This window comes from Lytechinus variegatus, chromosome 6 (assembly GCF_018143015.1).
Source record: "Lytechinus variegatus isolate NC3 chromosome 6, Lvar_3.0, whole genome shotgun sequence".
In the NCBI taxonomy this organism is placed as follows: domain Eukaryota; kingdom Metazoa; phylum Echinodermata; class Echinoidea; order Temnopleuroida; family Toxopneustidae; genus Lytechinus; species Lytechinus variegatus.
The window spans coordinates 24,253,621-24,325,709 of NC_054745.1; the positions used below are offsets into that span (position 1 = coordinate 24,253,621).

The 72,089-nt window shown below is 35.1% G+C and overlaps 1 long non-coding RNA gene and 1 pseudogene across 1 annotated transcript; one reads left to right on the plus strand and one right to left on the minus strand.

Moving 5' to 3' along the window:
- Window positions 1-30,472: 30,472 nt before the first annotated feature.
- On the minus strand, window positions 30,473-34,991 carry LOC121417250. The gene is made up of 2 exons (XR_005970329.1): window positions 34,011-34,991; window positions 30,473-30,958 (listed from the first exon to the last, which is right to left on the minus strand). It is a non-coding gene; the product is annotated as an uncharacterized LOC121417250 (long non-coding RNA).
- A 12,558-nt stretch (window positions 34,992-47,549) lies between these two features.
- LOC121417648 lies at window positions 47,550-53,612 on the plus strand (annotated as a pseudogene).
- The last annotated feature ends 18,477 nt before the right edge of the window (window positions 53,613-72,089 follow it).

Genomic DNA, 72,089 nt, shown 5'->3' on the forward strand with positions numbered 1-72,089 from the left:
TTTATACATTAAAGTATTTTTGACTATCATTTAGATGAATGTCTATGAGCTTCAATTTTCTTCTATTCAATATATCAATGGAAAAAGTTTCTTCATGAAATCAGATGTGTTCAATGCAACGAACGGTCATTTTGATTAACCCACAGTATAAGTACGAAACCAAATCCATTGATATTTAATGTAATGACAATAAAATAATTCAATTTTAGTCAATCCCTTAAAATATTTTATTTTTGTTTAATAAGAACAACCTCTAAAACAATACGAATAATTCCAAATAAGTTTTGAAAAGCGTTTTTGAAAATATTCTTAAATATCTTTTTATATTTTGGTTCTTCTTGCTCCTTTTCCTTACCTTATTTGGCAGACTGTAAATATACAGCACATACATACATACTTTAAAGTATTTTTGAATATCATTTAGATGAATGTCTATAAGCTTGATTTTCGTCTATTCAACATATCAATGGAAAAAGTTTCTTCATGAAACCAGATATGTTGAATGCAACGAACAGTCATTTTGATTAAACCACAGTATAAGTACGAAAACAAATCCATTGATATTTAATTTAAGGACGATCAAATAATTCCATTTTTCAATCCTTTAAAGTTACTTATTTGAAATCAGAGCAAACTCTAAAACAAAAAAAAGTCCAAATACGTTTCGAAGAGTTTTCCTAAATTATTCCTTAATGTTTTTATATTTTTTTATTCTTTCTCCTTTTCCTTATCATATTTGGCAGATCGTAAGTATACAACACATACATTTATACTTTAAAGTATTTTTGAGTATCATTTAGAAGAATGTCTATGAGCTTAAATTTTCGTCTATCAATATATCAATTAAAAAAGTTTCTTTATGAAATCAGATGTGTTCAAAGCAACGAACGGTCATTTTGATTAACCCACAGTATAAGTACGAAAACAAATCCATTGATATTTAATGTAAGGACGATCAAATAATTCCATTTTTAATCCCTTAAAGTTACTTAATTGAAATCACAGCAAACTCTGAAACAAAAATAAGTCCAAATACGTTTCGAAAAGTTTTCCAAAATTATTCCTTAATGTTTTTATATTTTTTTATTCTTTCTCCTTTTCCTTATCATATTTGGCAGATCGTAAGTATACAACACATCCATTTATACTTTAAAGTATTTTTGACTATCATTAAAATGAATGTCTATGAGCTTAAATTTTCGTCTATCAATATATCAATTAAAAAAGTTTATTTATGAAATCAGATGTGTTCAAAACAACGAACTGTCATTTTGATTAACCCACAGTATAAGTATGAAAACAAATCCATTGATATTTAATGTAAGGACAATAAAATAATTCCATTTTCAATCCTTTAAAGTTACTTATTTGAAATCAGAGCAGACTCTAAATCAAAAATAAGTCCAAATGCGTTTCGAAGAGTTTTCCGAAATTATTCCTTAATGTTTTATATTTTTTATTCTTTCTCATTTTCCTTATCATATTTGGCAGCCCGTAAGTATACAACACATACATTTATACTTTAAAGTATTTTTGACTATCATTTAGATTAATGTCTATGAGCTTAAATTTTTTGTCTATCAATATATCAATGGAAAAAGTTTCTTCATGAAATCAGATGTGTTCAAAGCAACAAACGGTCATTTTGATTAACCCACGGTATAAGTACGAAAACAAATCCATTGATATTTAATGTAAGGACAATAAAATAATTCCATTTTCAATCCTTTAAAGTTACTTAATTGAAATCACAGCAAACTCTGAAACAAAAATAAGTCCAAATACGTTTCGAAGAGCTTTTCGAAATTATTCCTTAATGTATTTATATTTTTTTATTCTTTCTCCTTTTCCTTATCTTATTGGCAGGCGGTAAGTATACAGCACATACATTTATACATTAAAGTATTTTTGACTATCATTTAGATGAATGTCTATGAGCTTCAATTTTCTTCTATTCAATATATCAATGGAAAAAGTTTCTTCATGAAATTAGATGTGTTCAATGCAACGAACGGTCATTTTGATTAACCCACAGTATAAGTACGAAACCAAATCCATTGATATTTAATGTAATGACAATAAAATAATATGTTTATTCGATTATCGAATAAATTCTATTGGGAGAGAATACAAGTTTTAGTATGTAAACAAATATTGACTATGAACCAGTTCACTGCCCTTCAGAAGGAGGTCAAGTTCACGTGTACTTCTGTTGGGGGAAGTCGGTCAAAACGCGCACCCGGAAGGATTGTATCACATTAAAGCGTGCGCGGTAATTTTACACATCCGAAATGCGCCAATGCTCTGAATGCGCGATCAGCGCGGATGAAATCGAGTCATTCACTTTCTAATTTCCGTCCGGGAAAGACATTTTTTATGATCACGGTGGTACTACGGTACCTTTTACTCGGATTTATCGGAAACACGATCCCCATGCACGGAGATATCTCAGATAGAACTATACACGGTACTCTATATCGCGATCTGGATCTATACACGGAAAACTAAATCCAACCCTAGCCGGACTCAAACCTAATAACATCGGAACATATTCCACTGGCACTGATACCGTACATCTGGGATGAAACTGTTAAGATGGTTAAAGTTATAGGCCTAGCCCTAGGCCTAGGTACTCTTCGCTTCGGCCTAGTCCTTTAATTCGGACAGATCTACAGAACCAATTTATTATACCTCGGCCTCGGAGACATCTGACAAGTGAATTCACTAAAACTCAATTTTAGTCGCAAGTAGGCCAGCTACACTGCACTGCAGATCGATAAGCTAAGTTCGACCACATTACGATACTGGCTCCTCAATTTCGACGGTCGACTCTAAAGTATAATTACCGCGGCAGACATCAAAACTTGACTGGTTCGATGAAATAATCAATGCTCAAGATGGGAGAACAAAAAGGATCAACCAGCAGAGGAGGCAGGGGGAAAGGAGCCAAAGGTTGAAGGAGACGCCCACGTCCACGCAGTCTATGCGGTCAGAGTGCCGTACGGAGCAACGAGGGCCACAACGGAGAGCCCGGCAAGCCAGCAGCCGACCAGACCGGGGGTGATCGAGCCTTCGCTACGTGATGGACCAGAGATAGAGCTCTCAACAAGCAACCACCTCCCACCCACGTTAACCCACGACGAGCCACCAGTCATCCGGTGAGTTAACCAGCCTAGGCTAGGGCCTGTAATGCAGGCCTCTGGCTTTGGAGAACTTGTGTCATTCTCATTAGTAGGCCTATAGTGCCTGAAACTAGTAGAAATAGAATGAGGGTTAACTCGGCGGTAACGCAGGGGGTGAACCTGGGAATACAGCTGACAATAACGCTAGGCCTAGATTAACATCTCGCTCATTTTGCAGTGATAATTCAACCGGGGCTTTAAGTCCAAGATCCAGGGAAAATGCAAGTGCTAGCGATTAGGGCCTATTTTAATGTCACGCCATAGCACATGTAGATGTGGACCTAGCCTGCAGTTAATTTTAATCACTTGGCTGTGGATCAAGGTCTAGGCCTAGGGGTCTAAATTTTGAAATTGCTGCTAATTCAGATGAATTTATACAGAATGGATTGATACACAAGCCTACTTATTGGGTACAAACGTCGTTTAAACTGAAGAAATTAGTGGCATTACCACTGCCGCATAGGTGAAAATATAAATAAATATCGAGCCCGGGCCTAACGTTAGCCTGGCCTGGACCTGGTCTTACTCAGGACTACAACGTAGTGCCCGGCTGCCGCTTGGCCAATAACTCTGATTCATTGTAATTCCGAAGCCGGTTGTTTAGATTTTTGGGGGTAGTCTATTTGGGGTAGTCTAGACTTTACGTCAGAGGTAGGCTAGATTAGATCTGGATAAATTAAAGATCTCAATGCCTAAATTATATTCGTTTTCATAGTTTTGGCCAGATTTGATACGTATATAGGATTAGAATATCTATTTAGGACCTGAATTAGGCCTAATTCTAAGACGTCGTTTTTGCAATTGGAGAAATGCTCGAACTTTTTCAAATCAAATTGAATGGGAAAAGTCGATTCTTTGTCAGATCCAGTCTACTGCCAGTTCTGTGCGCAGCCTACAGCTAGACCTACATCTTTAGTATCAACTTCACAATGGAAGTTAGGCTAGGCCTAGTTCTATTTCTGAGTAGATGTAACCATGGACTAGACTTGTCTGTTTTAGGCCCTGGTTCAGCTGGCGGATAAACCATAAAGGCCGTCTATAGTATGCGCAATAAATCAGCTTGAAAGATAAATGTTGACCTCTTTGATTTAATCTGATCATGGTCTCGAATTTATCCCTGTCCGGCTAGCTTGAAATGTGATTGAATTGAATTCTCTCAGTCTTTCAACAAAAAATGAATAAATAAAGAAAAACAAAATAATGATAATGGATAAAGGGATAGGCCTAGATAGAAAACAAACACGGTAAATAAAGGAACCATAGAGTTGGTAGTATTGATAATGAAATATAAAAATAAATATCCCAAGATCTACACCTTGAAGCATCAATAATGGTTCGGTTCATACGCCTTGAAAGGATTGGTATTTGGAATTAGGTTTGTATTAAATGGATTTCGATGTTTGGGAGTGCTTTTGAGTTTTAAATCTCGAGAAAACACAGTAACGGTCAATTTACCATGCACTCACCTATGCGAACTAGCATGGAACTCCTACCTCAATCGGGATAGGATTATTACCAATACTTTGCAATATTTTTGCTCTCATTTGGAAGGGGCAAGTTCAAGGGTTTCGGCAAGCAGCGATTGTTTTTATATAGCGCTTTGTCAATATTCAACACAATGAAACATTACAATTCATGGTTGAAGCGTAAAAGTACAGGAGCCTAGATTGCCCGTGAGTAGTTGGAACTGAGATGATATCGACTATATCATGAATGGCAACAATTGAAATAATAATTTTGCTAGTAATGTTAATAGCGGTAAATATAAATAATGATGAAACAATATTTCCGGAAGGGGTCAAGTGGAAATTAATGGATATTGATAGGCGGGCATGGGCTTGTATTTGGATGTGGCTGAGCCCTGTTAAGCTTCGGTCATATTTTCCATGTGTTGCGTTTTTTAATACAATACATACAAATGAAGTAAGCCATTTAGTTCAAGTGTACATGTAGGTGAACGGGTGAACCTGGAAATGAAGTCGTAAATGTTTTATGTGATAAAATGGGTGGTATTTACCCAACTGTAGTAGTTTTGATAATTGGTTTTCGGGGGAGGATGGCAGTGCATTCTTGTAATTCAGATGATGTTACGCAGATACCCATCCATGGTTTATATCAAAAGAAAGCCACTGATTACTCACTCAGCACGTTTCATAAATGTACATGTGGCTGCCTTTTTTTAGATGATCAGGAGGGGAATATGGGTGACAAGTGGTCTGCTGCTGATTCTGCAAGAGTTAAAGGGATTGGTTAACATTGGTTTGACTTTTAAAAATCTGAGCTAGAAGGTCACACTTGTCACCTGCGTCTGTGATGTGTTACAAAAATGAAGCCCAGAAAAAATTGCGTTCGAAAATAATTATTTAGTTCTTCAAAAATTGAAATATAAAGTGACCGGAAATACCATCTTAATTTCATCCCATACACTTATGCGTACTATTTAAGCATCTATAAGACGCCTGTTTTAAAAATCGGGGTTTGCCTTGTAGTTTTAGCTTTTCATTCTCAATAATGGTTGTTTTTAGGGTTTATTAGTTGTAATACATGCACTTGTACGCATATTTCATCTTGGTTTGAGAAATTTTTTAAATCGGCAGCCCGCAATGTTAAACAATACCTTTAATATTGGCAGGATGCAAAGAAAAAGAAAATAAATAAATGAAAAAAAAGGGAACATAAAAAATAAAAGAAAGGCGTCTGCAATTTGGCTCATTTTTGTAGTTTTAGAGGTTATAAACAGTGTATGAATATTGTTGATTATAATACTCTTCTGCTACAACTATTAGTTAAAATAAATTGCTTAACATGCCAAAATAAATTAAAAAAAAAAATAATAAAGGCTGAAAAAAAGAAAAGAAGAAAAAAAAAAATCATAAATTTGATAACTGGAAAACAGAGATAGGTAGTCGGGAGCTACGTGCATGAGAAGAGCAAGGAAATCTTAATTGGCCTTAAGTTTAAATAGGCATGCTTCTGGCGAAAGTTCTTTATGTCAATGGAATGTGTATAGTTTACATGCAACACCAAATTAAACAATTAAGGTATTTACACGCACAATACAACTCCGGCTTAAAGAGAATTAGGTGTTTTTAACATGATCCAGGACAAATCAACCAGAGAAGGAACTATGGTTATTTTACATGTCCCAACGCAAGTCCAAAGTAAAAAGAAGTATAGGTGATTACAGGTGCCAATTTAACTTCAACTTAAAGATATATCAGAGTAATTGCCGTCAACATGAGTTTATATCGCCAGAGCTGATATCTGGTACATTTAAATGAATCGAATCTTGTGGAAACATGAAACCTAAGCCGGGGATCAATTACCATGGGCAACGCCAATACAGGCAAATAAAGGAAAAGACTAGACAAATCCGTGGAATGTATGCTTACATGTACTTTGATTATTCATCAGAACTACACAATTTCTTGCAGAATCCACTGGCATAAATAATGCTCATATGAACAAATGTTGGGGTCATTTTTCAGGTTCAGTAAACTCACTACCACAATTGATAGTTATCTTTGAATATCATTAAGGGTATTACATGCCGTGTCCCAATGCAACTCCAGCTTAGATATAATTATATATAATTACAGTTACCATATTATATCCATACATCTGGATACCAATAAATTATCTCATACTGACATGCATGTACGGCATAGGCTACCATAAAGAATATATACTCGGAAAGATTTCTGGTTTCTCCTTGCAGGGCTCGAAGAATCTGGCTGTTTGGCGACAGCTTACAAGGAGGGCTCGGGAGAGGGCCGTCACCACGGGGAACCACAACCTTGGGGGCTGATTAAAGGCTACGAGGTGTACTAGTTGGTGGAGCCGTGGGGGGTACTACGCTTCCCAACTGCCCGAGTGACCTCCAAGGGGGACTGAGATACAGCCCCATACCAACCTTAATAATCATTCACGTGGGATCCAATGGATTCAATGATTGGGCAGCTATATAGTGCCAAAGAAAGTAGACAAGCTGGAGACAACTCACTGAATTCAACCAGAGCTCTACGGCCTTGGTGCCACATATGTTTCTCAAGCATCTTGCCACGCCTTACTATTATGCACAGGAAAGAACTATCACCTCACAGGCAGCTAGTGACAATGTCAGGAAATCTGTGAACAAGTATATATGCCAAGAGAAGGATTCGGTGCATGCACAATGCGTCATTTATCAACCACATCTTACACTATCATGAACACCGGTACTACAACAGAGGTGGCATCCAACGGTCAGACGAAGGAAGTGACATCCTGATTAGTGATTTCAATAGGGCGGGTCAATTCGCCCTCACCGGACAAGACTTGAATGAATAAGAGAGCTCTTGAGTCCCAGGATTGGCGAATGCGACTCCTTTAATTGATCTGGGAATAGCGAAGGAAAGACACTGGACGTGCAGGGAAGTGTTGTTTAATTACACAACCCATGGCATTCATACTATTATAATGTTTTCTCATGCTTATATTAGTTCATTATCCTTTTAACCAAACGTTACCTTCGGCTCATACCGAAGAGAAATACAAGAGAAACATTATACGAATGAGTAACACCGAAAATAAATTAAATAGATCAATAGCATGAATTGCTCAAAGGTTAGCAACTGGCATTAAGCCAAGCTGATAGTTTTGAATTTGGTTTGGTTATACCTTACAATGCAATCACATCTGTCATATTGGCGTGGGTGGACACTCGCACCTGATTGGACATGGGTAGTAGTGAAAATAAACTTGGGAGTTAATTAATGAACAGAGAACCTCTTTCTGCCAAACGGCAAGATATACAGAAACACAGAAACAGTGCCTATCCAATGTTTCTTTTCTTGGTACGAAAGTTGTTCTGGTCAGTGCTTAATGGTAACTAGTTTGGTGCAACTGAACAAGAATTGGCAAAAAAAAAAAAAAAAAAAAAAAAAAAAAATGGGTGTTGTTTTGTGGGCATTTGTTTTGGGGGTGTTTTTTAGTACTTGGCAATTTCATTATCATTTCTCGAAGCATGCAGGGGATGGAATGACCAAGAGCTCTGTGAGCCAATGGCGGGGAAAGGCCAAGATTATCGGATATTTCGTAGGGGGATCCCCGTCCCAGGCAACTGGGACACTGGGTGGAGCCACCATCCTCCCAGCTGGTCACGTGACTCGTGACCCGGTTCCCCCTATGTGGTTAATTCTTAGCCTTACTCCTTCCTCTGCAGGCATTGACATTTATTGATATTACTGCGATACACATGTTTGTGAAGTATTGGTGTATTAATTAATGTTTGATATTACTGTGATACACAAGTATGTGAAATATTTGGGTAACAATTCCCGAACGGAAATTAAAAGTTGAGAATATGGCAATATCTGGTATATCGTGTAGTATTTCTTCTCACAATATGTTTATTCGATTATCGAATAAATTCTATTGGGAGAGAATACAAGTTTTAGTATGTAAACAAATATTGACTATGAACCAGTTCACTGCCCTTCAGAAGGAGGTCAAGTTCACGTGTACTTCTGTTGGGGGAAGTCGGTCAAAACGCGCACCCGGAAGGATTGTATCACATTAAAGCGTGCGCGGTAATTTTACACATCCGAAATGCGCCAATGCTCTGAATGCGCGATCAGCGCGGATGAAATCGAGTCATTCACTTTCTAATTTCCGTCCGGGAAAGACATTTTCCCACCTCCCACCCCTCATTCCTCTGTATTGATGTTCCTTAAGGTGCATTTACGGATTCCGTCGATATATTTAATCAGCGGATTTTCTTTTAGCCCAAGGGTTGAAAAAAGAAAAAGAGAGAGAAAAAAAAAAAATAATATATATATATCTTATCAGTATAACATGCGAGACGGGCACAAATGGGTAGCATGAATGAATAATTAGCATTCACTGTGCGGGAATGGTAAAACATGATTACTATGACACATAACACATGTAATTGGTTGAAAACCGTGACTATTGGCCAACAGATGGTTGGTACAAAGCTATTACCTCATGGTTATACTCTAGAGGAAGTTTGGACTTTCAGTTGTCAATGGGGTGGCTAAATGAGTTTGCATGTCTTGTTGCTTAGTAAGATTCATTTATGTATCTTCATAGGCTGATTTTATGGTTTTGTAAAGAAGTGGATGGCTGGTTGGGGTTGTACCAAGGAGTAACTCCTTGGTTGTATACATATTTTGGTTGGCTGGTTGGGGTTGTTAAATATTTGGCTGGATGGTTGGGGTTGTTATCAACAAGACTTTAGGCCAACAGGTGGTTGGTACAAAGCTATTACCTCGTGGTTATACTTTAGATGAAGTTTGGACTTTCAGTTGTCCATGGGGTGGCTAAATTAGTTTGCATGTCTTGTTGCTTAGTAAGATTCATTTATGTATCTTCATAGGCTGATGTTATGGTTTGGTATAGAATTGGATGGCTGGTTGGGGTTGTACACATATTATTTTGGTTGGCTGGTTGGGGTTGTTAAGTATTTGGCTGGATGGCTGGGGCTGTTATTAACAAGACTATTGGCCAACAGATGGTTGGTACAAAGCTATTACCTCATGGTTATACTCGAGAGGAAGTTTGGACTTTCAGTTGTCAATGGGGTGGCTAAATGAGTTTGCATGTCTTGTTGATTAGTAAGATTCATTTATGTATCTTCATAGGCTGATTTTATGGTTTTGTAAAGAAATGGATGGCTGGTTGGGGTTGTACCTAGGAGTAACTCCTTGGTTGTACACACATATTTTGGTTGGCTGGTTGGGGTTGTTAAATATTGGCTGGATGGTTGGGGTTGTTATCAACAAGACTTTAGGCCAACAGATGGTTGGTAAAAAGTTATTGCCTCGTGGTTATACTCTAGAGGAAGTTTGGACTTTCAGTTGTCCACGGAGTGGCTAAAAATGTTTGCATGTCTTGTTGCTTAGTAAGATTCATTTATGTATCTTCATAGGCTGATATATGGTTTTGTAAAGAAATGGATGGCTGGTTGGGGTTGTTAAATATTTGGCTGGATGGTTGGGGTTGTTATTAACAGGACGTTGTAACCTGTAAACGACATGCATCTTGGTTGTTTTTTAGTACTTGGCAATTTCATTATCATTTCTCGAAGCATGCAGGGGATGGAATGACCAAGAGCTCTGTGAGCCAATGGCGGGGAAAGGCCAAGATTATCGGATATTTCGTAGGGGGATCCCCGTCCCAGGCAACTGGGACACTGGGTGGAGCCACCATCCTCCCAGCTGGTCACGTGACTCGTGACCCGGTTCCCCCTATGTGGTTAATTCTTAGCCTTACTCCTTCCTCTGCAGGCATTGACATTTATTGATATTACTGCGATACACATGTTTGTGAAGTATTGGTGTATTAATTAATGTTTGATATTACTGTGATACACAAGTATGTGAAATATTTGGGTAACAATTCCCGAACGGAAATTAAAAGTTGAGAATATGGCAATATCTGGTATATCGTGTAGTATTTCTTCTCACAATTCAATTTTAGTCAATCCCTTAAAATATTTTATTTTTGTTTAATAAGAACAACCTCTAAAACAATACGAATAATTCCAAATAAGTTTTGAAAAGCGTTTTTGAAAATATTCTTAAATATCTTTTTATATTTTGGTTCTTCTTGCTCCTTTTCCTTACCTTATTTGGCAGACTGTAAATATACAGCACATACATACATACTTTAAAGTATTTTTGAATATCATTTAGATGAATTTCTATGAGCTTAAATTTTCGTCTATCAATATATCAATTAAAAAAGTTTCTTTATGAAATCAGATGTGTTCAAAGCAACGAACGGTCATTTTGATTAACCCACAGTATAAGTACGAAAACAAATCCATTGATATTTAATGTAAGGACGATCAAATAATTCCATTTTCAATCCCTTAAAGTTACTTAATTGAAATCACAGCAAACTCTGAAACAAAAATAAGTCCAAATACGTTTCGAAGAGTTTTCCAAAATTATTCCTTAATGTTTTTATATTTTTTTATTCTTTCTCCTTTTCCTTATCATATTTGGCAGATCGTAAGTATACAACACATCCATTTATACTTTAAAGTATTTTTGACTATCATTAAAATGAATGTCTATGAGCTTAAATTTTCGTCTATCAATATATCAATTAAAAAAGTTTATTTATGAAATCAGATGTGTTCAAAGCAACGAACTGTCATTTTGATTAACCCACAGTATAAGTATGAAAACAAATCCATTGATATTTAATGTAAGGACAATAAAATAATTCCATTTTCAATCCTTTAAAGTTACTTATTTGAAATCAGAGCAGACTCTAAATCAAAAATAAGTCCAAATGCGTTTCGAAGAGTTTTCCGAAATTATTCCTTAATGTTTTATATTTTTTATTCTTTCTCATTTTCCTTATCATATTTGGCAGCCCGTAAGTATACAACACATACATTTATACTTTAAAGTATTTTTGACTATCATTTAGATTAATGTCTATGAGCTTAAATTTTTTGTCTATCAATATATCAATGGAAAAATTTTCTTCATGAAATCAGATGTGTTCAAAGCAACGAACGGTCATTTTGATTAACCCATGGTATAAGTACGAAAACAAATCCATTGATATTTAATGTAAGGACAATAAAATAATTCCATTTTCAATCCTTTAAAGTTACTTAATTGAAATCACAGCAAACTCTGAAACAAAAATAAGTCCAAATACGTTTCGAAGAGCTTTTCACAAATTATTCCTTAATGTATTTATATTTTTTTATTCTTTCTCCTTTTCCTTATCTTATTGGCAGGCGGTAAGTATACAGCACATACATTTATACATTAAAGTATTTTTGACTATCATTTAGATGAATGTCTATGAGCTTCAATTTTCTTCTATTCAATATATCAATGGAAAAAGTTTCTTCATGAAATTAGATGTGTTCAATGCAACGAACGGTCATTTTGATTAACCCACAGTATAAGTACGAAAACAAATCCATTGATATTTAATGTAATGACAATAAAATAATTCAATTTTAGTCAATCCCTTAAAATATTTTATTTTTGTTTAATAAGAACAACCTCTAAAACAATACGAATAATTCCAAATAAGTTTTGAAAAGCGTTTTTGAAAATATTCTTAAATCTCTTTTTATATTTTGGTTCTTCTTGCTCCTTTTCCTTACCTTATTTGGCAGACTGTAAATATACAGCACATACATACATACTTTAAAGTATTTTTGAATATCATTTAGATGAATGTCTATAAGCTTGATTTTCGTCTATTCAACATATCAATGGAAAAAGTTTCTTCATGAAACCAGATATGTTGAATGCAACGAACAGTCATTTTGATTAAACCACAGTATAAGTACGAAAACAAATCCATTGATATTTAATGTAAGGACGATCAAATAATTCCATTTTCAATCCCTTAAAGTTACTTAATTGAAATCACAGCAAACTCTGAAACAAAAATAAGTCCAAATACGTTTCGAAGAGTTTTCGAAAATTATTCCTTAATGTTTTTATATTTTTTTATTCTTTCTCCTTTTCCTTATCATATTTGGCAGATCGGAAGTATACAACACATATATTTATACTTTAAAGTATTTTTGACTATCATTTAGATGAATGTCTATGAGCTTAAATTTTCGTCTATCAATATATCAATTAAAAAAGTTTCTTTATGAAATCAGATGTGTTCAAAGCAACGAACTGTCATTTTGATTAACCCACAGTATAAGTATGAAAACAAATCCATTGATATTTAATGTAAGGACAATAAAATAATTCCATTTTCAATCCTTTAAAGTTACTTATTTGAAATCAGAGCAGACTCTAAATCAAAAATAAGTCCAAATGCGTTTCGAAGAGTTTTCCGAAATTATTCCTTAATGTTTTATATTTTTTTATTCTTTCTCATTTTCCTTATCATATTTAGCAGCCCGTAAGTATACAACACATACATTTATACTTTAAAGTATTTTTGACTATCATTTAGATTAATGTCTATGAGCTTAAATTTTCGTCTATCAATATATCAATGGAAAAAGTTTCTTCATGAAATCAGATGTGTTCAAAGCAACGAACGGTCATTTTGATTAACCCACGGTATAAGTACGAAAACAAATCCATTGATATTTAATGTAAGGACGGTCAAATAATTCCATTTTCAATCCCTTAAATTTACTTAATTGAAATCACAGCAAACTGAAACAAAAATCAGTCCAAATACGTTTCGAAGAGTTTTCCAAAATTATTCCTTAATGTTTTTATATTTTTTATTCTTTCTCCTTTTCCTTATCATATTTGGCAGATCGTAAGTATGCAACACATACATTTATACTTTAAAGTATTTTTGACTATCATTTAGATGAATGTCTATGAGCTTAAATTTTCGTCTATCAATATATCAATTAAAAAAGTTTCTTTATGAAATCAGATGTGTTCAAAGCAACGAACGGTCATTTTGTTTAACCCACAGTATAAGTATGAAAACAAATCCATTGATATTTAATGTAAGGACAACAAAATAATTCCATTTTCAATCCTTTAAAGTTACTTATTTGAAATCAGAGCAGACTCTAAAACAAAAATAAGTCCAAATGCGTTTCGAAGAGTTTTCCGAAATTATTCCTTAATGTTTTTATATTTTTTTATTCTTTCTCATTTTCCTTATCATATTTGGCAGCCCGTAAGTATACAACACATACATTTATACTTTAAAGTATTTTTGACTATCATTTAGATTAATGTCTATGAGCTTAAATTTTCGTCTATCAATATATCAATGGAAAAATTTCTTCATGAAATCAGATGTGTTCAAAGCAACGAACGGTCATTTTGATTAACCCACGGTATAAGTACGAAAACAAATCCATTGATATTTAATGTAAGGACAATAAAATAATTCCATTTTCAATCCTTTAAAGTTACTTAATTGAAATCACAGCAAACTCTGAAACAAAAATAAGTCCAAATACGTTTCGAAGAGCTTTTCGAAATTATTCCTTAATGTATTTATATTTTTTTATTCTTTCTCCTTTTCCTTATCTTATTGGCAGGCGGTAAGTATACAGCACATACATTTATACATTAAAGTATTTTTGACTATCATTTAGATGAATGTCTATGAGCTTCAATTTTCTTCTATTCAATATATCAATGGAAAAAATTTCTTCATGAAATCAGATGTGTTCAATGCAACGAACGGTCATTTTGATTAACCCACAGTATAAGTACGAAACCAAATCCATTGATATTTAATGTAGTGACAATAAAATAATTCAATTTTAGTCAATCCCTTAAAATATTTTATTTTTGTTTAATAAGAACAACCTCTAAAACAATACGAATAATTCCAAATAAGTTTTGAAAAGCGTTTTTGAAAATATTCTTAAATCTCTTTTTATATTTTGGTTCTTCTTGCTCCTTTTCCTTACCTTATTTGGCAGACTGTAAATATACAGCACATACATACATACTTTAAAGTATTTTTGAATATCATTTAGATGAATGTCTATAAGCTTGATTTTCGTCTATTCAACATATCAATGGAAAAAGTTTCTTCATGAAACCAGATAAGTTGAATGCAACGAACAGTCATTTTGATTAAACCACAGTATAAGTACGAAAACAAATCCATTGATATTTAATTTAAGGACAATAAAATAATTCCATTTTCAATCCTTTAAAGTTACTTATTTGAAATCAGAGCAAACTCTAAAACAAAAATAAGTCCAAATACGTTTCGAAGAGTTTTCCGAAATTATTCCTTAATGTTTTTATATTTTTTATTCTTTCTCCTTTTCCTTATCATATTTGGCAGATCGTAAGTATACAACACATACATTTATACTTTAAAGTATTTTTGACTATCATTTAGATGAATGTCTATGAGCTTAAATTTTCGTCTATCAATATATCAATTAAAAAAGTTTCTTTATGAAATCAGATGTGTTCAAAGCAACGAACAGTCATTTTGATTAACCCACAGTATAAGTATGAAAACAAATCCATTGATATTTAATGTAAGGACAATAAAATAATTCCATTTTCAATCCTTTAAAGTTACTTATTTGAAATCAGAGCAGACTCTAAAACAAAAATAAGTCCAAATGCGTTTCGAAGAGTTTTCCGAAATTATTCCTTAATGTTTTTATATTTTTTTATTCTTTCTCATTTTCCTTATCATATTTGGCAGCCCGTAAGTATACAACACATACATTTATACTTTAAAGTATTTTTGACTATCATTTAGATTAATGTCTATGAGCTTAAATTTTCGTCTATCAATATATCAATGGAAAAAGTTTCTTCATGAAATCAGATGTGTTCAAAGCAACGAACGGTCATTTTGATTAACCCACGGTATATGTACGAACACAAATCCATTGATATTTAATGTAAGGACAATAAAATAATTCCATTTTCAATCCTTTAAAGTTACTTAATTGAAATCACAGCAAACTCTGTTCAATGCAACGAACGGTCATTTTGATTAACCCACAGTATAAGTACGAAACCAAATCCATTAATATTTTATGTAATGACAATAAAATAATTCAATTTTAGTCAATCCCTTAAAATATTTTATTTTTGTTTAATAAGAACAACCTCTAAAACAATACGAATAATTCCAAATAAGTTTTGAAAAGCGTTTTTGAAAATATTCTTAAATCTCTTTTTATATTTTGGTTCTTCTTGCTCCTTTTTTTTTTTTAAAGTTACTTAATTGAAATCACAGCAAACTCTGAAACAAAAATAAGTCCAAATACGTTTCGAATAGCTTTTCGAAATTATTCCTTAATGTATTTATATTTTTTTATTCTTTCTCATTTTCCTTACCTTATTTGGCAGACTGTAAATATACAGCACATACATACATACTTTAAAGTATTTTTGAATATCATTTAGATGAATGTCTATAAGCTTGATTTTCGTCTATTCAACATATCAATGGAAAAAGTTTCTTCATGAAATTAGATGTGTTCAATGCAACGAACGGTCATTTTGATTAACCCACGGTATAAGTACGAAAACAAATCCATTGATATTTAATGTAAGGACAATAAAATAATTCCATTTTCAATCCTTTAAAGTTACTTAATTGAAATCACAGCAAACTCTGAAACAAAAATAAGTCCAAATACGTTTCGAAGAGCTTTTCGAAATTATTCCTTAATGTATTTATATTTTTTTATTCTTTCTTATTTTCCTTACCTTATTTGGCAGACTGTAAATATACAGCACATACATACATACTTTAAAGTATTTTTGACTATCATTTAGATGAATGTCTATAAGCTTGATTTTCGTCTATTCAACATATCAATGGAAAAAGTTTCTTCATGAAATTAGATGTGTTCAATGCAACGAACGGTCATTTTGATTAACCCACAGTATAAGTACGAAACCAAATCCATTAATATTTTATGTAATGACAATAAAATAATTCAATTTTAGTCAATCCCTTAAAATATTTTATTTTTGTTTAATAAGAACAACCTCTAAAACAATACGAATAATTCCAAATAAGTTTTGAAAAGCGTTTTTGAAAATATTCTTAAATCTCTTTTTATATTTTGGTTCTTCTTGCTCCTTTTTTTTTTTTTAAAGTTACTTAATTGAAATCACAGCAAACTCTGAAACAAAAATAAGTCCAAATACGTTTCGAATAGCTTTTCGAAATTATTCCTTAATGTATTTATATTTTTTTATTCTTTCTCATTTTCCTTACCTTATTTGGCATACTGTAAATATACAGCACATACATACATACTTTAAAGTATTTTTGAATATCATTTAGATGAATGTCTATAAGCTTGATTTTCGTCTATTCAACATATCAATGGAAAAAGTTTCTTCATGAAACCAGACATGTTGAATGCAACGAACAGTCATTTTGATTAAACCACAGTAGAAGTACGAAAACAAATCCATTGATATTTAATTTAAGGACGATCAAATAATTCCATTTTTCAATCCTTTAAAGTTACTTATTTGAAATCAGAGCAAACTCTAAAACAAAAAAAAAGTCCAAATACGTTTCGAAGAGTTTTCCGAAATTATTCCTTAATGTTTTTATATTTTTTTATTCTTTCTCCTTTTCCTTATCATATTTGGCAGATCGTAAGTATACAACACATACATTTATACTTTAAAGTATTTTTGACTATCATTTAGTTGAATGTCTATAAGCCTCATTTTCGTCTATTCAATATTTCAATGGAAATTTATTTTTCATGAAATCAGATGTGTTCAATGCAACGAACGGTCATTTTGATTAACCCACAGTATAAGTACGAAACCAAATCCATTGATATTTAATGTAATGACAATAAAATAATTCAATTTTAGTCAATCCCTTAAAATATTTTATTTTTGTTTAATAAGAACAACCTCTAAAACAATACGAATAATTCCAAATAAGTTTTGAAAAGCGTTTTTGAAAATATTCTTAAATCTCTTTTTATATTTTGGTTCTTCTTGCTCCTTTTCCTTACCTTATTTGGCAGACTGTAAATATACAGCACATACATACATACTTTAAAGTATTTTTGACTATCATTTAGATGAATGTCTATAAGCTTGATTTTCGTCTATTCAACATATCAATGGAAAAAGTTTCTTCATGAAACCAGATATGTTGAATGCAACGAACAGTCATTTTGATTAAACCACAGTATAAGTACGAAAACAAATCCATTGATATTTAATTTAAGGACGATCAAATAATTCCATTTTTCAATCCTTTAAAGTTACTTATTTGAAATCAGAGCAAACTCTAAAACAAAAAAAAGTGCAAATACGTTTCGAAGAGTTTTCCGAAATTATTCCTTAATGTTTTTATATTTTTTTATTCTTTCTCCTTTTCCTTATCTTATTGGCAGGCGGTAAGTATACAGCACATACATTTATACATTAAAGTATTTTTGACTATCATTTAGATGAATGTCTATGAGCTTCAATTTTCTTCTATTCAATATATCAATGGAAAAAGTTTCTTCATGAAATCTGATGTGTTCAAAGCAACGAACGGTCATTTTGATTAACCCACGGTATATGTACGAAAACAAATCCATTGATATTTAATGTAAGGACAATAAAATAATTCCATTTTCAATCCTTTAAAGTTACTTAATTGAAATCACAGCAAACTCTGAAACAAAAATAAGTCCAAATACGTTTCGAATAGCTTTTCGAAATTATTCCTTAATGTATTTATATTTTTTTATTATTTCTCCTTTTCCTTATCTTATTGGCAGGCGGTAAGTATACAGCACATACATTTATACATTAAAGTATTTTTGACTATCATTTAGATGAATGTCTATGAGCTTCAATTTTCTTCTATTCAATATATCAATGGAAAAAGTTTCTTCATGAAATCAGATGAGTTCAATGAAACGAACGGTCATTTTGATTAACCCACAGTATAAGTACGAAACCAAATCCATTGATATTTAATGTAATGAAATCAGTCAATCCCTTAAAATATTTTTTTTTGTTTAATAAGAAAAACCTCTAAAACAATACGAATAATTCCAAATAAGTTTTGAAAAGCGTTTTTGAAAATATTCTTAAATCTCTTTTTATATTTTGGTTCTTCTTGCTTCTTTTCCTTACCTTATTTAGCAGACTGTAAATATACAGCACATACATTTATACTTTAAAGTATTTTTGAATATCATTTAGATAAATGTCTATAAGCTTGATTTTCGTCTATTCAATATATTAATATAAAAAAGTTTGTTCATGAAATCAGATGTGTTCAATGCAACGAACGGTCATTTTAATTAACCCACATTATAGGTACAAAAACAAATCCATTGATATTTAATGTAAGAACAATAAAATATTTCCATTTTTCAATCCTTTAAATTACTTATTTGAAATCAGAGCAACCTCTAAAACAATAAAAATAAGTCCACTTACGTTTCGAAGAACATTTGGAAATTATTCCTGAATGTTTTTATATCTTTTTTGTTCTTTCTCCTTGTCACATTGTGTTTTATGTGAACTTGACTTATTAATCTACTCAGGCTGTTTGACCACTTAAGAATTAAACTATAAGATAGGATTGTACATTTCAATCAAAATGAATTTATTATATATATCCATACTGCCATTATCCAGGCTCACATGCTGACAAAACATAAAAATCAATAAACCTGTATCAACAAGTTTTTGGAACAATCTGTCTTAAATTAGTATAATCTAAATAAAGTATTGTGACCTGCTATTCCTATTCAAAGAGCATAAACTCTGTTTATAAAAACAATCATCTAGTATACCGACTTCATAATATGGAGAAAGTTCAGTTTCTCAAGTCTTCACTCATCACGTTAGACGTCGAATGCTTCAATATCCAAGTTGATCATACGATGCTGGAGAAATGGATGAGCTGTGCGAACGGAAGACGATATGGGATGAACTTGCGAATGTGATGAACTTGCCAAACTAGAAGAAACCGGATAACCTAGATCTCGGGACTTTCCCGTGAATAACGTAGCAATCGTAGAACGTCGTAAGACGTGGATAAATCATCGATAAAAACGGCCGTCTGGAAGAGAACACGCAAGGATTGACAGCCTACAGTTCATATCATTTCTGTTGTTCAAATAGTTTAAAATAAAGTAAATGCTGAGTACATTCAAGCAGGTCATTAAACTTCTATACTTGCTTTTGAGTACCTAATAGCAGTGTCCTAACTTCGAACAAGTGAAATGTTTATTCTAATAAAGTGTCATATAAAAATCTCCACTCTCCTTAGTTAATCAGTGTTTAAACAAAACCTTCAACATTGTAATAACTACACCAATTGTCTTGATAAATGACAAAGTAGCTTTAAGTTTTAAATATTGGATAGTTAAGCCACTTCCTAAAACAATCCTTTCATGACATGTGTAAGACATATAGATATATCATGAATTTCCTAATAAAGTGTATGACAAAGGTATACATGTATAAATATCCAATATCTGTACATGTATGTCTTACATCTTATCTTCGAATAGCACAATTATCCTTCGTCATGTTCAATTGTGATACCAATTAACATCAGTTTTTAACTATAATCATCGAAGCTTTACATAATGATATGGTAAAATAAAACATCAACTTACAGTCTCGACCTTGAATTCCAACCAGTGTACCAACCACTGCTGGCTTACATGCCACTCCAAATAGCAAAGGCGTGGCACCAAAGTGCTGGCTTTCCCAGCCAAGGAGCTGCTGAAAGGTGCTGCTGCACCCTATGCTTGCTTATCTGCAGTCTGCTCAACATTTGCTTGCATAGCCCTATGCAGTGCACACACACAATAGCTATCAAACACAGTGAGGGGTTGCCTACTCTAGCAGTTAGGTTTGGTCTATTGATAAACAAATTAAGGAGTTACTCAACCAAATAGGCTCTTCCACTGGCTAATAAAGGGGAGTTTAAATGAGCTTCTGACAATTACCCCCTATTTGAAAAAAAATGTATCACATTTGCAAAAACCCAAATATAAGAGCTTATTTCAACTCTGACACTAACTTCCTATCTTTGTTTCAATATCGTCAGTAATCAAATAAAACCTGACTCCTTTTTGGGATCAATTTTTTTTCTCAAAGAAAATCATCGAAAATGCATATGTGCATATATATATATATATAAATATCTATTCCTAACTAAACACATATACATATGTATTTAATATCTCTCATTGTTCAAGAACTTGTAATTGATATGATGTGTATATATTATGTATATTATGTATGATTATTTCCTGTAAGTGAACATTACATTTCAATACCTACTGAAGTTATGTTAATGGTATTGGTAGCAGATTTTGTTTTCTTTCTGTTTTTAGAGAGAAATTATCAAGTTAATTACGCTTGATTTATTATGCGGATATTTCTATTCCTAATCAGACAACAAAAAAATAGTCTTTCTTTACCTACTAAATATCTCTTCATGGTATAAGACGATCTGTTTTTTTTTCTTTGTCTTTAACCTAAAACCTTGGATCAAGATAATGAAAAAACAATAGCTCACTTTGGCTAGTCAAACATTAAATTAAACTCTACTCAAGAAATCGGCTCCGACATTGTCAGATCCGCGGATAGCTTCGATACGGAACCGAAATGGTTGTAGGGCTAGTGCCCATCTCATTACACGATTGTTAATGCATTTTGTGCGATTTAGGTAGAGGAGGGGTTGGTGATCAGTTTCGAGGGTAAATTCTTTACCTTCAAGGTACACCTGGAACTGATTGATTCCCCAGACTAAGCCTAAACACTCGCGCTCAATCGTAGAGTACGCTTGTTCTCTTGTCAGGAGTTTACGACTTGCAAAGGCGACTGGGTGTTTATCACCATCATATTCCTGAAGGAGCACAGCTCCAATGCCTGTCGATGAGGCGTCGGTCCTGACAATGAACCTACGATGTATATCGGGGAGACACAGAATGGGTCGTTGGACAAGACTACTTTTCAAAGTCGTGAAGGCTTTCTCTTCACGTTCTGTCCACTGAACTTGGTTGGGTTCCCGATTTTTTGTCTTATCGGTCAACGGTGAGGCTATGGACGCGAAATGTGGAATAAAGCGTCTGTAGTAACTTGCCAGTCCAATAAACGCCCTGAGTTGCTTCTTGGTAGCTGGCCTGGTTGCATTCTTGATTTTCTCCACTTTGTCACTCATTGGCTGAATCTTACCATCTTGCAAGAGGTGGCCCAAGAACTCTACTTGCTGACAACCCAGTTGGCATTTACTGGGCCGAGCAGTCAGTCCTGCTGCTCGCAGTCTTCTCAGCAATTCTTGTAGAACAACAAGATGCTCTTCCCATGTAGGGGTGTGGATCAAGATGTCGTCTAAGTAGTTTGTTACATGTTTCATACCTGCAAGCAGTTTACGCATTACTCGGCTGAATGTCGCCGGCGCGTTAACTAGTCCAAACGGCATTACGCGGAAATGGTAAAGACCACTTGCAGTCTGAAACGCAGTCTTCTCTTTCGTCTCATCAGAAAGGGGAATTTGCCAGTATCCTTTACTAAGGTCTAGCTTCGAAAAGAAGTGGGACCCTGACAAACTAGAAAATATTTCTTCTGTATTCGGAAGGGGCTCAGCATCAAAAACAGTCACGCGGTTCAACCGCCTAAAGTCTATGCAAAAGCGATTACTTCCATCTGACTTCTTGACAATAACAATGGGGGATGAATATGGGGAATTAGACTTTTCTATTACCTCCATCTCTATCATCTTCTCAACTTCATCATCAATTACGCCACGGAGGGCATGAGGAACTGGATATGGCTTCTGTCGGACGGGATCGTCAGACGTTAGCCGAATCGAGTGTTCACCTAACCGAGTCTTACCAGGTAAATCAGTCATTACATCTCTATAACTACCAAGTATCCTCTTCAACTGACGCTGCTGACTAGTTTCTAAGTCAGGTCCTAACTTCACATCTTCAACAGTCTCTTTCGCTTCCAATCTTGGAACTTGTATCGTAATTGGGTTTGATGTTGGAGATGGATTGTCCTCGTCGTCTTCATCTTCATGGTCGACGATCGTGGCCTGGGCAATCACATCTTCAACAGTCTCTTTCGCTTCCAATCTTGGAACTTGTATCGTAATTGGGTTTGATGTTGGAGATGGATTGTCCTCGTCGTCTTCATCTTCATGGTCGACGATCGTGGCCTGGGCAATCACATCCAACAACCCAGCAACAGTAACATTGGGATCTGAATTACTACTATCACTATCAGAATTTGCCTTTGTTTTGTCAAACCTATCAATATATCTCCTTAAGAGGTTTGCATGGAATGTCTTGTGGTTTCCATTAACATCAAGACGATAATCATTATCGCCAAGTTTGTGTACAACCTTAAATGGACCTTTCCACTGGAGGAGCAACTTATTATGATCAGTGGGGAGGAGGATAAGTACCTTATCTCCAGGGTCAAATTTACGCTGCCTACTCCTAACATTGTAGTGCCTTTCACTTCTAGACGTTGCCTTACGAAGCTCATCATGAGCAGCTTCCAAAGTACTCTTCAATCTCTCTTTAAGATCGACTACGTATTGATAAGTAGTCTTCAACTCGGGATCATGAGTTTCATCACTCCATAAGTCTTTGAGTATTTCTAAGGGACCTCTAACCTGCCTACCATAGATCAATTCGAAAGGGGAATACCTAAGGGATGCCTGAGGAGCTGATCTATATGCAAACAACACTGGTCCTATGTACCTGTCCCAATCATTGGGTCGATCCGCACAAACCCTTTTCAAGATTTGCTTTAGGGTCTGGTTGAAACGCTCAACCAACCCATTACAAGAGGGGTGGTATGGTGTCGTCGTCAACTGTTTTATTGACAACAACCTACTCACCTCCTTCATCATGTCAGACGTGAACTGACTACCACGATCAGTAAGGATTTCCTGAGGAACTCCTACCCTACAAAACACTTCAACCATAGCCTCAGCTACAGTGGTTGTTTCGATATTTGGCAATGCGACTGCCTCTGGATAGCGAGACGCATAATCAACAATGGTCAGGATATACCTGTTCTTCTTTTTAGTCATTGGATGAATAGGGCCAACTATATCAATAGCCACTCTGAGAAATGGAATATCTATTATGGGCATTTTGCCAAGTGGCACTTTGGGAACTCTTCCCTTTGGTACTGTCCGCTGACAAATGTCACAAGAACGACAGAAACGAGTAACATCGGCATGAATGCCGGGCCAGAAGAAACAAGTTAAAATCTTCTCAGTGGTTTTGCCTATGCCTTGATGCCCACTCATTATTCCTTCATGAGCAAGTGACAACACAACTTTCCTAAAGACCCGAGGGACTATCAATTGTTTCACAGAATTACCTCTCTCATTCTTAGGCTGAAACATTCTGTACAACAGTCCATCTTCTACTACGAAATAAGTGTTCTTCCTATCCTCATCCGACAAACTAACTTGAGCGAGTTCTCTCGCTTTCCTTAAACTAGGATCTTTTGCAGTTTCTCTTCTAATTTCTTCAGGAGAAACATCTGGGATCTGAGATGGAACTTTCAAGGGCCGCTGGGGGCGTCGAGCTTCTCGACTCTGAGACCTTGTCTGCACAGCCAGGCCTACATTAGTACCATCATCACGCTTAACTTCAACTATCTCATCCTCAGAATTAGAGTTACCATTGGAACCTACCTTCCTAACATGACCTTGAGTACTATCATCATCATGAACTTCAACTATCTCATCCTCAGAATTAGAGTTACCATTGGAATCTACCTTCCTAACATGACCTTGAGTACTATCATCATCATGAACTTCAACTCTCTCATCCTCAGAATTATAGTCAAACAGTGAATTATTTCAATCTGGACTGGACAAATCCAGATTTTGTCAAAATATTATGCCAAATTGTGTTTTTCTTAACAAATAAGAGGATAATAATATCTTTTCCTTTTCAGACATATCAAAAAGAATGAAAAAACATTTTACAACACATCATTCATGTAAAAAGTGACATTTTAAATTTCAATCATTCACACTCAGTCGACTCAAGAATCATTCTAACAATTCACACTTGAAATTCAAACATCAAATAAATTGGGAAAGAACAGAGCTAAAGCGGTTAAAGATATACGATTTATTTCACAAATATTTATTTACAATTATTCAATTATAAATACGATTGAATATCAGTGAGCAAACAACATTGTTTGAAAAAATGTATAAGCTTATACCTTGAAGGTGGTCAGATTGGTATAAATAATAAACCTGGACATTAAAACCAGAATAGCTTTAGGGATAAGCTTATACCTCCTCATGTAACCAGTATGACATATAAACTCATACAATTGAAAATGGATAATTCGGGTATAAGCTTATACTGCGACATGAAAGCCAGAAGGTTTGAGGAATTAGCTTATATCTGTATCATACTCTGCACTGCATGAGGTAGTACAAATCACCTAAAAGGGATAAGCTTATACCAGTAGGATACTCTGCAATGTACAAGTAATACATATCAAATGGGATAAGCTTATACCTGTAGGATACTCTGGAATGTACAAGTAATACATATCAAATGGGATAAGCTTATCCCTGTACAATACTCTGCAAAGTACGAGTAATATAAATCAAATGGGATAAGCTTATACCTGTAGGGTACTCTCCGATATACGTGGTTATACAAATCAAATGGGATAAGCTTATACCTGTAGGGTACTCTGCGATATACGTGGTTATACAAATCAAATGGGATAAGCTTATACCAGTACGATACTCTGCAATGTACGAGTAATACAAATCAAATGGGATAAGCTTATCCCTGTACGATACTCTGCAATGTACACGTAGTACATACCAAATGGTATAAGCTTATACCAGTTCGATACTCTGCAATGTACGAGTAATATAAATCAAATGGGATAAGCTTATCCCTGTACAATACTCTGCAATGAACGAGTAATATAAATCAAATGGGATAAGCTTATACCTGTAGGGTACTCTGCGATATACGTGGTTATACAAATCAAATGGGATAAGCTTATACCAGTACGATACTCTGCAATGTACGAGTAATACAAATCAAAAGGGATAAGCTTATCCCTGTATGATACTCTGCAATGTACACGTAATACATACCAAAAGGTATAAGCTTATACCAGTACGACGCTCTGCAATGTACACGTAATACATATCAAATGGGATAAGCTTATACCTCTTGGATACTCTAGAATGTATGAGGCGATACAAATCAAAAGGGATAAGCTTATACCAGTATGATACTCTGCAATGTACTCGTAATACATACCAAATGGGATAAGCTTATACCAGTACGATACTCTGCAATGTACAAGTAATACATATCAAATGGGATAAGCTTATACCTGTACGATATTCTGCAATGTACAAGTAATACATATCAAATGGGATAAGCTTATACCTGTATGATACTCTGCAATGTACAAGTAATACATATCAAATGGGATAAGCTTATCCCTGTACAATACTCTGCAATGTACAAGTAATATAAATCAAATGGGATAAGCTTATACCTGTAGGGTACTCTGCGATATACGTGGTTATACAAATCAAATGGGATAAGCATATACCTGTATGATACTCTGGAATGTAGAAGTAATACAAATCAAATGGGATAAGCTTATACCAGTACGATACTATGCAATGTACACATAATACATATAAAATGGGATAAGCTTATCCCTGTACAATACTCTCCAATGTACGAGTAATATAAATCAAATGGGATAAGCTTATACCTGTAGGGTACTCTGCGATATACGTGGTTATACAAATCAAATGGGATAAGCTTATACCAGTACGATACTCTGCAATGTACGAGTAATACAAAGCAAATGGGATAAGCTTATCCCTGTACGATACTCTGCAATGTACACGTAGTACATACCAAATGGTATAAGCTTATACCAGTTCGATACTCTGCAATGTACGAGTAATATAAATCAAATGGGATAAGCTTATACCTGTAGGGTACTCTGCGATATACGTGGTTATACAAATCAAATGGGATAAGCTTATACCAGTACGATACTCTGCAATGTACGAGTAATACAAATCAAAAGGGATAAGCTTATCCCTGTATGATACTCTGCAATGTACACGTAATACATACCAAAAGGTATAAGCTTATACCAGTACGACGCTCTGCAATTGTACACGTAATACATATCAAATGGGATAAGCTTATACCTCTTGGATACTCTAGAATGTATGAGGCGATACAAATCAAAAGGGATAAGCTTATACCAGTATGATACTCTGCAATGTACTCGTAATACATACCAAATGGGATAAGCTTATACCAGTACGATACTCTGCAATGTACAAGTAATACATATCAAATGGGATAAGCTTATACCTGTACGATATTCTGCAATGTACAAGTAATACATATCAAATGGGATAAGCTTATACCTGTAGGGTACTCTGCGATATACGTGGTTATACAAATCAAATGGGATAAGCTTATACCAGTACGATACTCTGCAATGTACGAGTAATACAAATCAAATGGGATAAGCTTATCCCTGTACGATACTCTGCAATGTACACGTAGTACATACCAAATGGTATAAGCTTATACCAGTTCGATACTCTGCAATGTACGAGTAATATAAATCAAATGGGATAAGCTTATCCCTGTACAATACTCTGCAATGAACGAGTAATATAAATCAAATGGGATAAGCTTATACCTGTAGGGTACTCTGCGATATACGTGGTTATACAAATCAAATGGGATAAGCTTATACCAGTACGATACTCTGCAATGTACAAGTAATACAAATCAAAAGGGATAAGCTTATCCCTGTATGATACTCTGCAATGTACACGTAATACATACCAAAAGGTATAAGCTTATACCAGTACGACGCTCTGCAATGTACACGTAATACATATCAAATGGGATAAGCTTATACCTCTTGGATACTCTAGAATGTATGAGGCGATACATACCAAATGGGATAAGCTTATACCAGTACGATACTCTGCAATGTACAAGTAATACATATCAAATGGGATAAGCTTATACCTGTACGATATTCTGCAATGTACAAGTAATACATATCAAATGGGATAAGCTTATACCTGTATGATACTCTGCAATGTACACGTAATACAAATCAAATGGGATAAGCTTATCCCTGTACAACACTCTGCAATGTACGAATAATATAAATCGAATGGGATAAGCTTATACCTGTAGGGTACTCTGCGATATACGTGGTTATACAAATCAAATGGGATAAGCTTATACCTCTAGGATATTCTGCAATGTACAAGTAATACAAATCAAATGGGATAAGCTTATACCAGTACGACACTCTGCAATGTACACGTAATACATATCAAATGGGATAAGCTTATACCTCTTGGATACTCTAGAATGTATGAGGCGATACAAATCAAAAGGGATAAGCTTATACCAGTATGATACTCTGCAATGTACTTGTAATACATACCAAATGGGATAAGCTTATACCAGTACGATACTCTGCAATGTACAAGTAATACATATTAAATGGGATAAGCTTATACCTGTACGATACTCTGCAATGTACAAGTAATAAATATCAAATGGGATAAGCTTATACCTGTATGATACTCTGGAATGTACAAGTAATACAAATCAAATGGGATAAGCTTATCCCTGTACAACACTCTGCAATGTACGAGTAATATAAATCGAATGGGATAAGCTTATACCTGTAGGGTACTCTGCGATATACGTGGTTATACAAATCAAATGGGATAAGCTTATATCTCTAGGATATTCTTAAATGTATAAGTAATACAAATCAAATGGGATAAGCTTATACCAGTACGATACTCTGCAATGTACACGTAATACATATCAAATGGGATAAGCTTATCCCTGTACAACACTCTGCAATGTACGAGTAATATAAATCGAATGGGATAAGCTTATACCTGTAGGGTACTCTGCGATATACGTGGTTATACAAATCAAATGGGATAAGCTTATACCTCTAGGATATTCTGCAATGTACAAGTAATACAAATCAAATGGGATAAGCTTATACCAGTACGATACTCTGCAATGTACAAGTAATACAAATCAAAAGGGATAAGCTTATCCCTGTATGATACTCTGCAATGTACACGTAATACATACCAAAAGGTATAAGCTTATACCAGTACGAATATCTGCAATGTACACGTAATACATATCAAATGGGATAAGCTTATACCTCTTGGATACTCTAGAATGTATGAGGCGATACAAATCAAAAGGGATAAGCTTATACCAGTATGATACTCTGCAATGTACTCGTAATACATACCAAATGGGATAAGCTTATACCAGTACGATACCCTGCAATGTACTCGTAATACATACCAAATGGGATAAGCTTATACCAGTACGATACCCTGCAATGTACAAGTAATACATACCAAATGGGATAAGCTTATACCAGTACGATACCCTGCAATGTACAAGTAATACAAATCAAATGGGATAAGCTTATACCAGTACGATACCCTGCAATGTACAAGTAATACATATCAAATGGGATAAGCTTATACCTGTACGATACTCTGCAATGTACAAGTAATACAAATCAAATGGGATAAGCTTATCCCTGTACAACACTCTGCAATGTACGAGTAATATAAAGCAAATGGGATAAGCTTATACCTCTTGGATACTCTAGAATGTATGAGGCGATACAAATCAAAAGGGATAAGCTTATACCAGTATGATACTCTGCAATGTACTCGTAATACATACCAAATGGGATAAGCTTATACCAGTACGATACCCTGCAATGTACAAGTAATACATACCAAATGGGATAAGCTTATACCAGTACGATACCCTGCAATGTACAAGTAATACAAATCAAATGGGAAAAGCTTATACCAGTACGATACCCTGCAATGTACAAGTAATACATACCAAATGGGATAAGCTTATACCAGTACGATACCCTGCAATGTACAAGTAATACATATTAAATGGGATAAGCTTATACCAGTACGATACCCTGCAATGTACAAGTAATACATACCAAATGGGATAAGCTTATACCAGTACGATACCCTGCAATGTACGAGTAATATAAATCAAATGGGATAAGCTTATACCTCTAGGATATTCTGCAATGTACAAGTAATACAAATCAAATGGGATAAGCTTATACCAGTACGATACTCTGCAATGTACACATAATACATATCAAATGGGATAAGCTTATCCCTGTACAATACTCTGCAATGTACGAGTAATATAAATCAAATGGGATAAGCTTATACCTGTAGGGTACTCTGCGATATACGTGGTTATACAAATCAAATGGTATAAGCTTATACCTGAATGATACTCTGCAATGTATGAGGCAATACAAATCAAATGGGATAAGCTTATACCTGTACGATACTCTGCAATGTACAAGTAATACATATCAAATGGGATAAGCTTATACCTGTATGATACTCTGGAATGTACAAGTAATACAAATCAAATGGGATAAGCTTATCCCTGTACAATACTCTGCAATGTACGAGTAATATAAATCAAATGGGATAAGCTTATACCTGCCCAACCTTGGCAAAAGGAAGCAAGTGACACATCACTTAAATTTCAGTTGTTTCTGAAACACCCTTTGTATGTTGCACATTCAGGCTAAATTTGGTGAAAAAGTGATCGTTCAATGAAAGATACATGTACTGAAGAAATACTGCTGTAAAATTGCATTTACACCTATTTAAATGTGAACACACATTACTCATTTTCAACAAATGATGCTTTTGTTACTTGTTTCCTTTTGCCAAAGTACGGCCGTATGATACTCTTTAATGTACTTACGGTTGTCAGTATGAAATATTAAATTAGATAGTTTGTGGTAGAACATTATACCTGGACATTGAAACCAGTTATTTTATACATCGTTAGGTATCAATTATGACATACAATGCCTATTAAAATCAAAGTTTAAAGTATTTATTTTATTCCACTTAGCAAGTAGGTTATGATAGTTTATACCCCCATTCGTTTTCTAGTAGGCCAATTACCCCTAAGAGATTCCTTTCTTTTTCCGCGGCTCCCTTGCTTCACTCTCAAGACTGGTTGAACTATCGGTAAACGAAGAAGTTTCAGAGTCCTTACTGTCCTAATAATTATAAAAGAGGTCCTCTGTGATGGCCTTCACAGTGGACAAAATGTCCTGGAGCCCCTCTTCAGGTTTCCCCAAAGTATCTGCGACTTTCTCAAAATCTATTTGACGGAACTTGCCAGTTGTTTGATTGCCATCACTAAACGTTATCTAGAGACAGACAAAATGAAAATAAGCCATTACATATGAATATTGAATGTAGAGCATGATCGGTTAATCAGGTTACATTCGTAATTCTGAAGATTTGAATATTCTGAAGGTTCCTTTATCAAAAAATGAAATAAAGGTTTGTGAGTATGAAGATTCGTTAGTCCATAAAAGCAATAAGATTCATAATTCCGAGGTTCATTAGTTTGAAAACTAAAGATAATGTTGGTTTATCTGAAGATTTGTTAGTCTGAAAACAAAATAAGGTTTGTTAATTAGAAGGTTTGGTAGTCTGAAAATTAAATAAGGATTGTTATTCCAAATGTTCATTTTTGTAACGAAAAACGGTATAAAAGAATTACATGATATTATGCAGTAATAGTTGCAACAGATGATGATGCATGTGTATGTTGCGGTCAAAGCATGTATGAATGTTGGAGACTGTGTCTTTGTCACATATGAATAACCTCGAGGGGATATTTTTAGGGGAGGGTGTGTCATTTTAAGAGCTTCTGCTGGTTATGATTTTAAAAATCTCCTGTAGGAAAAAATTCCCTTTCTTCAAAATGAAATGTGGCCTTATCGAATGTAAAATCACTATTCGAAGTACAACGTAATATATTTCAGGTTTATAGAAAATCACAATTTTTTGCTTGTGTCTCGCGCTCGACTAGGGTTGCAAAATTTCCAAGAATTTTGCAGAAGAAACTTTTTATGGGAATAAACAAAGATTTTCAATAAAGTTAGGATTTTTTTTTGTTCACATGTTCACATAATTCCAAACATATAAATGAATACAATTTAAATGTGACAATGGAAGAGATACATTGTAAATCATACAGAAAAGAACGATAATTAAATCATACCTAAGCATGTGATAAAGTCAGTTGGGTAAAATATAGGGGCCAGCTATTATAAGCACAGAAGTGCTTGAAGCAATACATGAAAAACATCATAAATCATATTTTGACAAAATGATCGTCACAAAATATAAGATGAAAAAATATCAGTTGGGAAAATCATTTATGATAAAAAGAAGTGCAAGTGTGTGCATGTGGGTGAGTGCAGGTGAATGAAATTAGGTATACTGAGAAATAAGATTTTTTTTTTAACAAAGCTTTGAAAGAATAGAGAGATGTACAGTACATTGTTTAATATCATTTGGCAAGGCATTCCAAATATTTGAAGCCTTCATACTTTTTTTTTATTTTGTCATGCAAATTTGCAGTTTGCAATACATGTGTAAATAGATCTATTCGGTTACAATTTTTTCAATTGATACTTGTCTGTGGCAAGTAGTACTAGTATTAAGTTAATACTAGATCAAAGTTAGGCCTAACACTCTTTGGCTTCAGTCTTAAGTCAAAGAGTGTTCTTAAAGGACAAGTCCATCCCAAGAAAAGTTCATTTGTCTAAAAAGAGAAAAATACAACGTACATAACACTGAAAATTTCATCAAAACAGGGTGAAAAGTAAGAAAATTATGACATTTTAAATTTTCACGTAATTTCACAAAACTGTTATATGCACATCCTAGTCCGTATGCAAATGAGGGGACTGATGACATCGCTCACTCATTATTTATATTGTATTTTAAATCTGAAATACGAAATATTCATATTTCCTCCTCACTGTGCTATGAAACAGTTTTTTTCCTTCCTGAGCATTTCATTTGAACACTTTGTTTCAGTCAAGTTGGTTCTTAATGTCAAATGTGTAAAAATTGAAATAATGTATAATTCAAACAATAACAATCATAAGAAATAGTGAGTGAAAGACATCAACCCTCTAATTTGCATATTACAGAATTCTGCATAGTTCTAAACTGTTTTGTGAAAAATATCAAAGCGAAACTTTAAAATGTCTTAATACTTTTATTCACATCTGATTTTGATGAAATTTTCAGCATTATGCTTGATTTTCCTCTGATTCAAATCAACATTTTTCAGAGCCGTACTTGACCTTTAGGATGTTAGAATCAGATTAGCAATCAATTAATTCATTATTGTTTAATTGACTGATTAATTTACAGACAAAAAATTGACTAGCAATTGATCACAAGTTTTTTGCAACACCCCAGCCCCAGGCATTATTGAGCTCTATTTAAAAAAAAAAAAAAATACACTGACCAAGAACGTTAAAACAAGTCCACCCCAAGAAATATTTGAATAAAAAGAGAAAAATTCAACAAGCACAACACTGAAAATTTCATCAAAATTGGATGTAAAAGAAGAAAGTTATGGCATTTTAAAGTTTCGCTTCATTTCACAGAACAGTTATATGCACATCTTGGTCAGTATGCAAATGAGGAACTGATGACATCACTCACTTTTTTTTTTACATTTAATTATATGAAATATTTTTATTTTCTTGTCATTATCATGTGAAATGAAGTTTTATTCCTCCCTGAACATGTGGAATTCCATTTTTTTAAACATTTTGTGCCTCGGTTTGGCAAGGAGGTCATTATCGTCAAATTCGTAAAAACTGAAATATTGTATAATTCAAACAATAAAAAACAAAAGAAATAGTGAGTGACATCATCGACTCTCTCATTTGGATGTAACTGGCTCATTCATATAACTATTTTGTTACAAATAAGCGAAACTTTGAAATGTCATAACTTTCTTATTTTACATCCGATTTTGATGAAATTTTTAGCATTGTGCTTGTCTGATTTTTCTCTAGGCCTACTGTCAGGATTCAAATCAACATTTTTCTGAGGTGGACTTGACCTTAACTATCTCCATGTTGGCCTAGATATTGCCCCCGATCTAGCCCCAGTCTGCAAGCCGATCAAGCCAGCCCCATGACCTAAAATAAATCATAACCTGAAACTGTAAAGCCCAGGCCAATGCATAGTTAGTGTAGTATGAAGTATGCAGCCAAAAGGGCAAGCATGGCAAGGAAGGCCATAAACCCAGGAAGTTCGCGGCCGCCAGGCCAAGGTACCGTACCAATACAATCATCATCAAGAATTAATACCGTATACAACCGGGTACAACATGGTCTAGAGTCGAGACAAATGTTCATGAAAACCGAAAACAATAGTTACCAAAACTGTCTTTGTCATCTAGCTGGTTGCTGCCCAGTCACTGTTCCTGCCACCGGCTTGGACCGTCATGCGGCGAGTTGGTTCCGGGGCGGCTGGCCGGCTGAGAGCCCTCCTCCGATCTCATATAATTATGTGCACAATTAACGAGAAACAGCTGGTAGCGAGATACGTCATGCATGTTGACTGAATTATAGTTCGATCGTGATAAAGCGCGTGCCACCTTTGGCTTAGTCTAGTAAATAAGACTAATGAGGTAGATACCGGGGTAGATATTCCACTATTATATTGAAACTTAATAATGGAACTGTGAACTAAACCAAACAAACGATATATTTCAACGAGTGTAGTAGTATAAGATTACAACGATTGACCGAAAACATTTCTAATTTATTTATACTATGCTTAACTCGTGCCTGCGCTGTCACGGTCTAGACTATTCTTATGCAAATTATCCACCTCTAATCCACTGCCCAGATTAGGCTTGATCGCTTCTATTCATATGCAAATTTCATTCACAGATTCACTCACTCACTGTACTGTGTGCGCGCCTTGCCTGCTCTGCGTGAACAGTTTTTTTTTCCTTCAATTTCTAAACGAGAGTCGTGTGACCGAGAATGGGGAGGGGGGGGGCAGCTTTCTATTGAGCTCAATATTACAATTTCTATTACAGAGGGGAAACAATAAAATGAAGATTCTTTAAAAACTTAAGAAAAACAACAAATGTAAAGTTGATAATCGAAATGAGCAGAGCAAATCACAAACAAGGCACAATAAACCAGATTATTCTTCAAAATAGGTATTGTTCATTAGGTTTTTTTTATGTTGATAAATATGTGATTTTAAGTCTGTGGTATAATCAAGGCTAAATTAAACAGGATATGTTGCTGTCATCATGCAGGCAATTATTGTTGCAATTAATGATCTCACAATCATTCACTGATGTTGATAAGACCCATAGGCGGCGGGGGGGGGACGTGTCCGCCCCCCTTAATTTTTTATTATATCCATTTTTTTAGCATGTCAATTTTTTTCTGTGTCCCCCCTAAATTCACGTGGAACCCCCCTGAAACGTGTGTTCCCCCCTAAAATTTAGGTTGATGACCTTTTGGGGGGCGCTTGTCCATTTTTTTAACTGTGTCCATCCAAAAATTTCAGGTGGACACCCCCTAAATATTTGAGCTTCCGCCGCCAGTGATAAGACCAATGCTAAAAAGCAGAAACAGGTCATGCATGTCACGGTTCACAGCGGAATACGGGCGGGTGGGCTTGGGGCAAGGCTTGGGGACTCCGACCAGCTCCACCCCCCCCCCACACACACTTTCGAAACGCGGCTTTGGACTGCCTTTCCTATTCATATGCAAAGTATGTACTGCATGGCACTCGACTCACTCAATTCAATTGACTCGACTCAATTCAATTGCAAATTTGAAAAAAATTGTTCTCACGCTGAAAGATGCATGATCCTGATGATCAGGAAGATATTGATAAAAAAACTCCTCTGACTATATCAATAATAGTCCGTTTTTTATATCGAAACGATCGCTGTGTCATAGAAGACTGCAATTCACTCATCATTGTACATTTAATACTATAATTATTCGTAGCTCCCCCACGTCTCTTCCAAAAAGATATGAACTATATATAAAAAAGAGAAATTGTCTCACTTTTAAAGTGCATTAACCTGGGTCCCGTAACACAAAGGTTAGCAATTGATCGTATGCTTAATTGATTGATTGTACATTAGTCTATGGAATCAGTCGTAGAAAAATGTTCTACGATCATTGCTAAGTTTTGGGCACCCTGGTCACTTTTTTTCAGATTGGTAAGATTTTTTTCAACCCGCACTTCGCCTGCGCACACTATTCCTGATAAAATTACAAAAAGTACTTTAAACTTTCCTTAAGTCTATATGATCCAAAGCTGTTACCTTGCACTATTGACTACATTGACAGGCTTGCAAGTAGCCATTATTTTTTCGGTTGGGGGCTCTGAATTAATAACAAAAATTTGACAAAATCTAGTTTATGGTCAGAGCCTTTTTCGGTTCCTTTATACTTCCAGTGTCGGATCCTGCTCTCGTCAATAAGGAGGGGGTAGCCCCTATATTTCAATCCATATTTCCCCTGCCCGATCGGTTATTAACAGTATGCCTATAAATACAATTGGCATGATTTAACAATTCGATTTTTTTTCATCGGCAGGCCCTATACTGACCTGAAAAGATTTTAAATTCCCACCTCAAACTAGATAGAATATCGAACAAAGTAAATGCAACGCGAAGTGCGATCAGCCTTCATTTTTTTGCGATTTTGACTGAATACAGGACATTCTGATTCTCAGTAGGTTTTATCATTTTTATGGGTGGGTATCTGAATAAATCTATTTGCGAGCGCAGATAAATTTTGATACGATCTGAAAAAAAAACGAATGGGCCTGTTATAGTGTCGAGTATGGGTTCAAAGGTTTGACTGACCCGACCAGCATGCAAGAACATTTTTAAAAAGCCGAAAATTGAAATTACTATATAGAGGCGAGCATGGAGCTTCAAATATTTGATATTCCAATTATTGTAGGCTTAAATTATTCTAAAACATAGGCCTAACGAACTGTCAATCTCAACAAATCGATGCGCGGGGCCACTTGAATGATTTTATTTTTTTAACTGGGGGTGCTGGTGTAGATTTAGATTTAAATTTATTTACGTTCAACAATGATAATCGAAGTGAACAGTACAAAATAATACACAAAGTTCACTGACAATTCATCACAAATAAACATATTGAAGATAAATCAACTGAATGGAGGGAAAATAAATTTGACAAGCACAAAAAAAAACAGTTTCACGACCAAAAAAATATTATTTTGTTCCCTAGAAATTTGACAAACATAGAAAAATGCAAAAAAGATTAACTAAAAAAAAATGAAGGTCATTTGATTCCGAGAAATTTTACTAGCAAAAAAGATAGGGGAGAGCGGGGTCAATTTGCGCCCCAGGGGCAAGTCCACCCCGGCACACCCTCCTTTGCTGTGATTGGTGTTTTGTTGATGATGTAATGTCAACCTACCCGAAGGTAGCAACATTACCTTGGCGAGAGGCCATGTGCTCGGAATTCCAGAAATCTACAATTGTCTATTTCGAGGCCATTTTTGAAAAAAAAAGGTTCGCCCAGCGAAAATTTTTTCTTAACGCCCACTTTTTGTCAAAACTGCACGCATGTCCTCGCCGAAAATTGAAAATTAAGATACTAGGTAAATAAGAGTACATCCTAAAGCACGACCTTCCTGCCATCAAAGAAATGACGATTAAGAGCGTGAAAAATGGGGCGGACACGCCTCGCTCCAGTCCCCTATCACCAGGGGCAGATCCAGGATTTTCAAAAAAAAAAGGGGAGCACATTTTTCCGATGAAAAGTTTGACAAGAAATAAAAGTTTTCACTTTCAAATAGGTGGGAGGGGGGGGGGGGCACATTTAAACGGCATTTTTACATTACAAATTTTAATTGTCAAACATTGTGCAAGGGTGGGGGCGGGCCGACTTTGAACCCCCCCCCCTCCCTCGGGTCCGCCAGTGCCTATCACACCAAAAAAGAAGATCATTTCGGTCCCGAGAAATTTGACAAGCACACAAAAAAAGTTTTTTTTATACAAAATGTAGAATATTTTTCTCCATTATGTCCCATTACCGACCAAGATGTGTGATCAGGGAGTGCTGCATTTAATACACACAGCACCCAACAGAACCCCCCCCCCTTCCTTTCAGGGGCGGCAGAGCGAACTTGAAAGTGGGGGAGGTACAGGAAAATGGGCACATTTTTTTTCAAAAGGGCACTGTCTTAAAACAGTGGCATAATGAGTTAAAATTTGAATGTGGATAGATATGCCTTTATCATGTCACAAGAAGTTGTGAAGGAAGTGAGCGAGCAAAAATTTTGACAATTTTATAACGGAAATCCAATTTTGTGATAGATTTTGACATAATATTCAGAAAAAATATATATTTCACCCATCCCTCTTTCTTTTCATTTTCTATATATTTTTTTCATTGATCATATTTTTTTTTTTTGGGGGGGGGGAGGAGAGCCCCCCAAGCCCCTTCCTCTGTACGCTACTGTTTATGTACCCCCAATCACATGACTAATTAAACTTTGCGCACATTGGATTAAACTTTGTAATTTTTCCTTCATTTCTTTGTTATAAGGGGAACACGTATGTAACACATAAGATAGGCCCTTCTCAGGTAAAAGGGGTACAGAACACTTCGTGAGGGCACTATTTTTGGGTAAAAAGGGGCATGAAAGGCGCCTGTCAAAAGGCAAATAGGGCACTTGCTAACGGCGTAAAGCGGGACCTTCTCTGGTACAGGGGGACATTTCAGGTCCGAGGGGGCATTTCTCTTGCGTATTAAAAAGGGCACTTTTCGACCAGTGCTTCAAAAGTGGAGGGGAACTGTGCCCTCGGCTCCCAGGATCGTTGCCCCTGCACCCCTTATACATAAAAGCCTACTGCTGGCTACAGGTCCGGAAAAATAATGGCATACCTAGACTGATGAGTATATAGGCCCTATACCTGCATTCGGGTTACAGCGCTTCTAAATATATAGTTTGCTGATATTCTTCAGTGTGTTTGTTTCGCATGTTATCCATGCACCTCTAATGATGTAAGCTTGTTGTTGGTGTTTTTTTTTTTGGGGGGGGTGGGGTCTATGATTAGAATAGTATTTCATCATAGAAAAAAATGAATTTAAAAATACAAAGATTTCTTAAATTTTACCTATAGTGTGTGGCAAAAACAGACACTCATTGCCAAATGGTAAAAACAATTAATGCAATGATATATGCTTATATGGAATCAACATTCAGAAGGCCTACATTCGCTGCTGAATGATGTAGCTAGACAACATCTGTAATACACTTCTGACGAATAAAACTCAAATACACACACAACAAACAAGGCCAAGGACAACGTAAGATAGACCAGTCAATAGATCAGTACTTAATCCTTTGTTTCGGATCATAATACCGGTATCTATCCCAAGATCTAGTAGTCTACAATCATAGACCTCTATACGTTTTTTAATACAGATGTATGACTCTGAAGTAATGAAAATCGATTCATTCATATGCTGTGACTATCTCTTATAAAATTTTCGACAATAAAAATAGTTTGAAACAAGTTCGGAACATTGGAGTCATTTCTTTATGAAAGTAAGGTGTAAAAGGACTACTTGGGTCTGTGTTTACAGACTAGAGCCGCGCTGGCGGGTATTTTGAAAATCAGCTGTTCGCACATACACGCACAATTCTGATTTTCTTCAGTGTGTTTATTTCGCATGTTATCAATGCACCTCTAATGATGTAAGCTTGTTGTTGGTGTTGATTTTTTTTTTGGGGGGTGGGGTCTATGATTAGAATAGTATTTCATCATAGAAAAAAATGAATTTAAAAAATAAAAAGATTTTTTTTAATCTTACGTATAGTGTGTGGCTAAACCAGACACTCATTGCCAAATGGTAAAAACAATTCATGCAATGATATATGATTATATGGAATCAACATTCATTGCTATAAGAAGGCCTACATTCGCTGCTGAATGATAATTAAGCTAAACAACAACATCTGCAATACACTTCTGACGAATAAAACTCAAATACACAACAAACACAAGGACAACGTAAAATGACCAGTCAATAGATCAGTACTTAATCCTTTGTTTCGGATCATAATACCGGCATCTATCCCAAGATCTAGTAGTCTACAATCATAGACCTTTATACGTTTTTTAATACAGATGTAGGACTCTGAAGTAATGAAAATCGAATCATTCATATGCTGTGACTATCTCTTATAAAATTTCGGACAATAAAAATAGTTTGAAACAAGTTCGGAACATTGGAGTCATTTCTTTATGAAAGTAAGGTTTAAAAGGACTACTTGGGTCTGTGTTTACAGACTAGAGCCGCGCTGGCGGGTATTTTGAAAATCAGCTGTTCGCACATACACGCACAATTCTGATTTTCTTCAGTGTGTTTATTTCGCATGTTATCAATGCACCTCTAATTATGTAAGCTTGTTGTTGGTGTTGATTTTTTTTTTTGGGGGGGGGGGGGGTCTATGATTAGAATAGTATTTCATCATAGAAAAAAATGAATTTAAATCTTACGTATAGTGTGTGGCTAAAACAGACACTCATTGCCAAATGGTAAAAACAATTAATGCAATGATATATGATTATATGGAATCAACATTCATTGCTATAAGAAGGCCTACATTCGCTGCTGAATGATATTTAAGCTAAACAACAACAACATCTGTAATACACTTCTGACGAATAAAACTCAAATACATACACAACAAACAAGGCCAAGGACAACGTAAAATGACCAGTCAATAGATCAGTACTTAATCCTTTGTTTCATCTGGTAGTCTACAATCATAGACCTTTTTACATTTTTTAATACAGATGTATGACTCTGAATTAATGAAAATCGATTCATTCATATGCTGTGACTATCTCTTATATAATTTCCGACAATAAAAATAGTTTGAAACAAGTTCGGAACTTTGGAGTCATTTCTTTATGAAAATAAGGTGTAAAAGGACTACTTGGGTCTGTGTTTACAGACTAGAGCCGCGCTGGCGGGTATTTTGAAAATCAGCTGTTCGCACATACATGTACAGTACACGCACAATTCTGATTATCCCTGGTCCATGGTAAGTTATCGATTATTTTTGTTTTGTATGTTTATCAATATCAATCATGATTAGATCTAGAATTACGCAATTTTCCAATGTATACGATTAGCCTATATATATGGCTGTTCTTTGTCAGAACTTTAACTTTTTTTGAGTTACGCTGTCTGATGAACGCATTAACTCAGTCGAGTCAGACGAGCACAGCCACAGGCTCTCGGGGCTCGGCTCGCCTTTTGCCGTGCCTGCGTGTCCCCGGAGCATGCCTGGCCCACTCATTCAATGAACTCTTACCATGCTTACTCTTCAGACAGTGGGCAGCCGTCTGTTTCGATTTTATATATCTTTTTTTAAAATCTGGTGAGTGGAGCACACGTAGTTTAGTGAACAACCAATATAACAGAGACCGAAGCTCTGGTCTAAGTATTTTTACTAGACAGCTGACAGCCGTCTGCATGGTCTGTTTCGAGAAGTTTGTTAACAACAATTTTTTTTTCTCATCGTTTTATTATCTGACTGTATTTGGTGAGTGGAGCCAACGGAGTTCAACAGACAGTCTACACTATTAGGGGGGGGGGGGGGGGTCGGGTGTCCAGACACTTTATATTCTTGAGCTCGATTTGAAGCATTCTTTTTTTTATCTTTGGAATACATTATGATGTAGGCTAGGGCAGGGGAAGGTGGGGTAAGTTGTGACAATTTTTATATTTTGCATGTTACTAATTGAAACAACCAATAATATTGTAGAATTACATGTAACAATAATTACCTTGCCTTTAAATTTGATTCTTTGGAAATATTTTTCGCCTATATGTAACTTTCTACCCCCACACTTAACATGCTTAAAGTCAATGTAACCTTTGAAAAAAAAGAAAGTGGGGTAAGAAAGTTGTGCCCCCTTCTGGGGTTAGTTGAGCCACGAAAACTATATACAAACTCTATGCGAGAAGAACCAGCTTGTCATTTTTTTAAATTTTAAATGTATTGTTTAACTTTGTGTGCAGCCGATTTAAAAAATTCTCAAACGAAGATGAAATATGTGCACAAGTGCATCTATTAGAACTAATAAACCCTGAAAACAATCATTATTGAGAATGAAAAGCTAAAACTACAAGGCAAACCCTGATTTTGTAAATAGGCGTCTTATAGACACCTAAATAGTACACATAAGTGTATGGGATGAAAGTAAGATGGTGTTTCCGGTCACTTTATATTTCAATTTTTGAAACAATAATTATTTTCAACCGCAATTTTTCTGGGCTTCATTTTTGTAACATATTACAGACCAGGCGCGTAGCCAGGGGGGGGGGGTGGGGGCAGTCGCCCCCCACAAAACGTCACCAAAAGAAAAAAAGAAGGGAAAAAGAGAGGAGAAAAGGAAAAGGGAAGGAAAGGTAGCTTTGTGATTTTTTTATTTTATTTTTTCTGAAAAGAGAAACTCCTTCATTCTTGCTCTATATTTTTATATGAATTTTGCTTGTGCGCGGTTAAGTGACAATATTGAAGTTCTCCATTGTTTCCCCCACCCTTTCACTAACGCTATTTTTCCACCTCAGCTATGGGTCAATCCATGTCAATTCAACCAATGCTTGTCACCCGACCCCCTTCGATTTTCTTTAAACTCGCACTAAATGTTCCCCCAAGTGTCTGACGGAAAAATCTGAAATATTTTGCCCCAAGGTCAAATGGTTGCTAAGATACGGCCTCCCTTAGCAACCAATGCGTGGAGAAACAAAGTTTTAAAAAAAATTTGCTATTTTTGATTGACTGCTGCAACCAAGTTTGATGAGGTAGAGAGCTTATTTTCTGGAAATTGGAAGAACTTTTTAGTCTTAACATGCACAGTATGTTACGGCACAGATCTGACCAGCCGTTATTGCACTCGAGGTTGCCGAAAACGGTGTTAAGCTTCCAAGTCAGTGATTTCGGGTGCACTTTTGGAAGCTCATAACTTTCAAATTCAATTAGCTTAGTGCCCAATATTATGCATCAAAGACTATCACTTGCTAAACAGACCTACAAAAAATTGGCCCAAACGTGCGCGTCGTTTTCTTGTAGGGCGCCCTCATAGTTGGATTTTTTTCTAAAAGTTGCCAAGTTCAAGGTCACGGATCACCCCTCGTCCCATCGAGGAGCAACACCAATTTCTGTATACTGATAGACAATTACCTATATTTTCATGGGATACTTAAAATTTTTTGTGACCGAAAATGTTAAATAGCTCGTTTACGCATTCGAAAATGGTCGTAAACACCCCCAAACCAATGTAAAACGATACATACAGTTTATCAGCACATTTCAAATTGCAATAAATCAGAAATGAAAAGCCAACAAATACTGGTATTGTCTGTAATAAGTACTAAAAGGATATGCATCACAAATAGTTTGACTATTTTGGCAAAGACCTTTAAAAATACAGCTGGAAATCATCATAAACAATAAATCATGTCGAATATCTGTGATTATAGGGCGCTAAACTGTATTTACACGCACTTTCACTTGTGTGTCATTTAAACACAAATGATTATTTTAAGCTGATAATTGCCAATCTTGTTCCTTTTAGGTTCTATTTCAATATCCAAATAACAAAGCAAAATCTCTACCTTTTGACCTTGACATTGATCTAAAAATAGCTGAAAATGCCTTAAATTAGCATATTCACAACACCCGTGAGCTTTACAACACATTTCAGAATTGATTTTCTCACAGACTAAAAGCCTGATCATGTTGATATTTGCACTATTGATAGTCCATAATGATTACTTGGATGATCTATTATTAATTCATTTTTTTTACAACACAATGACCTTCAAGAGATGGCTGAAATTCACCCAAAATCTTTAATCTGCCAATATCCTATCGTTAAAGGTTGTTTACACCGACTTTCACTTATGTGTCATTTTAAGACAAATGATGATTTTAAGCTGATAATTGCAAATTAGGTTTCTTTCAGGTTGTATTTTAATATCCAAATAATACGTATAGTCACATCTTAATATCTTTTGACCTTGAAATTTAACTAAAAATAGCTTCAAGTCAAAGAAATTAGGCATTCTTTCTTATATAATTTCAATAAATCACAGAAGTTTCAACTTTTTGCGCACTATTTTCCTTGTAATGAAGTTCAATAATCTTAGAAAATAAATTGAATTAGAGCCGATAGGGTACGAGATACCTGCATTTGATGAAACGTCCGCCCTTAACAATTTCAGAGTTTCATTGCTCTGCGCAGGAAGGAATATCTTCCTCCTGACAAATAAATTTCTTCTCCTCTGTTTTGCGAGTTAAAGATATGCACTGTCGCTATTTAACTGTTTGTAATCAATTCTGATCTGTCCAAGAGAAGTATTCAATATATCTTTGAGAATACCCTTTTCTTGAGACCCTTTCCATGGAAAAAAATTGATAAACGGTTTAGCTTCCGCGCTTTGCGCGGGGTTATTAGTATTCTAATTTCCTCCATTTTGTATTCCTTTTTTGTGCGTTCACAATCACTTTTGAAAACAAGGTTCAAAATCGTCAACTGAATTGGAGCTGATATAGGTACTAGAGACAAGAGAGATGGCTCCTTTTCATTTTAATTTATGAAACACCAAAAGCTTTGCACTTCGCAAGGGAGGGGGAAATTCCCCCTCCCTGCACCCAACCCCTAGGGAGCGTGCTTTGCGCTCTCTGTAAGTGTTTGGCACGCTTCACGTGCATTTACCGCCCCCTCCGAAATGAATTCCTGGCTACGTGGTTACCACAGACACAGGTGACAAGTGTGACCTTCTAGCTCAGATTTTTTACAGTCAAACCAATGTTAACCAATCACTTTAAAGTCTTTACACTTGCTAATTAGCTGTAAATACTAACATCCTCTATAAATAAAAGAACTTTCATAAGAATTTGCTCCTTTCTGCCTGCATATCATAGGCTTTTTAAGGTTTGTTGTTTTTCTCATTATACATTACCATAAGAATTACCATGGCTCAACTTGCCCCATGTTGGTTGGCTCAACTTACCCATTGAGAACTTCATGCAATCTTTTCACATCCACACATTTTTTATGCATCCATCTTGTAAAGACCATGACAAGAATGAGAATCTATACCTGGACTAACGATATTGTTCTTATTATATATTTAAAGACGTGTGTGTAAAAAGCAATGATCTCTTTCAAACCCTTTAAATTTTTTTGGCTGAAATTTGTATATTTTCCTCTAAAAGTACTTTTTGTTTCAAATGTTTCAAAACAAAGTGGTTGGGTTAAGGGTTACATGTATGTAATGCATGACACCACCATATTAAATGTCTGACTGATTCATTATTGGCCTGGGGGTGGTGGCTCAACTTGCCCCCATGCTCAACTTACCCAGCCTTCCCCTACACTGAATTCAATACTACCAGTAGTTGTAATCATCTATTTTGTTCTCTAATATTTTCTAACATTTTGTACTTATAAATTGATGAAACTTTGCCCGTAAAAAATGTGTGAATTCAATGCAATGGACAAACAATACTATTTACATAAACAATGCTAAAGTAAAAATCCAATGATCATAAACGTTGGTTATATTATAAGTAAACTTTATGGAAGTTTATATAACAACACAAGCTTCAAGAATATAAATAAATATATGTTCAACATTTCAAAGTTAAAGATCTGAGACATTATTGCTTCATGTATTAAACATGACATTGGGCCTACCCTACGATTTGAAATGCGCCTTTTCATATGAACTTTCTCTAGCCATTTCTATCATAGATGCGATGAACTTATCCTCATTTAAGAAAATATATGTAAAATGAAATAAATAAATGATTAAGTTTTCTATTGGTTTTTTTATACCCCCGCAGACGAAGTCTGGAGGGGGCATTAAGCCCCTGTCCGTCCGCTCATCCCCCACTGGGTTTCTGCACGATAACTCAACAAATATTTAATGGATTTTAAAAATGTTTGGTGTGTAGGTATATGACACCAAAGTACATTCTAAGTTCGAATTCGGAGTCTGCAGGTCAAAGGTCACAGCTCATTTAATATGCGAGTTGGTTTCCGCACCATAACTTGAGAAATACTTAATTGATCAATTTAAAAGAAAATTTGGTGTGTGGGTAGATGACTCCAGAATATGCGAGTTGGTTTCCGAGCTAACTCAACAAACATTTTATGGATTTTAAAAATTTGTGGTGTATAGGTAGATGACAAAATACAGGCATTTGGAGTCCGCAAGTCAAAGGTCACAGCTCATTAAATATGCACAATAACTAAAAAAAAAATTATAGATTTTTAAAATTTGTGGTGTGTAGGTACATGTGGATGACACCGGAATAAGGCTAAGTTAGAATTTGGAGTCCGCAGGTCAAAGGTCACAGCTCATTAAATATGCGCGGTAACTCGAAAAATTTTAATGGATTTTTAAAATGTTTGGTGTGTAGGTAGATGACACTAAAATACATGCTAAGTTTGAATTTGGAGTCTGCAGGTCAAAGGTCACACTAACAGCTCATTGAATATATGAGTTGGTTTCCGCACAGTAACTTGACAAATATTTATTGGATTTTAAAATTTTGGGGGTTGTAGGTAGATGACATCAAAATATAGGCTAAGTTTGAATTTGGAGTCTGTATTTCTGATTGCGTTAAGCAGGGGCATCTGTGTGCTTTGGACATGTCAAATATCTAGTTCCTGATAACACTTGAAATTCATTCTCTAATTTGCACTACCCCCTAATTCCCCCAGCTTTTTTAATAGTGGTTGATCAGGACAAATAAGGGTGAGAATATAAATGGCCCCTCCCCCTGTTGGCGAAATCTGGGTCCATCCTTGACACAATCATTTCTGAAATTTACAACTTTTTAGTTAAGAATAGGTGTTGGTACTGCAAAGTCACATGATATCCAATCAGTGTATGTCGAAAAACTTTAGTATGACCTCGTTAAACATTATCCATAATGCTGATTTTTATGAAAAATCAAAGATTTACTCTATGTACTGGTAATTAAATACAGCCTCCAAACTAATTTTCTATTCACAGACTCTTCGTAGGATTCTAATCAAATATACTTAAAAAAGATGTTATACAGATAAGTCCCAAAAGTTGCACAAGACTTAAAAGAAAAAGATCATTTGACAATGCACTGCATTTATCGTGAAAATTTAGAGGGCCCGGAGTGTGGATTCCAAACCTTTCCCCGGCCTTATTTACGGTCAACCCTTTTTAACAATAATGACTTCAACATAAGATAGCCTTTAATTTTAAAGAACAAACCTTCCCCATCAAAAAGTTGATTTGAATAAAAAGAGAAAAATCCAACAAGCATTTAAATCAGAAAATTTCATTGATATCGGATGTAAAGTAAGAAAGCTACATGACATTTTAAAAATGTGCTTAATGTCAAAAGCAGTAAATGAAAATGATTTACATCATCCACTCATTATTGAACCCAAAATTAGCATTTTTAGGGCTTTATTTGATTAATTAGTGCAAACTTGATTTTACGCATAAATTTGCATAATTAATTACCATAATACCAGTGAGATTTTTCGCAGAAAAATGGCTTTGGTCATAATGGATCATAGCAATCTGAGAGTGAGCCCATTTGCTAGGAGACCAGTCTGACAAAGTGTGCATTTGGATTGTGGATGTAAGTTTGACTTTATCCTGATGATATTTTTGCTGGTTTCTTGTGGTCTATTTACTTTGGTTATTTAGATAATATTTGTCATTTATGTCTTTCTGTTTATAGACCAAGGTTGGATTCCTTATGGTTGGTTACACTCACAAGGATATTTATAAACTTTTCTCACGCATATCAAGTCATCTAAAGAAAAAGAACATCACTACTCCCCCCAAACTTTTCTAATCCATCCCAGCTTCTTTCCAACGAGCAGACTGCATCACAACATCAGAGCACATCAGTCATATCTTTGATGTACGTCAATGGCTTCTTCAGTATCAACATACCATGCAGTATGCCAGTATCACAGTAAACCAAACATTTTTACGTTTACAATGAACCAAGAAGAAAAGGCCACCCTCCAAACCAAAGACTGGTCAACCAACCCACACAGCCGTCACATCCTGAAACCGCATCCAGATGCACAGCCCATACTTGTTGAGAAATCATTTGAAGATATGCCATCTCTCTGTCAAACTACAACCCTATCTGGAACCAGAAGATATCGATGCATGGAAATCTTTGTGTGAGCTACTCATACTTGAAGAAGATGACAATGGAGGTATGAATTTAACTATTTTCCCCTAATTTGAGTATGCTTCAATTTATTTAAGCAACAATGTAAAGATAGAACTTTGCTAAGAAAACAAATATTTTAAACTGAATTGAATACACTGTAGAATTATTTTTAAAGCCCCCTCACACCTGACCGAATGTAGGCGGACGAAGGGTGATGAATGGGAAAAAAATTCTGTCAAATCATGCGATCAGTAACTATTGTCAAATTTTATCAATGAACGCTATAAAGGATAAATATGACGTGCGAGGGGTATAGATTTTTCGGTTCACCTCTTTGAGTAAATTCCAGCCAAGGCGAGCGAAGGGTTGATATAACCCATTAATACGAACAAACAGTGAGCAATGGTTTGATATGGCGTGCGATTAGAAACAAAGACAAGGGAATATACTTGTACCTGTACTTGTACATTTGTGTCATCGTGTTGCTTCGTGCATGGTTAAGGGTTCTTTCGAGATCGGTCCACTTTGACGAAAGCGCGATGAGGGGCTATGAGTGCCAATAACACACGAGCGATAAACATGATAAATGAACGATTACTGCAAACTAAATAAGAGATGCGAATTCAAACAGATGACCAATGATTTTTCAATTTGTCGGGAATATTGAACATAGTAAAAATTTCTGCGTGAATATGAATAATCGCAGCTATTTGTCCAGAAGGTGTACAAACCCAAACATGAAGGGTAAATATGATTTACTATCAGTTACCAAATCCAATTTTGTAAAAAAATGACTATCGCCAGCCATCGCAAGACATATTTCAGGCAATTCGGTTAGGTGTGACGGGGCCTTTAAATCAGAAAAAATTGCACTAGATGAGCTGGTACAGGATCAATCAAAATCATCACTTAAACCAACATGTTGACATAGTTTAGATGTACCCCAACCACTTCAGATCTCAACCACTGATCATGCTGTTACAACAACAATAACAAAACTTACATGATGCATATCATATACTCCAAAATTTGACTGTTAACTGTATTATAACTTTTCAAATCCATCTTAATCATGCTATTAATTTGTTAGATCAGAATTTGGCTATTTATCTGAAAATAAGGATCCAAGATTACTACATTTTGGTCTGATTACTCTCTGTTAGGATACTTATTAGGATTCTATGTATCAAAAGTACATTACAATTACATGTAAAGCTATGAAAAAAAATTGAATTTTATCTCCTATTTTTGATCTTGAAATATTTTTCTATCATTTTTTTATATTGCTAACATTATTTAAATGATTAATAACATTAAAAAAATTTCTTTTAATCACAAGCAAGAATAATGATACATAATTTGATGAAGTTTTGCTACATACAGATTTAATTTATAAATTCATAAACTCACATTTATGAGCAATTGTAGGTTTGAAATACTCTCTCAAAATGTGTGAAACTTTGGAACTGGAATTTGGTCTTGAAAGAAAAAAAAACGAAATGCCACTGCACCTACTTTTTTCATTATAGATTCATCGTGAAAAAATATTGAAAGGGGGGGGGGGGTGAATAGCACCCCTTGCTATGTATGTATAGGATATCGAAGTGTGATGTCATCTTTTTTCCTATTTTGTGTTTTACCATTTTTTATACCATATTTCATTTGAGCATGATGAAAGACCTCTACAACTAAAATTTCATGAGTATCAGTCCATGGGGGTTTAAGATACATGTACATGTATGACCTCGTGAATACATAATTAGCCCCATTGAAGTCAATTTATTTCTGGGGGCATTTCATCATGCACTTTCGAAATATGGTATAAAAATTCTTAAATGCGAAAAAAGTGACATCATCACTTTGGTACTCGATATGAGAGTTAAATGTTTCTGATAAAGATTAATTGTTAGAATTTGTAGAACAACCACAAATATCTTGTTCTCTTTTAACCAAATATATGTAACTGCTTGAGGGTCATCTTCAAATTTCACCTAACCCTACGTTACCCAGGCTATTTTGTGAGCTTACATTCCTCTGGGGGGGGGGGTATTTTTTACTTGGGGTGCTGATGTAAATTTGACAAGCAAAAAAAAAAGGATTTTACTCCAAAATTAAGGTTTATACTTAGTTCCCAAAAAAATTCACAAGCGAAAAAAAAATGAAAGGGTTTCATCGCGGTTCCATTTCTCCATTTTTTAACACCTACCAGAATTCCAGGGGGTGCTTCCTATGGAGAATAATACAAGCTGCTCCAGGGAAAAATTTAGTGGGTGCTTCAGCACCCACAGCGCCTCCCCTTTTCTAGGGCCAAGTCACTGCAAAATTTTGAAGGCAAACTCATACATTTTGCTCAATTTGATTCAATTAGGGCTCTAGAAAGCTAATTTTGTTGAATATTCTTTATAGTACTATTCCTACAATAAAATTAAAGGGAAAAAATTCCAGAAACAACAATTTATCATTTTTAAATAATTTTTTATTTGTGAAAATTGCACTTAAAAGGCCCTCCCCATTGAGTGATGGTTTGTGTACAGTATATGTTTTGGGAGTGTGACCTTGATCTGATAAAATCTAGGAGTTGGCTTAAGGTCATTGGCAGGTCACATTAGTTTTATTTGACAATTTTCAAGTTATTGGTGTACTTATCAGAATTTACAATGAAAACTAATTGGAAAATCCATTTAGGTTTCAAATTAATTTTGAATGTTATCTTTTTGTTAAAGAAATTAATGTTATCATTTGCGCAACTTATCAAAATTATCATTTTTGCTACAGAAGATGATGTGACATTTAGATGGCCAATCTGTGATCTGTTGTTGGCAGAGAAATCGCATACAGGATACATCAGAGAAGAAGTATCTTCAAATACATGACAAGATGAACCCTTCAGACAAGTAAGTCATGTATGCTGTGTTTTGTTTTCAAATTTTCTTTAGGTTTCCCCTTTTTTTTCAAAGGAAATAATTGGTAATGCTATAACAACCATAGGAACATGAAATTAATTGATGTCAACAATTACATGTAACCCTAAATAGACTGGGCTATTTCAACGCCTAAGAAGACTGGGGGGGGGGCTGATTCAGTACCCCCCCCTTCTGATCTCGGCCGTCGATCGCGCGATCGCGACGAGAATTGGCACGCGCGTTACCCATGGCATTATCTACAAAAGTATAATATCAAATTCTGCTAAAAATCTCATGGCTCATTAATTATGCTAATTTATGCGTAAAATCATTAGTTTGCTCTAATTAATATAATAATGCCCATAAAGTGCTAATTTTTGTTTAACATTCTCTAGATAGGCATCTGATAAAATTTGTTTTAAAAAAATTTCAACATCACATTTATTTTCTTATGTATTCTATTGTTTTACAAATTTATTATGTATTTCTTTGTTTTTCAACTTTTTGTTTTTTATTGTTTTCTCAATGGAAATTGTCGGGGACCTTATTTTGACCATAAAAAAGATAAAATTAATTGATTTTAAGCAGTAAAAGGAAAAATGATACATTTATGAATTTTGGATAAAAACACTATTTGCATTGGATTTGTACACAAATTCACGTTTTGAGTAATTTTGGGTCTGCATGCACTTACGAAATGTTGCGTAATTTCGGAACTGCGTACCCGGGGGTCACAATTTTGGTCTCAAAAGTTGCGCGAGACTTGTAAGTAAAAAGTCAGCAAAGCAAACGACGCGGTCAAAAAATATCAAGCGGCGGATTTACACGAAAAATGTCGAGGGGGGGCTGAATCAGCCCCCCCAGTCTTTTTAGGGTTAAAAGTGAAAATGATACGTTAATGATATTGGCTATAAAGACAATATGCTTTCGATTTATACTTTCATCTTTTTTCAGAAATGAGACTTGAAGGAAAATGTCACACACAAAAAATCACCTCAAACTAGATTTATTGTGAGGGTCCTCTGAGGCCCTAGTACAAACGATGATGTCGCAGGAACACATGACACAACGCAAAGTGTGAGCTCTAGTTTTTGCATATTCTACGTATTAAGACCAAAAAAAGGTAAATATTCTGATCCGTTTTGGCAGCATATATAATAGATTGCAAGCGTGAAATTTATTGAAATGTCATAAAAAACAATGAAATGCAATTAAAATTGTATTTAAAATTGTCTTTAAAAGACCATGGGAAGGTGCTCTTTCTCAACTAATATTAGATGACATTCACTCGCAAAATAAGTTAAATTACATGTAGAGCCATATGCTCAGATGTCGGTATGTAGATACTTGCATTTCACTACTCCACACATTATATTATACTTTTTTAAGGCCAACCCATCTTCTGATAACAAATGTAATACTGCCACACCAAACATGCTTATAACATTCAGATGACAAGTGAAAACATATTTTTGATGTCTTAGGTTTATTCTTTAACTCAAGTGCTGAAACAAATGCGCTGCTGCATTATGCGTTAAACCTTGCAATGTTATGCAAAAGTTCAAGCTACGATAGTATATGTCCACTTTGACATTATGCATTGGGTGATCATTGCATAATGTCATTTCCCTGTGACATGCGTTGGTGTGACATGTGTCCCTTTTACATTTTGGCTGTAATGTAACAGGCCCTCCCCACTTTCCTTGTTGCAGTTAGGTTTAATTATTAATGAATTATTTTCTGCAATAATCCACAATAAAGTTTTGTTGAAGGATTTTCAGATCTATCCCATTTTACTCTCAAACTAAGAAACTATAATTTTTAGTAGTTTGGTTTATATTTATATATCTAAAGCTCAAATACCATTTCAATATTAACAGTTTTATTTGTATTTTATCAAACAAATAGGTTTACATTGGACCCAAAGGCAAGATGGATTGAAGGGTAGATGTACCAGAGGGAAACATGGTAGCAACATATCTTCAAGAATACTCTACCCATTGGCCTCAAGTTGGACGAGTATGCAAAGTTCCATGTGAAACTATAGATGTTGAATGGTACACAGGCACAATGACATCCAAGTGGAAGGAAGTCAAACTTGCTATTACAGGACAGCGGGGCAGAAAAAAGCTCTGGATAGATACCATTCCATCAAATTCTGTCATTCTACCACCATTCAAGCTAACTCTTGGAGAAAAACTTCCTCAGATGATCACAAACGCTCTAAGAGGGAAACATGAAGATTATTTTGATTGAGTCCAGCAGACAAGCAATGGATATCAGTTACAACTTCCCTGCTAAGCAGAAAGAAGACTTAAGTGCCACCTTTCATAATGGCAGTTGAATCAGCATTTAAATGTGAACTGAATTGAACTTCCTTTCTCTGTAAGCTCGTCAAGAACAGAAGGAATAAGCTACATTTTGGCAACTCTAGTCACAATCCAACATTTCAAGATGCTGAAGTACAGCCCTCAACATTGCAAGATATTCTGATCTCATTAATGAACTTGTCTAGAATACATACTTCATCACCTAGAAATTGTTCCCTGACAACTTGAAAAATAGCAGGTATACTACTAGTCTGAGTATGAGTATTGTCATCTACTGATATGACTGTGACAAGTCAAGCTTAATGAAATAACATCCACCTGCTAGAAATACTGGGGTTCCATTTGAAACTGGGTTAAGAGTAGTCCTGTATCTATTAATCAAATAGAGTTGTCAGAATTTAGAATGGCACAACCACACTGTATCTGGAATGAGTTTTAACCCTAAATCTCCGGGGTATTTTGATTCTTGTCATTCCGGGGGGGGGGCATTATGGGCCCCCCCTTAAGATCTCGGCCGCTGATCGCGCGAGCGACGCAAAAATTTGCACGCTGGTAGTGTGCGATGTAATCTACAAGGCTGTATGGTAAAATTTTCCAAAATAATGAGATTTTATTTTATATGAATTAATTATGCTAATTTATGCATAAATCACACTTTTTGCTCTAATTCACTAAATAAAGCTCCTAGAATGCTAATTTTTGGTAAAAATTTTCTTTGTAGCATTCTTAACAATCATAATTCAAAAAAACTTTGGTTTGGAAATAAATTTCTTATGTATTTTATTGTTTTATGAATTTCTTATGTATTTCTTTGTTTTTTACTTTTTGTTTTTATTGTTTTTTAAATGGAAATTGTTCCAGACATAATTCTGATCATAAACAAGGCAAAATTAATTAAGTTTAATCAGTAAAAGTAGAAATAATGATACATTTATGAATTTTGGCTAAATACACAATTTGCATTGGATTTGTACATGAAATCACGTTTATGAGCAATTTTGGGCCTGACATGCACTTGCATAATGTTGCGTAATGTCGTAACCGTATACCCGGGCGTCACAAATTTGGTCTCAAAATTTGCGCGAGACTTGAATTCATGTAAAGTCAGTGAGCTGCGAGGTGAAAAATTTCGCGCAGCAGATATATCGCGAAAATTGTTAAGGGGGGCCATTATGGCCCCCCCCCCCCGGAGAATTAGGGTTAATGGTAAAATTAGTCTGTAAGCTCAGCTTCCAACTTATTTCTATGAGGGGGGAATGAAAGTTTTTATTTGTCATATGTTCAAGATTCGAGGATCTGAACATTGCCTCATGCGATCATTGAATCTCAGACAGTCCATGATGGTTGGGTGCTTTGAATAATTCATCTATAACTCTAATAATCTTGATGACAGACCTTCAATTCAGTTAGATGTTTTTGACCAATTTTGGATATTGCTTGCTAGTCCCTGACATATGCTATAATCAAGACAGTTGACATACTCTTGTCGACATAGACATAGTACACTATGACTTGGGCTTCACTTTCCCCAATAAGTTGGTTTATCCAGACTGCTTCATTTATTTGATTCTAAAATCATGAAAAGTTTAATATGGATATTAAAGTCACAAATCATTTAGATAAGACCATAAATTTCACGCGGTGTCAATGGGAAAAGGGCGAAATCAAACTTACCCTGCGAAACATTTGTCTTACATTTCCCTTGCACTTTTTGGTCAATTGAAATAAGATGGATACATTCAAGCATTTTGTAACAATTTTCCCACCCAAATTAAATTTCAACACTTGGTAAGCACAACCTTTACCCCTCTTGTGCCAGCTGGATCTTAGGACATAACTGAATATGAACAAAAATTTATATCAGACATCTCCAGCATTTTTTTGACTAGGTTTTTATATTTTAATGTGGGTTTACATGTCATTTTTTATTAATACTTGTTTCTCCACACTTTTCCCAAGTTTGACAATGATTAACAAATGAAAGTGAAGCCTAAGCCGTTTCATGTAAATCACAGCTCAGTGTAAAGCAAATATTGTCACAATGGCCTCGATGTGTGGGGGAACGGGGTGGGGCGCAATGAACTCTTCGAAGTGTTTTGGGCAAGGAAACAAGCTAAATTTAACGTGTCCTTGATTATTAAGGTCTACCTTTATTCTCGTAACAATTTAAAAGTTCTGCGCAAATCATTTTTCACTAACTTTTCAAAAGTAAGTGGTATTCACTCAAGCGGAAATATTTTTCAGAAGTTTTATCCTAAAGTGCTTAAAATGATCTGTACCAATGTTACAATGTGGAAAAATGATTGGGATATTACAAATGTATAATTTTACAAGATTTTTTCTAAGTGTAAACTTTTTTGTGTGTAATTGTTTTAACTTATTATCTAGTGGTATAAATTTCATTCAAGTGAAAGCTTATCAATTTGATTTATATCAATTACCTCATGCTGTGCATCATAATATACAAATACTGACTGCCCATGAGGACTGCTGCGTAAATTATCATGCCCGAGATGCGTTTCAACCCCACATGACAACCGATGAATCCAGTTGGTCAGCCAGTGCACTGTTGGCTGCGCACACATGTCTAAGCAGCGCAGCCAGTTAGCTCGAGCCAGCTAGATGCGTGCATAGAAACACAACTTGTGGCCCCCCTCTCATGGGTTATGAGTACGTCAGTAAGTCAAACTCCTGAGACGATGATAGATGGAATAGCACCACGTCACATGATGCAGTTTTGACCAATCAGAGATAACAATCTTAGCGTCAGACATGTAATATAAGCTATCATAGTGATATAACCTTGTGCATTTGATTTGTATATTACCTCTTACATTCCAGAGTATCATACAGGTACATGTATAAGCTTATCCCATTTGATTTGTATTGCCACATACATTGCAGAGTATCATTGGTATCAGCTTATCCCATTTGATTCGTATTACCTCATACATTGCAGAGTATCGTACTGGTATAGGATTATCCCATTTGATTTGTATAACCACGTACATCACAGAGTATCCAACAGGTATAAGCTTATCCCTTTTGATTTATATAACCACATTCATCACAGAGTATCGGACAGGTATAAGCTTATCCCATTTGATTTGTATTGCCTCATATATTGCAGAGTATCGTACTGGTATAAGCTTATCCCATTTGATTTGTATTACGTGTACATTGCTGAGTATCCTACAGGTATAAGCTTATCCCTTTTGATATGTATTACGTGTACATTGCAGAGTATCATACAGGGATAAGCTTATCCCATTTGATTCGTATTACCTCATACATTGCAGAGTATCGTACTGGTATAAGCTTATCCCTTTTGATTTGTATTACGTGTACATTGCTGAGTGTCGTACTGGTATAAGCTTATCCCATTTGATTTGTATAACCATGTACATCACAGAGTATCCTACAGGTATAAGCTTATCCCTTTTGATTTATATTACTTGTACATTGCAGAGTATCGTACAGGGATAAGCTTATCCCATTTGATTCGTATTACCTCATACATTGCAGAGTATCGTACTGGTATAAGCTTATCCCTTTTGATCTGTATTACGTGTACATTGCTGAGTGTCGCACTGGTATAAGCTTATCCCATTTGATTTGTATAACCATGTACATCACAGAGTATCCTACAGGTATAAGCTTATCCCTTTTGATTTATATTACTTGTACATTGCAGAGTATCATACAGGGATAAGCTTATCCCATTTGATTCGTATTACCTCATACATTGCAGAGTATCGTACTGGTATAAGCTTATCCCTTTTGATTTGTATTACGTGTACATTGCTGAGTGTCGTACTGGTATAAGCTTATCCCATTTGATTTGTCTAACCATGTACATCACAGAGTATCGAACAGGTATAAGCTTATCCCAATTGATTTTTATTGCCTCATACATTGCAGAGTATCATTCAGGTATACGCTTATACCATTTGATATGTTTTACGTGTACATTGTAGAGTATCGTATTGGTATAAGCTTATCCCATTTGATATGCATTACTTGTACATTGCAGAGTATCGTACAGGTATAAGCTTATCCCATTTGATTTGTATTGCTTCATACATTGCAGAGTATCATTCAGGTATAAGCTTATACCATTTGATATGTATTACGTGTACATTGCTGAGTGTCGTACTGGTATAAGCTTATCCCATTTGATTTGTATAACCATGTACATCACAGAGTATCCTACAGGTATATGCTTATCCCTTTTGATTTATATTACTTGTACATTGCAGAGTATCATACAGGGATAAGCTTATCCCATTTGATTCGTATTACCTCATACATTGCAGAGTATCATACTGGTATAAGCTTATCCCTTTTGATTTGTATTACGTGTAAATTGCCGAGTGTCGTACTGGTATAAGCTTATCCCATTTGATTCGTATTACCTCATACATTGCAGAGTATCATACTGGTATAAGCTTATCCCTTTTGATTTGTATAACTTGTAAATTGCTGAGTGTCGTACTGGTATAAGCTTATCCCATTTGATTTGTATAACCATGTACATCACAGAGTATCCTACAGGTATAAGCTTATCCCTTTTGATTTATATTACTTGTACATTGCAGAGTATCATACAGGGATAACCTTATCCCATTTGATTCGTATTACCTCATACATTGCAGAGTATCGTACGGGTATAAGCTTATCCCTTTTGATTTGTATAACCACATACATTGCAGACTACCAGACAGGTATAAGCTTATCCCATTTGATTTGTATTACCTCATACATTGAAGAGTGTCATTCAGGTATAAGCTTATCCCTTTTGATTTGTATAACCACATTCATCGCAGAGTATCGGACAGGTATAAGCTTATCCCATTTGATTTGTATTGCCTCATACATTGCAGAGTATCATTCAGGTATAAGCTTATACCATTTGATATGTATTACGTGTACATTGCAGAGTATCGTACTAGTATAAGCTTATCCCATTTGATATGTATTACTTGTACATTGCAGAGTATCATTCAGGTATAAGCTTATACCATTTGATATGTATTACGTGTACATTGCAGAATATCATACAGGTATAAGCTTATCCCATTTGATTTGTATTACTTATACATTGCAGAGTATCGTACTGGTATAAGCTTATCCCTTTTGATTTATATTACTTGTACATTGCAGAGTATCATACAGGGATAAGCTTATCCCATTTGATTCGTATTACCTCATACATTGCAGAGTATCGTACTGGTATAAGCTTATCCCTTTTGATTTGTATTACGTGTACATTGCTGAGTGTCGTACTGGTATAAGCTTATCCCATTTGATTTGTCTAACCATGTACATCACAGAGTATCGAACAGGTATAAGCTTATCCCAATTGATTTTTATTGCCTCATACATTGCAGAGTATCATTCAGGTATACGCTTATACCATTTGATATGTATTACGTGTACATTGTAGAGTATCGTATTGGTATAAGCTTATCCCATTTGATTTGCATTCCTTGTACATTGCAGAGTATCGTACAGGTATAAGCTTATCCCATTTGATTTGTATTGCTTCATACATTGCAGAGTATCATTCAGGTATAAGCTTATACCATTTGATATGTATTACGTGTACATTGCTGAGTGTCATACTGGTATAAGCTTATCCCATTTGATTTGTATAACCATGTACATCACAGAGTATCCTACAGGTATAAGCTTATCCCTTTTGATTTATATTACTTGTACATTGCAGAGTATCATACAGGGATAAGCTTATCCCATTTGATTCGTATTACCTCATACATTGCAGAGTATCATACTGGTATAAGCTTATCCCTTTTGATTTGTATTACGTGTAAATTGCCGAGTGTCGTACTGGTATAAGCTTATCCCATTTGATTCGTATTACCTCATACATTGCAGAGTATCATACTGGTATAAGCTTATCCCTTTTGATTTGTATAACTTGTAAATTGCTGAGTGTCGTACTGGTATAAGCTTATCCCATTTGATTTGTATAACCATGTACATCACAGAGTATCCTACAGGTATAAGCTTATCCCTTTTGATTTATATTACTTGTACATTGCAGAGTATCATACAGGGATAAGCTTATCCCATTTGATTCGTATTACCTCATACATTGCAGAGTATCGTACGGGTATAAGCTTATCCCTTTTGATTTGTATAACCACATACATTGCAGACTACCAGACAGGTATAGGCTTATCCCATTTGATTTGTATTGCCTCATACATTGAAGAGTGTCATTCAGGTATAAGCTTATCCCTTTTGATTTGTATAACCACATTCATCGCAGAGTATCGGACAGGTATAAGCTTATCCCATTTGATTTGTATTGCCTCATACATTGCAGAGTATCATTCAGGTATAAGCTTATACCATTTGATATGTATTACGTGTACATTGCAGAGTATCGTACTAGTATAAGCTTATCCCATTTGATATGTATTACTTGTACATTGCAGAGTGTCATTCAGGTATGAGCTTATACCATTTGATATGTATTACGTGTACATTGCAGAATATCATACAGGTATAAGCTTATCCCATTTGATTTGTATTACTTATACATTGCAGAGTATCGTACAGGTATAAGCTTATCCCTTTTGATTTGTATTACGTGTACATTGCTGAGTATCGTACTGGTATAAGCTTATCCCATTTGATTTGTATAACCGTGTACATCACAGAGTATCCTACAGGTATTAGCTTACCCCTTTTGATTTATATTACTTGTACATTGCAGAGTATCATACAGGGATAAGCTTATCCCATTTCATTCGTATTACGTCATACATTGCAGAGTATCATACTGGTATAAGCTTATCCCTTTTGATTTGTATTGCCTCATACATTGTAGAGTATCCTACAGGTATAAGCTTATCCCATTTGATTTGTATTACTCATACATTGCAGAGTATCCTACAGGTATAAGCTTATCCCTTTTGATTTGTATTGCCTCATACATTGTAGAGTATCCTACAGGTATAAGCTTATCCCATTTGATTTGTATTACTCGTACATTGCAGAGTATCATACAGGGATAAGCTTATCCCATTTGATATGTATTACGTGTACATTGCAGAGTATCGTACTGGTATAAGCTTATCCCTTTTGATTTGTATTACGTGTACATTGCTGAGTGTCGTACTGGTATAAGCTTATCCCATTTGATTTGTATAACCATGTACATCACAGAGTATCCTACAGGTATAAGCTTATCCCATTTGATTTATATTACTTGTACATTGCAGAGTATCCTACAGGTATAAGCTTATCCCATTTGATATGTATTACGTGTACATTGCAGAGTATCGTACTGGTATAAGCTTATCCCTTTTGATTTGTATTACTTGTACATTGCAGAGTATCATTCAGGTATAAGCTTATACCATTTGATATGTATTACGTGTACATTGCAGAATATCATACAGGTATAAGCTTATCCCATTTGATTTGTATTACTTATACATTGCAGAGTATCGTACTGGTATAAGCTTATCCCTTTTGATTTATATTACTTGTACATTGCAGAGTATCATACAGGGATAAGCTTATCCCATTTGATTCGTATTACCTCATACATTGCAGAGTATCGTACTGGTATAAGCTTATCCCTTTTGATTTGTATTACGTGTACATTGCTGAGTGTCGTACTGGTATAAGCTTATCCCATTTGATTTGTCTAACCATGTACATCACAGAGTATCGAACAGGTATAAGCTTATCCCAATTGATTTTTATTGCCTCATACATTGCAGAGTATCATTCAGGTATAAGCTTATACCATTTGATATGTATTACGTGTACATTGCTGAGTGTCGTACTGGTATAAGCTTATCCCATTTGATTTGTATTACTCATACATTGCAGAGTATCCTACAGGTATAAGCTTATCCCTTTTGATTTGTATTGCCTCATACATTGTAGAGTATCCTACAGGTATAAGCTTATCCCATTTGATTTGTATTACCTCATACATTGCAGAGTATCCTACAGGTATAAGCTTATCCCATTTGATTTGTATTACTCATACATTGCAGAGTATCCTACAGGTATAAGCTTATCCCTTTTGATTTGTATTGCCTCATACATTGTAGAGTATCCTACAGGTATAAGCTTATCCCATTTGATTTGTATTACTCGTACATTGCAGAGTATCCTACAGGTATAAGCTTATCCCATTTGATATGTATTACGTGTACATTGCAGAGTATCGTACTGGTATAAGCTTATCCCTTTTGATTTGTATTACGTGTACATTGCTGAGTCTCGTACTGGTATAAGCTTATCCCATTTGATTTGTATAACCATGTACATCACAGAGTATCCTACAGGTATAAGCTTATCCCTTTTGATTTATATTACTTGTACATTGCAGAGTATCATACAGGGATAAGCTTATCCCATTTGATATGTATTACCTCATACATTGCAGAGTATCGTACTGGTATAAGCTTATCCCTTTTGATATGTATTACGTGTACATTGCTGAGTATCGTACTGGTATAAGCTTATCCCTTTTGATTTATATAACCACATTCATCACAGAGTATCGGACAGGTATAAGCTTATCCCAATTGATTTTTATTGCCTCATACATTGCAGAGTATCATTGAGGTATACGCTTACACCATTTGATATGTATTACGTGTACATTGTAGAGTATCGTACTGGTATAAGCTTATCCCATTTGATATGCATTACTTGTACATTGCAGAGTATCCTACAGGGATAAGCTTATCCCATTTCATTCTTAAATTACGTCATACATTGCAGAGTATCGTACTGGTATAAGCTTATCCCTTTTGATTTGTATTGCCCATACATTGTAGAGTGTCATACAGGTATAAGCTTATCCCTTTTGATTTGTATAACCACATTTATCGCAGAGTATCGGACAGGTATAAGCTTATCCCATTTTATTTGTATTGCCTCATACATTGTAGAGTGTCATACAGGTATAAGCTTATCCCTTTTGATTTGTATTGCCTCATACATTGTAGAGTATCCTACAGGTATAAGCTTATCCCATTTGATTTGTATTACTCGTACATTGCAGAGTATCCTACAGGTATAAGCTTATCCCATTTGATTAGTATTGCCTCATACATTGCAGAGAATCATTCATGTATAAGCTTATACCATTTGATATGTATTACGTGTACATTGCAGAGTATCGTACTGGTATAAGCTTATCCCATTTGATTTGTATTATTGTACATTGCAGAGTATCATACAGGTATAAGCTTATCCCATTTGATATGTATTACTTGTACATTGCAGAGTATCGTACAGGTATAAGCTTATCCCATTTGATTAGTATTGCCTCATACATTGCAGAGTATCATTCATGTATAAGCTTATACCATTTGATATGTATTACGTGTACATTGCAGACTATCCTACAGGTATAAGCTCATCCCATTTGATTGTAATGGTATAAGCTTATCCCTTTTGATTTGTATTGCCTCATACATTGTAGAGTATCCTACAGGTATAAGCTTATCCCATTTGATTTATATAATCACGTACATCGCAGAGTATCATACAGGGATAAGCTTATCCCTTTTGATTTGTATTGCCTCATACATCGCAGAGTATCGTACAGGTGTAAGCTTATCCCATGTGATTCGTATAACTCGTACATTGCAGAGTATCGTACTGGTATAAGCTTATCCCTTTTGATTTGTATTGCCTTGTCCACTACAGAGTATTAATGGAGGTATAAACTTATCCCTTTTAGTTCGTATTGCCTCATACATTGCAAAGTATCATGTAGGTATAAGCTTATCCCTTTTGGTTTGTACTACCTCATACATCGCAGAGTATCGTAGAGGTATAAGCTTATCCCTTTTGATTTTACTTAACTTGTACATTGCAGAGTATCATACAGGTATAAACTTATCCATTTTAATTTGTATTACCTCATACTTGTAGAGTATACAGTTGTACATACACATGTTTATTTATATTCCATTGAATGACAAATTAAATCAAACATATATACTATGAAAAGATTTTACATGGTCTAATTGTGATGTATTGCTGTTTTAAATTGTGCCATGTGAATTAAAACACGTGATAGAGAGAGAGAGGATGGTTGAATTGGTGATTTCAATGAGCTAATGGCACTAATTCATCAACTTTTTTATACAAAATTTGGACCAGATGTCCTTACAAGTGGAACAATATTACAGCAAAAATGCATCTTTTTTGTGAATTTGAGCAGTCCATTTTTGGTCATTTTGTCCAGATTGAAATAATTTATTGTTGTTACCATTGGAATCTACATTCCTAACATTACCTTGAGTAATATCATCACCCTGAACTACCTTTTTCCAATCTGGATGGGGATTACTCACGGAATGGACACCTTCAATGTCCCCTATTATAACATCAAAAACTGGTGTCTCTATACACAGTAATGCTATTGTACCTACAAACAAAGGGGAGCTAATATGAACATTAGCTGTAGGAAACCTACGCAGAGTCTGATCTATCAAAACACATTGTCTATATTTACCAGTAAATTGATCTGACCTCACAAGACTTTTCTTAACCGCAACACCAGAACATCCTGAATCATAAAGGACATCAACCTTGTGTGATCCAATCCTACCTTCAACAACAGTCAACTTACCACGCCAACGACGCTGACATGCAGCACACATCATTGGTGATTTTCGTAAGGTATTTCTAGTAACTATCTCTGACTTATCTTTCTCACTAACTAAAGACATTAACAAAAGTCCAAGTGTCTCACTTCCTTCCATATCTGGACTAACAAGCGAACAAGTTGCACAAGAATCTGACCTACTATCAACTGATACTTTACTATTTGTTTCATACTGAGTTGATTCTCTTTTCTGATTTTGGTTTCTACCTTTTGAATGATCAGTACTACTAATCAGACTTGCACCTTGTAATTTGGAGTTACACTTAGCTGCTAAATGCCCCATCTTGTTACAAATGAAACACGGACCAATTCTTTTCCGTTCAGGAGGTGAATTTCTTAAGTTCCCCGGACTTGTTTTAGCTTCACTGTCTGACTGAGGGTACCTACTACCTTGTGGCTTTCCCTTCCTATCGTTCTTATTTTTTCTGGTAATTCCAAAGTGACCACCATGGGCCTCTACATACGTGTCTGCTAGACTAGTCATCTCTGAAATATTCTTAGGTTTCCTTTCCTTCAGAAAAAGACCTAGAGAGGTTCCACCTCTTTCAACCAGCTGTTGCTTGAGCAACATTTCTACTACACCATCAAATGTACGTTGCGTACCTGAGAGATCAATCCAACGACTCAAATAATGTTCTAACCTAACAACAAATTGACTGGGGGTCTCCCCAGACTGTGGATTGGAATACCTGAACTTTTGACGAAAATCGTCGCAAGTAAGTTCAAACCTTAACAACAATGCTTCCTTAAGGGCATCATAATCTTCAGCTTTATCTGCTGAAAGTCTTGAATACACATTGAGTGCCTTACCTTGCAAAAGTGCACTTAAACTAATGGCCCAACTACTTCTTGGCCATGACTGAACTTCCGCATACTTCTCAAACCTTTTGAGATATGCGTCCATATTACCTTTTCCTTCAACAAAATGAGGGAGTTTAGGGGTAGGTACCAAACTACGACCGTTTCCATTACCATTATCAATCATACTATCAGACCTACTCTGACTCTGAACACGAGCCAATTCAAGTTTCATCTCCAGAATTTTTTCTTCCTCTTTCCTAACTTCTCTATTAGCCCTACGTTCCTCTCGCTCTAATTGTTCCCTTTCTACTACAAATGAAAGAAGCTCAGGCCCTGACAGACCTAATTCCTTACCAATCTCAAACCACTTAGTACTCATGTTTAAATCCGTGAACTACCACTACCTAAGTAAAAAAAAAAACTATTAAGTATATCAACTATTTCTCAAAGGGGGTGTTTGATAACTTGTGTGGCACAAATAAATTTTCATGCATATTCAATTTCGCAACTCACCGACAATCCAAAATAAACCTTTACTCGCACTTGACCTTGCTGCGCATGCTCGTTGCTAGCAGGAGTGTTGGTGCACTGGATGGTCCTTGGCCCACTGACACAAAGAACTTGAAGGATTTCGGCTAAATTCTGAAAATTGAACAAGAAATTTCTCATAAGTACATATCACAAACTCTGCGAGAGGTCCTGTCATCGACAAATGAAATCTTATATTTGTTGACCAAACTAGATAAAGACAAAAGAAAATCCTAGATCATCTTCATCATTACGTTATAAAAAACTAACAATCAAATCCTATACCAATTAATTCAACCAACAGGGTATGTTATGGCCTAAACCTCCCGGACAAGCCCCCAAATTGTCACATTGTGTTTTATGTGAACTTGACTTATTAATCTACTCAGGCTGTTTGACCACCCAAGAATTAAACTATAAGATAGGATTGTACATTTCAATCAAAATGAATTTATTATATATATCCATACTGCCATTATCCAGGCTCACATGCTGACAAAACATAAAAATCAATAAACTTGTATCAACAAGTTTTTGGAACAATCTGTCTTAAATTAATATAATCTAAATAAAGTATTGTGACCTGCTATTCCTATTCAAAGAGCATAAACTCTGTTTATGAAAACAATCATCTAGTATACCGACTTCATAATATGGAGAAAGTTCAGTTTCTCAAGTCTTCACTCATCACGTTAGACGTCGAATGCTTCAATGTCCAAGTTGATCATACGATGCTGGAGAAATGGATGAGCTGTGCGAACGGAAGACGATATGGGATGAACTTGCGAATGTGATGAACTTGCCAAACTAGAAGAAACCGGATAACCTAGATCTCGGGACTTTCCCGTGAATAACGTAGCAATCGTAGAACGTCGTAAGACGTGGATAAATCATCGATAAAAACGGCCGTCTGGAAGAGAACACGCAAGGATTAACAGCCTACAGTTCATATCATTTCTGTTGTTCAAATAGTTTAAAATAAAGTAAATGCTGAGTACATTCAAGCAGGTCATTAAACTTCTATACTTGCTTTTGAGTACCTAATAGCAGAGTCCTAACTTCGAACAAGTGAAATGTTTATTCTAATAAAGTGTCATATAAAAATCTCCACTCTCCTTAGTTAATCATTGTTTAAACAAAACCTTCAACATTGTAATAACTACACCAATTGTCTTGATAAATGACAAAATAGCTTTAAGTTTCAAATATTGGATAGTTAAGCCACTTTCTAAAACAATCCTTCCATGACATGTGTAAGACATATAGATATATCATTAATTTCCTAAGAAAGTTTATGACAAAGGTATACATATATAAATATCCAATATCTGTACATGTATGTCTTACATCTTGTCTTCGAATAGCACAATTATCCTTCGTCATGTTCAATTGTGATACCAATTAACATCAGTTTTTAACTATAATCATCAAAGCTTTACATAATGATATGGTAAAATAAAACATCAACTTACAGTCTCGACCTTGAATTCCAACCAGTGTACCAACCACTGCTGGCTTACATGCCACTCCAAATAGCAAAGGCGTGGCACCAAAGTGCCGGCTTTCCCAGCCAAGGAGCTGCTGAAAGGTGCTGCTGCACCCTATGCTTGCTTATCTGCAGTCTGCTCAACATTTGCTTGCATAGCCCTATGCAGTGCACACACACAATAGCTATCAAACACAGTGAGGGGTTGCCTACTCTAGCAGTTAGGTTTGGTCTATTGATAAACAAATTAAGGAGTTACTCAACCAAATAGGCTTTTCCACTGGCTAATAAAGGGGAGTTTAAATGAGCTTTTGACACTCCTTTCCCTTATTTATTTGGCAGACTTTAAGTAAACAGCACATACATTTATACTTTAAAATGTTTTTGACTATCATTTAGTTGAATGTCTATAAGCTATATTTTTGTCTATTTAATATATCAATATAAAAAAGTTTCTTCATGATATTAGATGTGTTCAATGCAACGAACGGTCATTTTGATTAACCCACAGTATAAGTACGAAAACAAATCCATTGATATTTAATTTAAGGACAATCAAATAATTCCATTTTTCAATTCTTTAAAGTTACTTATCTGAAATCAGAGCAAACTCTAAAACAAAAATACGTCCAAATACGTTTCGAAGAATTTTCCGAAATTATTCCTAAAGGTTTTTACATCTTTTTGTATTCTTTTTCCTTTTCCCTATCATATTTGGCAGACTGTAAGTATACAACACATACATTTATACTTTAAAGTATTTTTGACTATCATTTAGTTGAATGTCTATAAGCCTCATTGTCGTCTATTCAATATATCAATGGAAATTTTTTTTTCATGAAATCAGATGTGTTCAATGCAACGAACGGTCATTTTAATTAACCCACATTATAGGTACAAAAACAAATCCATTGATATTTAATGTAAGAACAATAAAATGATTCCATTTTTCAATCCTTTAAATTACTTATTTGAAATCAGAGCAACCTCTAAAACAATAAAAATAAGTCCAATTACGTTTCGAAGAGCATTTGGAAATTATTCCTGAATGTTTTTATATCTTTTTTATTCTTTCTCTTTTTCCTTATTTATTTGGCAGACTTTAAGTAAACAGCACATACATTTATACTTTAAAATGTTTTTGACTATCATTTAGTTGAATGTTTACAAGCTAGATTTTTGTCTATTTAATATATCAATATAAAAAAGTTTCTTCATGATATTAGATGTGTTCAATGCAACGAACGGTCATTTTGATTAACCCAGAGTATAAGTACGAAAACAAATCCATTGATATTTAATTTAAGGACAATCAAATATTTCCATTTTTCAATTCTTTAAAGTTACTTATCTGAAATCAGAGCAAACTCTAAAACAAAATACGTCCAAATACGTTCCGAAGAGTTTTCCGAAATTATTCCTTAATGTTTTTATATTTTTTTATTCTTTCTCATTTTCCTTATCATATTTGGCAGTCCGTAAGTATACAACACATACATTTATACATTAAAGTATTTTTGACTATCATTTAGATGAATTTCTATGAGCTTTAATTTTCTTCTATTCAATATATCAATGGAAAAAGTTTCTTCATGAAATCAGATGTGTTCAATGCAACGAACGGTCATTTTGATTAACCGACAGTATAAGTACGAAAACAAATCCATTGATATTTAGTGTAATGACACTAAAATAATTCAATTTTAGTCAATCCCTTAAAATATTTTATTTCTGTTTAATAAGAACAACCTCTAAAACAATACGAATAATTCCAAATAAGTTTTGAAAAGCGTTTTTGAAAATATTCTTAAATCTCTTTTTATATTTTGGTTCTTCTTGCTCCTTTTCCTTACCTTATTTGGCAGACTGTAAATATACAGCACATACATTTATATTTTAAAGTATTTTTGAATATCATTTAGATAAATGTCTATAAGCTTGATTTTCGTCTATTCAATATATTAATATAAAAAAGTTTCTTCATGAAATCAGATGTGTTCAATGCAACGAACGGTCATTTTAATTAACCCACATTATAGGTACAAAAACAAATCAATTGATATTTAATTTAAGAACAATAAAATATTTCCATTTTTCAATCCTTTAAATTACTTATTTGAAATCAGAGCAACCTCTAAAACAATAAAAATAAGTCCAATTACGTTTCGAAGAGCATTTGGAAATTATTCCTGAATGTTTTTATATCTTTTTTGTTCTTTCTCCTTTTCCTTATTTATTTGGCAGACTTTAAGTAAACAGCACATACATTTATACTTTAAAATGTTTTTGACTATCATTTAGTTGAATGTCTATAAGCTAGATTTTTGTCTATTTAATATATCAATATAAAAAAGTTTCTTCATGATATTAGATGTGTTCAATGCAACGAACGGTCATTTTGATTAACCCACAGTATAAGTACGAAAACAAATCCATTGATATTTAATTTAAGGACAATCAAATAATTCCATTTTTCAATTTTTTAAAGTTACTTATCTGAAATCAGAGCAAACTCTAAAACAAAAATACGTCCAAATACGTTTCGAAGAGTTTTCCGAAATTATTCCTTAATGTTTTCATATTTTTTTATTCTTTCTCATTTTCCTTATCATATTTGGCAGGTCGTAAGTATACAACACATACCTTTATACTTTAAAGTATTTTTGACTATCATTTAGATGAATGTCTATGAGCTTCAATTTTCTTCTATTCAATATATCAATGGAAAAAGTTTCTTCATGAAATCAGATGTGTTCAATGCAACGAACGGTCATTTTGATTAACCCACAGTATAAGTACGAAACCAAATCCATTGATATTTAATGTAAGGACAATAAAATAATTCCATTTTCAATCCTTTAAAGTTACTTATCCAAGTCCAGACACAACAAAGATACAAACACAGTTATATGCGGTATTTCGTGGTTTAATAATTAAGCGAGTAGCATCGCCGTATTCAAATTCTCAAATCATCAAGAAAAGTCATAATATTATCATACGTTCTTTTACATAAAGAAATAGGTGTGGAGGCCTCCTGAGGTTACTAATGATTTTCGATAATACTGTAAATATAGTTCAACCAATATAGGTGGGAATAAAAATAATCAAAATTCAGAAAAACACGAACATAGCAAGATTTCACAGCTTGCCAAGTTCAATATTTAATGGTAAGATTTCACAGCTTACCCGCAATCATGGCAAGATTTCACAGCTTGCCAAGTTCGATAATTAATGGTAAGATTTCACAGCTTACCCAAAACCATGGCAAGATTTCACAGCTTGCCCTTCCTACTTAAATTTCGTGCCAAGATTTCCCAGCTTGCCACGTGGCCAAAGTAGGGGAAATACATATAAATCCATCCACAGGCCTATCTACGACAAGATTTCTCAGCTTGCCGTAGCCCACCAGGCCAACGTGGGCGCTAATAATCATTATTCTTTTGCGAATTGTAATAAACCTCTCAGGAAGCCTCTCGTTATACATTTATGTTTATATAATGATAAAGTAAATTACTGAACGAACGCATGTGGTGTGGCAAAAAATGCAATTCCGCCAAACGGGATGGAAAACATGGGTACATCTTGCCCGGATTGACATCCCGCCGCCACAACACATTCTGCTTCGCGCAAGAGCAAAAACCCAAACCTAAACATTTTATAACACATTTAACATCTAAAATTTTGTTAAAAACAAAACGTGAACTCCCGACTTATGTTATCCGTCCAAGAAATCCAATGGGCACATCCAAGCTGAATTAGGGAAGAGCCGTAATACTTTGGCTGGACGAGGGGCAAAATAGAGTCGTAAAATGTCCAGGGGCAGCATAGGTCAAACATTAATGGTCAAACGGGCAGTGAGGGGAGGGGGGGTATGGCATCGCTCCGAAGGAAATGCCACGTGTTATTACGTGGCAGGTCTGACCCACAAACTAGTTCATGACTGTGCTATATCGAAAAGTAGATCGCGGATAAACAAAGGATGAGGTATAGCCGACTGGTGCCCCCCCTTCAAGTTCGTTTAAAGACCCAGGTCGAGAAAAAATTCGCTTGGACGCGTGGCATGTAGATCGAGAGTAAGCAGGCTCCTTCCAAACCAAATGTTGAACGGGTTACAGCCAGGCGGAATCATATCAGCTGCAATGGGGAGAGAAAAAACAAAAAGGACAAGCAGCAAGGCGAACTACAACTTAGGAGCCTGATGGCCCCAAAACATGCTATAACACATCATAACAATATATAACAATGCATATATTGTAGGCACTTAAATATGTTGCCACTGAATTCAACCCCATTCTGTATTCAGTGTTCACTAATGCACTGCCAAGCGAGCGAGAAACCCGCCATTGAGTATTTTGAACACAGTACAAAATGCAACTAGTGAATAATTCTACTTCCAGTATACATAAATAACCTGCATCACTAAATTACGGGCATGCTCATAACCAAGATATGCATAACGCCCCTCACTACCCTTGTTATCAAAATAGAAATTACCAGCGACCACATTCAAATCAAATGTAATGAAAACATCCCTTCTTCACTTCATATTTTGAGCTGCCTATCTGTAAGTAACACACCCTTAAACTTGCAGCTAAAAACCCAGCTTTTGACTAAAAGCAACATAATTTGTAAAATGAGATTACTAGAAAAGAAAGGGGGAACAAAATACCAAGAAGCGCGACCTTTGTATTAATTACTTTAGGCAAAATACTTGGCCGTGGCGATCGCCCCTGTTTACAAACTATCGCCAAGCAAGGCATAATTGGCCCGGATGTAGCGTCGGTGGGAAAGAGAAGCCCAGCGCCCCATATTTTGAATGCGAGCGTCAGGGATCCCTGCCATTGCAGCAGACGTTGCCGCCCCGATACGGAACGAATGAGAGGAATAAAACTCCACCGGCAAGTTGAGGAATGATATCGCCTGTTTTAATGTTTTACCAAATTCATGCCTCGTCAACGGCTGAGTGCTAAAGTGGCGGAAAAAGGCGCGTTCTCTCCCCTGACTACTAGAACGAATGGACAAGTAATTATCTACAGCCAGAACAGGACACATTGGAGATGAAGTATTCGTGGGAATAATAATGCAACACCCTTTTCCTGTCTGATCCGACTTTGACCTCCGGATTGTGACTTCCAATTTTCTGCGGGGACCCTCCCCCCGTATACAAACATCGTTTTCTAACAAAGAAAGGGGGCCCCGTTTAGATTGAGCCGTAAACTCGCCCACCCGGAGAAAGCCAAAAAACGCCACTAGAAAAGCGGCGCGAAAAAGTGCCTGGTTGTAAGAATTTGGACAAACATGAGGTATGGCATGAATTAACGATTTCAAAATGGGGAAAGTTATGGGGCACCGAGTATCATGCTGGGCAAATTTGCGCCGACAACCATCCACCAAACGCCGAATGGCGAAACAGTCGGTCGTGTCAGGCCAACCCGAAGCCTGCATCCCAAAGGCTCACCCTGAAATGTAAGTACTTATGGTTGA